The following is a 72,089-nucleotide window of genomic DNA, read 5'->3' as shown; positions in this document are numbered from 1 at the left end:
TATTGCAATTCAGGCTTTATTTCTCACAATTGTTAGTTTATGTTATCCATTTTTGAGAAAGAAAGTCTGAATTATGAGTTTATATTGCAATTCTGGCTTTATTTCTCACAATTGTGAGTATATATCATCAATTTTTTGAGAAAGAAAGCCTGAATTCTGAGTTTATATTTCAATTCTGGCTTATAAACTCACAATTGTAAGTTTATATCATCCATTTTTGAGAAAGAAAGCCTCAATTATGAGTTTATATTGCAATTCTGGCTTTATTTCTCACAACTGTGAGTATATATCATCCATTTCTGAGGAAGAAAGCCTGAATTATGAGTTTATATTGCAATTCTGGCTTTATTTCTCACAATTGTGAGTATATATCATCCATTTCTGAGAAAGAAAGCCTGAATTATGAGTTAATTTTGCAATTCTGGCTTTAATGCTCACAATTGTAAGTTTATATCATCCATTTTTGAGAAAGAAAGCCTCAATTATGAGTTTATATTGCAATTCTGGCTTTAATGCTCACAATTGTAAGTTTATATCATCCATTTTTGAGAAAGAAAGCCTCAATTATGAGTTTATATTGCAATTCTGGCTTTAATGCTCACAACTGGAAGTTTATATCATCCATTGTTGAGAAAGAAAGCCTGAATTATCAGTTCATATTGCAATTCTGGCTTTATTTCTCACAACTGTGAGTATATATCATCCATTTCTGAGAAAGAAAGCCTGAATTATGAGTTTATATTGCAATTCTGGCTTTATTTCTCACAATTGTGAGTTTATGTTATCCATTTTTGTCAAAGTAAGCCTAAATTATGAGTTTATATTGCAATTCTGGCTTTGTTTCTCACAATTGTGAGGATATATCATCCATTTTTGAGAAAGAAAGCCGGAAATATGGGTTTAAATTGCAATTCTGGCTTTATTGCTCACAATTGCGGGTTTATATCATCCATTCCTGAGAAAGAAAGCCTGAATTATGAGTTCATATTGCAATTCTGGCTTTATTTCTCACAATTGTGAGTATATATATGACCCATTTCTGAGAAAGAAAGCCTGAAGTATAAAAATTATATTGCAATTCTGGCTTTATTTCTGACAATTGTGAGTATATATCATCCATTTCTGAGAAAGAAAGCCTGAATTATGAGTTTATATTGCAATTATGGCTTTATTTCTCACAATTGCTAGGTTATATCATCCATTTCTGAGAAAGAAAGCCTGAATTATGAGTTTATATTGTAATTCTGGCTTTATTGCTCACAATTGCTAGGTTATATCATCCATTTCTGAGAAAGAAAGCCTGAATTATGAGTTTATATTGCAATTCTGGCTTTATTTCTCACAATTGTGAGTATATATCACCCATTTCTGAGAAAGAAAGTCTGAATTATGAGTTTATATTGCAATTCTGGCTTTATTTCTCACAATTGTGAGTATATATCACCCATTTCTGAGAAAGAAAGCCTGAATTGTGAGTTTATATAGCAATTCTGGTTTTATTTTTCACAATTGTGAGTATATATCATCAATTTTTTGAGAAAGAAAGCCTGAATTATGAGTTTATGTTGCAATTCTGGCTTTAATGCTTACAATTGTAAGTTTATATCATCCATTGTTGAGAAAGAAAGCCTGAATTATGAGTTTATATTGCAATTCTGGCTTTAATGCTCACAATTGTAAGTTTATATCATCCATTGTTGAGAAAGAAAGTCTGAATTATGAGTTTATATTGCAATTCTGGCTTTATTTCTCACAATTGTGAGTATATATCATCCATTTCTGAGAAAGACACCTGAATTATGAGTTTATATTGCAATTCTGGCTTTATTTCTCACAATTGTGAGTTTATGTTATCCATTTTTGAGAAAGAAAGTCTGAATTATGAGTTCATATTGCAATTCTGGCTTTATTGCTCACAATTGTAAGTTTATATCATCCATTTTTGAGAAAGAAAGCCTGAATTATGAGTTTATATTGCAATTCTGGCTTTAATGCTCACAATTGTAAGTTTATTTCATCCATTTTTGAGAAAGAAAGCCTGAATTATTAGTTTATATTGCAATTCTGGCTTTAATGCTCACAATTGTAAGTTTATATCATCCATTTTTGAGAAAGAAAGCCTGAATTATGAGTTTATATTGCAATTCTGGCTTTAATGCTCACAATTGTAAGTTTATATCATCCATTTTTGAGAAAGAAAGCCTGAATTATGAGTTTATATTGCAATTCTGGCTTTATTTCTCACAATTGTGAGTATATATCATCAATTTTTTGAGAAAGAAAGCCTGCATTCTGAGTTTATATTGCAATTCTGGCTTATAAACTCACAATTGTAAGTTTATTTCATCCATTTTTGAGAAAGAAAGCCTGAATTATGAGTTTATATTGCAATTCTGGCTTTAATGCTCACAACTGGAAGTTTATATCATCCATTTTTGAGAAAGAAAGCCTCAATTATGAGTTTATATTGCAATTCTGGCTTTAATGCTCACAACTGGAAGTTTATATCATCCATTGTTGAGAAAGAAAGCCTGAATTATGAGTTTATATTGCAATTCTGGCTTTAATGCTCACAATTGTAAGTTTATATCATCCATTTTTGAGAAAGAAAGCCTCAATTATGAGTTTATATTGCAATTCTGGCTTTAATGCTCACAACTGGAAGTTTATATCATCCATTGTTGAGAAAGAAAGCCTGAATTATCAGTTCATATTGCAATTCTGCCTTTATTTCTCACAATTGTGAGTATATATCATCCATTTCTGAGAAAGAAAGCCTGAATTATGAGTTTATATTGCAATTCTGGCTTTATTTCTCACAATTGTGAGTATATATCACCCATTTCTGAGAAAGAAAGCCTGAATTATGAGTTTATATTGCAATTCTGGCTTTATTTCTCACAATTGTGAGTATATATCACCCATTTCTGAGAAAGAAAGCCTGAATTATGAGTTTATATTGCAATTCTGGCTTTATTTCTCACAATTGTGAGTTTATGTTATCCATTTTTGTCAAAGTAAGCCTGAATTATGAGTTTATATTGCAATTCTGGCTTTATTTCTCACAATTGTGAGTATATATCATCCATTTCTGAGAAAGAAAGCCTGAATTATTAGTTAATTTTGCAATTCTGGCTTTATTGCTCACAATTGCGGGTTTATATCATCCATTCCTGAGAAAGAAAGCCTGAATTATGAGTTTATATTGCAATTCTGGCTTTAATGCTCACAATTGTAAGTTTATATCATCCATTTTTGAGAAAGAAAGCCTGAATTATGAGTTTATATTGCAATTCTGGCTTTAATGCTCACAATTGGAAGTTTATATCATCCATTGTTGAGAAAGAAAGCCTGAATTATGAGTTTATATTGCAATTCTGGCTTTAATACTCACAATTGTAAGTTTATATCATCCATTTTTGAGAAAGAAAGCCTGAATTATGAGTTTATATTGCAATTCTGGCTTTAATGCTCACAATTGGAAGTTTATATAATCCATTGTTGAGAAAGAAATCCTGAATTATCAGTTCATATTGCAATTCTGGCTTTACTTCTCACAATTGTGAGTATATATCATCAATTTTTTGAGAAAGAAAGCCTGAATTATGAGTTTATATTGCAATTCTGGCTTTATTTCTCACAATTGTGAGTATATATCATCCATTTTTGAGAAAGAAAGCCTCAATTATGAGTTTATATTGCAATTCTGGCTTTATTTCTCACAATTGTGAGTATATATCACCCATTTTTGAGAAAGAAAGCCTGAATTATGAGTTTATACTGCAATTTTGGCTTTATTTCTCACAATTGTGAGCATATATCACTAATTTTTGAGAAAGAAAGCCTGAATTATGAGTTTATATTGCAATTCTGGCTTTATTTCTCACAATTGTAAGTTTATGTTTTCCATTTTTGTGAAAGAAAGCCTGAATTATGAGTTTATATTGCAATTCTGGCTTTATTTCTCACATATGTGAGTATATGTCATCCATTTCTGAGAAAGAAAGCCTGAATTATGAGTTTATTTTGCAATTCTAGGTTTATTTCTCACAATTGTGAGTTTATGTTATCCATTTTTGAGAAAGAAAGCCTGAATTATGAGTTTATATTGCAATTCTGGCTTTATTTCTCACAATTGTGAGTTTAAGTTATCCGTTTTTGAGAAAGAAAGCCTGAATTGTGAGTTTATATTGCAATTCTGGCTTTAATGCTCACAATTGGAAGTTTATATCATCCATTGTTGAGAAAGAAAGCCTGAATTGTGAGTTCATATTGCAATTCTGGCTTTACTTCTCACAATTGTGAGTATATATCATCAATTTTTTGAGAAAGAAAGCCTGAATTATGAGTTTATATCGCAATTCTGGCTTTATTTCTCACAATTGTGAGTTTATGTTATCCATTTTTGAGAAAGAAAGTCTGAATTATGAGTTTATATTGCAATTCTGTCTTTATTTCTCACAATTGTGAGTATATATCACCAATTTGTGAGAAAGAAAGCCTGAATTATGAGTTCATATTGCAATTCTGGCTTTATTTCTCACAATTGTGAGTATATATCATCCATTTCTAAGAAAGAAAGCCTGAATTATGAGTTTATATTGCAATTCTGGCTTTATTTCTCACAATTGTGAGTATATATCACCCATTTCTGAGAAAGAAAGCCTGAATTATGAGTTTATATTGCAATTTTGGCTTTATTTCTCACAATTGTGAGTATATATCATCCATTTTTGAGAAAGAAAGCCTCAATTATGAGTTTATATTGCAATTCTGGCTTTATTTCTCACAATTGTGAGTATATATCACCCATTTCTGAGAAAGAAAGTCTGAATTATGAGTTTATATTGCAATTTTGGCTTTATTTCTCACAATTGTGAGCATATATCACTAATTTCTGAGAAAGAAAGCCTGAATTATGAGTTTATATTGCAATTCTGGCTTTAATGCTCACAATTGTAAGTTTATATCATCCATTTTTGAGAAAGAAAGCCTGAATTATGAGTTTATATTGCAATTCTGGCTTTATTTCTCACAATTGTGAGTTTATGTTATCCATTTTTGTGAAAGAAAGCCTGAATTATGAGTTTATATTGCAATTCTGGCTTTATTTCTCACAAATGTGAGTATATGTCATCCATTTCTGAGAAAGAAAGCCTGAATTGTGAGTTTATTTTGCAATTCTGGCTTTATTTCTCACAATTGTGAGTTTATGTTATCCATTTTTGAGAAAGAAAACCTGAATTGTGAGTTTATATTGCAATTCTGGCTTTATTTATCACAATTGTGAGTTTAAGTTATCCATTTTTGAGAAAGAAAGCCTGAATTGTGATTTTATATTGCAATTCTGGCTTTATTTCTCACAATTGTAAGTTTATATCATCCATTTTTGAGAAAGAAAGCCTAAATTATGAGTTTATATTGCAATTCTGGCTTTAATGCTCACAATTGTAAGTTTATATCATCCATTTTTGAGAAAGAAAGTCTTAATTATGAGATTATATTGCAATTCTGGCTTTATTTCTCACAACTGTGAGAATATATCATCCATTTTTGAGAAAGAAAGCCTGAATTATGAGTTTTTATTGCAATTCTGGCTTTAATGCTCACAATTGTAAGTTTATATCATCCATTTTTGAGAAAGAAAGCCTGAATTATGAGTTTATATTGCAATTCTGGCTTTATTTCTCACAATTGTGAGTTTATGTTATCCATTTTTGTGAAAGAAAGCCTGAATTATGAGTTTATATTGCAATTCTGGCTTAATTTCTCACAATTGTGAGTATATATCATCAATTTTTTGAGAAAGAAAGCCTGAATTATGAGTTTATATTGCAATTCAGGCTTTATTTCTCACAATTGTAAGTTTATATCATCCATTTTTGAGAAAGAAAGCCTGAATTATGAGTTTATATTGCAATTCTGGCTTTATTTCTCACAATTGTGAGCATGTATCATCAATTTTTTGAGAAAGAAAGCCTGAATTATGAGTTTATATTGCAATTCTGGCTTATAAACTCACAATTGTAAGTTTATTTCATCCATTTTTGAGAAAGAAAGCCTGAATTATGAGTTTATATTGCAATTCTGGCTTTAATGCTCACAATTGTAAGTTTATATCATCAATTTTTGAGAAAGAAAGTCTGAATTATGAGTTTATATTGCAATTCTGGCTTTATTTCTCACAATTGTGAGTATATATCATCCATTTCTGAGAAAGAAAGCCTGAATTGTGAGTTTATATTGCAATTCTGGCTTTATTTCTCACAATTGTGAGTATATATCATCAATTTTTTGAGAAAGAAAGCCTGAATTCTGAGTTTATATTGCAATTCTGGCTTATAAACTCACAATTGTAAGTTTATTTCATCCATTTTTGAGAAAGAAAGCCTGAATTATGAGTTTATATTGCAATTCAGGCTTTATTTCTCACAATTGTTAGTTTATGTTATCCATTTTTGAGAAAGAAAGTCTGAATTATGAGTTTATATTGCAATTCTGGCTTTATTTCTCACAATTGTGAGTATATATCATCAATTTTTTGAGAAAGAAAGCCTGAATTCTGAGTTTATATTTCAATTCTGGCTTATAAACTCACAATTGTAAGTTTATATCATCCATTTTTGAGAAAGAAAGCCTCAATTATGAGTTTATATTGCAATTCTGGCTTTATTTCTCACAACTGTGAGTATATATCATCCATTTCTGAGGAAGAAAGCCTGAATTATGAGTTTATATTGCAATTCTGGCTTTATTTCTCACAATTGTGAGTATATATCATCCATTTCTGAGAAAGAAAGCCTGAATTATGAGTTAATTTTGCAATTCTGGCTTTAATGCTCACAATTGTAAGTTTATATCATCCATTTTTGAGAAAGAAAGCCTCAATTATGAGTTTATATTGCAATTCTGGCTTTAATGCTCACAATTGTAAGTTTATATCATCCATTTTTGAGAAAGAAAGCCTCAATTATGAGTTTATATTGCAATTCTGGCTTTAATGCTCACAACTGGAAGTTTATATCATCCATTGTTGAGAAAGAAAGCCTGAATTATCAGTTCATATTGCAATTCTGGCTTTATTTCTCACAACTGTGAGTATATATCATCCATTTCTGAGAAAGAAAGCCTGAATTATGAGTTTATATTGCAATTCTGGCTTTATTTCTCACATATGTGAGTATATGTCATCCATTTCTGAGAAAGAAAGCCTGAATTATGAGTTTATTTTGCAATTCTAGGTTTATTTCTCACAATTGTGAGTTTATGTTATCCATTTTTGAGAAAGAAAGCCTGAATTATGAGTTTATATTGCAATTCTGGCTTTATTTCTCACAATTGTGAGTTTAAGTTATCCGTTTTTGAGAAAGAAAGCCTGAATTGTGAGTTTATATTGCAATTCTGGCTTTAATGCTCACAATTGGAAGTTTATATCATCCATTGTTGAGAAAGAAAGCCTGAATTGTGAGTTCATATTGCAATTCTGGCTTTACTTCTCACAATTGTGAGTATATATCATCAATTTTTTGAGAAAGAAAGCCTGAATTATGAGTTTATATCGCAATTCTGGCTTTATTTCTCACAATTGTGAGTTTATGTTATCCATTTTTGAGAAAGAAAGTCTGAATTATGAGTTTATATTGCAATTCTGTCTTTATTTCTCACAATTGTGAGTATATATCACCAATTTGTGAGAAAGAAAGCCTGAATTATGAGTTCATATTGCAATTCTGGCTTTATTTCTCACAATTGTGAGTATATATCATCCATTTCTAAGAAAGAAAGCCTGAATTATGAGTTTATATTGCAATTCTGGCTTTATTTCTCACAATTGTGAGTATATATCACCCATTTCTGAGAAAGAAAGCCTGAATTATGAGTTTATATTGCAATTTTGGCTTTATTTCTCACAATTGTGAGTATATATCATCCATTTTTGAGAAAGAAAGCCTCAATTATGAGTTTATATTGCAATTCTGGCTTTATTTCTCACAATTGTGAGTATATATCACCCATTTCTGAGAAAGAAAGTCTGAATTATGAGTTTATATTGCAATTTTGGCTTTATTTCTCACAATTGTGAGCATATATCACTAATTTCTGAGAAAGAAAGCCTGAATTATGAGTTTATATTGCAATTCTGGCTTTAATGCTCACAATTGTAAGTTTATATCATCCATTTTTGAGAAAGAAAGCCTGAATTATGAGTTTATATTGCAATTCTGGCTTTATTTCTCACAATTGTGAGTTTATGTTATCCATTTTTGTGAAAGAAAGCCTGAATTATGAGTTTATATTGCAATTCTGGCTTTATTTCTCACAAATGTGAGTATATGTCATCCATTTCTGAGAAAGAAAGCCTGAATTGTGAGTTTATTTTGCAATTCTGGCTTTATTTCTCACAATTGTGAGTTTATGTTATCCATTTTTGAGAAAGAAAACCTGAATTGTGAGTTTATATTGCAATTCTGGCTTTATTTATCACAATTGTGAGTTTAAGTTATCCATTTTTGAGAAAGAAAGCCTGAATTGTGATTTTATATTGCAATTCTGGCTTTATTTCTCACAATTGTAAGTTTATATCATCCATTTTTGAGAAAGAAAGCCTAAATTATGAGTTTATATTGCAATTCTGGCTTTAATGCTCACAATTGTAAGTTTATATCATCCATTTTTGAGAAAGAAAGTCTTAATTATGAGATTATATTGCAATTCTGGCTTTATTTCTCACAACTGTGAGAATATATCATCCATTTTTGAGAAAGAAAGCCTGAATTATGAGTTTTTATTGCAATTCTGGCTTTAATGCTCACAATTGTAAGTTTATATCATCCATTTTTGAGAAAGAAAGCCTGAATTATGAGTTTATATTGCAATTCTGGCTTTATTTCTCACAATTGTGAGTTTATGTTATCCATTTTTGTGAAAGAAAGCCTGAATTATGAGTTTATATTGCAATTCTGGCTTAATTTCTCACAATTGTGAGTATATATCATCAATTTTTTGAGAAAGAAAGCCTGAATTATGAGTTTATATTGCAATTCAGGCTTTATTTCTCACAATTGTAAGTTTATTTCATCCATTTTTGAGAAAGAAAGCCTGAATTATGAGTTTATATTGCAATTCTGGCTTTAATGCTCACAATTGTAAGTTTATATCATCAATTTTTGAGAAAGAAAGTCTGAATTATGAGTTTATATTGCAATTCTGGCTTTATTTCTCACAATTGTGAGTATATATCATCCATTTCTGAGAAAGAAAGCCTGAATTGTGAGTTTATATTGCAATTCTGGCTTTATTTCTCACAATTGTGAGTATATATCATCAATTTTTTGAGAAAGAAAGCCTGAATTCTGAGTTTATATTGCAATTCTGGCTTATAAACTCACAATTGTAAGTTTATTTCATCCATTTTTGAGAAAGAAAGCCTGAATTATGAGTTTATATTGCAATTCTGGCTTTATTTCTCACAATTGTGAGTATATATCATCAATTTTTTGAGAAAGAAAGCCTGAATTCTGAGTTTATATTTCAATTCTGGCTTATAAACTCACAATTGTAAGTTTATATCATCCATTTTTGAGAAAGAAAGCCTCAATTATGAGTTTATATTGCAATTCTGGCTTTATTTCTCACAACTGTGAGTATATATCATCCATTTCTGAGGAAGAAAGCCTGAATTATGAGTTTATATTGCAATTCTGGCTTTATTTCTCACAATTGTGAGTATATATCATCCATTTCTGAGAAAGAAAGCCTGAATTATGAGTTAATTTTGCAATTCTGGCTTTAATGCTCACAATTGTAAGTTTATATCATCCATTTTTGAGAAAGAAAGCCTCAATTATGAGTTTATATTGCAATTCTGGCTTTAATGCTCACAATTGTAAGTTTATATCATCCATTTTTGAGAAAGAAAGCCTCAATTATGAGTTTATATTGCAATTCTGGCTTTAATGCTCACAACTGGAAGTTTATATCATCCATTGTTGAGAAAGAAAGCCTGAATTATCAGTTCATATTGCAATTCTGGCTTTATTTCTCACAACTGTGAGTATATATCATCCATTTCTGAGAAAGAAAGCCTGAATTATGAGTTTATATTGCAATTCTGGCTTTATTTCTCACAATTGTGAGTTTATGTTATCCATTTTTGTCAAAGTAAGCCTAAATTATGAGTTTATATTGCAATTCTGGCTTTGTTTCTCACAATTGTGAGGATATATCATCCATTTTTGAGAAAAAAAGCCGGAAATATGGGTTTAAATTGCAATTCTGGCTTTATTGCTCACAATTGCGGGTTTATATCATCCATTCCTGAGAAAGAAAGCCTGAATTATGAGTTCATATTGCAATTCTGGCTTTATTTCTCACAATTGTGAGTATATATATGACCCATTTCTGAGAAAGAAAGCCTGAAGTATAAAAATTATATTGCAATTCTGGCTTTATTTCTGACAATTGTGAGTATATATCATCCATTTCTGAGAAAGAAAGCCTGAATTATGAGTTTATATTGCAATTATGGCTTTATTTCTCACAATTGCTAGGTTATATCATCCATTTCTGAGAAAGAAAGCCTGAATTATGAGTTTATATTGTAATTCTGGCTTTATTGCTCACAATTGCTAGGTTATATCATCCATTTCTGAGAAAGAAAGCCTGAATTATGAGTTTATATTGCAATTCTGGCTTTATTTCTCACAATTGTGAGTATATATCACCCATTTCTGAGAAAGAAAGTCTGAATTATGAGTTTATATTGCAATTCTGGCTTTATTTCTCACAATTGTGAGTATATATCACCCATTTCTGAGAAAGAAAGCCTGAATTGTGAGTTTATATAGCAATTCTGGTTTTATTTTTCACAATTGTGAGTATATATCATCAATTTTTTGAGAAAGAAAGCCTGAATTATGAGTTTATGTTGCAATTCTGGCTTTAATGCTTACAATTGTAAGTTTATATCATCCATTGTTGAGAAAGAAAGCCTGAATTATGAGTTTATATTGCAATTCTGGCTTTAATGCTCACAATTGTAAGTTTATATCATCCATTGTTGAGAAAGAAAGTCTGAATTATGAGTTTATATTGCAATTCTGGCTTTATTTCTCACAATTGTGAGTATATATCATCCATTTCTGAGAAAGACACCTGAATTATGAGTTTATATTGCAATTCTGGCTTTATTTCTCACAATTGTGAGTTTATGTTATCCATTTTTGAGAAAGAAAGTCTGAATTATGAGTTCATATTGCAATTCTGGCTTTATTGCTCACAATTGTAAGTTTATATCATCCATTTTTGAGAAAGAAAGCCTGAATTATGAGTTTATATTGCAATTCTGGCTTTAATGCTCACAATTGTAAGTTTATTTCATCCATTTTTGAGAAAGAAAGCCTGAATTATTAGTTTATATTGCAATTCTGGCTTTAATGCTCACAATTGTAAGTTTATATCATCCATTTTTGAGAAAGAAAGCCTGAATTATGAGTTTATATTGCAATTCTGGCTTTAATGCTCACAATTGTAAGTTTATATCATCCATTTTTGAGAAAGAAAGCCTGAATTATGAGTTTATATTGCAATTCTGGCTTTATTTCTCACAATTGTGAGTATATATCATCAATTTTTTGAGAAAGAAAGCCTGCATTCTGAGTTTATATTGCAATTCTGGCTTATAAACTCACAATTGTAAGTTTATTTCATCCATTTTTGAGAAAGAAAGCCTGAATTATGAGTTTATATTGCAATTCTGGCTTTAATGCTCACAACTGGAAGTTTATATCATCCATTTTTGAGAAAGAAAGCCTCAATTATGAGTTTATATTGCAATTCTGGCTTTAATGCTCACAACTGGAAGTTTATATCATCCATTGTTGAGAAAGAAAGCCTGAATTATGAGTTTATATTGCAATTCTGGCTTTAATGCTCACAATTGGAAGTTTATATCATCCATTGTTGAGAAAGAAAGCCTGAATTATGAGTTTATATTGCAATTCTGGCTTTAATACTCACAATTGTAAGTTTATATCATCCATTTTTGAGAAAGAAAGCCTGAATTATGAGTTTATATTGCAATTCTGGCTTTAATGCTCACAATTGGAAGTTTATATAATCCATTGTTGAGAAAGAAATCCTGAATTATCAGTTCATATTGCAATTCTGGCTTTACTTCTCACAATTGTGAGTATATATCATCAATTTTTTGAGAAAGAAAGCCTGAATTATGAGTTTATATTGCAATTCTGGCTTTATTTCTCACAATTGTGAGTATATATCATCCATTTTTGAGAAAGAAAGCCTCAATTATGAGTTTATATTGCAATTCTGGCTTTATTTCTCACAATTGTGAGTATATATCACCCATTTTTGAGAAAGAAAGCCTGAATTATGAGTTTATACTGCAATTTTGGCTTTATTTCTCACAATTGTGAGCATATATCACTAATTTTTGAGAAAGAAAGCCTGAATTATGAGTTTATATTGCAATTCTGGCTTTATTTCTCACAATTGTAAGTTTATGTTTTCCATTTTTGTGAAAGAAAGCCTGAATTATGAGTTTATATTGCAATTCTGGCTTTATTTCTCACATATGTGAGTATATGTCATCCATTTCTGAGAAAGAAAGCCTGAATTATGAGTTTATTTTGCAATTCTAGGTTTATTTCTCACAATTGTGAGTTTATGTTATCCATTTTTGAGAAAGAAAGCCTGAATTATGAGTTTATATTGCAATTCTGGCTTTATTTCTCACAATTGTGAGTTTAAGTTATCCGTTTTTGAGAAAGAAAGCCTGAATTGTGAGTTTATATTGCAATTCTGGCTTTATTTCTCACAATTGTGAGTATATATCACCCATTTCTGAGAAAGAAAGTCTGAATTATGAGTTTATATTGCAATTTTGGCTTTATTTCTCACAATTGTGAGCATATATCACTAATTTCTGAGAAAGAAAGCCTGAATTATGAGTTTATATTGCAATTCTGGCTTTAATGCTCACAATTGTAAGTTTATATCATCCATTTTTGAGAAAGAAAGCCTGAATTATGAGTTTATATTGCAATTCTGGCTTTAATGCTCACAATTGTAAGTTTATATCATCCATTTTTGAGAAAGAAAGTCTTAATTATGAGTTTATATTGCAATTCTGGCTTTATTTCTCACAACTGTGAGAATATATCATCCATTTTTGAGAAAGAAAGTCTTAATTATGAGATTATATTGCAATTCTGGCTTTATTTCTCACAACTGTGAGAATATATCATCCATTTTTGAGAAAGAAAGCCTGAATTATGAGTTTTTATTGCAATTCTGGCTTTAATGCTCACAATTGTAAGTTTATATCATCCATTTTTGAGAAAGAAAGCCTGAATTATGAGTTTATATTGCAATTCTGGCTTTATTTCTCACAATTGTGAGTTTATGTTATCCATTTTTGTGAAAGAAAGCCTGAATTATGAGTTTATATTGCAATTCTGGCTTAATTTCTCACAATTGTGAGTATATATCATCAATTTTTTGAGAAAGAAAGCCTGAATTATGAGTTTATATTGCAATTCAGGCTTTATTTCTCACAATTGTAAGTTTATATCATCCATTTTTGAGAAAGAAAGCCTGAATTATGAGTTTATATTGCAATTCTGGCTTTATTTCTCACAATTGTGAGCATGTATCATCAATTTTTTGAGAAAGAAAGCCTGAATTATGAGTTTATATTGCAATTCTGGCTTATAAACTCACAATTGTAAGTTTATTTCATCCATTTTTGAGAAAGAAAGCCTGAATTATGAGTTTATATTGCAATTCTGGCTTTAATGCTCACAATTGTAAGTTTATATCATCAATTTTTGAGAAAGAAAGTCTGAATTATGAGTTTATATTGCAATTCTGGCTTTATTTCTCACAATTGTGAGTATATATCATCCATTTCTGAGAAAGAAAGCCTGAATTGTGAGTTTATATTGCAATTCTGGCTTTATTTCTCACAATTGTGAGTATATATCATCAATTTTTTGAGAAAGAAAGCCTGAATTCTGAGTTTATATTGCAATTCTGGCTTATAAACTCACAATTGTAAGTTTATTTCATCCATTTTTGAGAAAGAAAGCCTGAATTATGAGTTTATATTGCAATTCAGGCTTTATTTCTCACAATTGTTAGTTTATGTTATCCATTTTTGAGAAAGAAAGTCTGAATTATGAGTTTATATTGCAATTCTGGCTTTATTTCTCACAATTGTGAGTATATATCATCAATTTTTTGAGAAAGAAAGCCTGAATTCTGAGTTTATATTTCAATTCTGGCTTATAAACTCACAATTGTAAGTTTATATCATCCATTTTTGAGAAAGAAAGCCTCAATTATGAGTTTATATTGCAATTCTGGCTTTATTTCTCACAACTGTGAGTATATATCATCCATTTCTGAGGAAGAAAGCCTGAATTATGAGTTTATATTGCAATTCTGGCTTTATTTCTCACAATTGTGAGTATATATCATCCATTTCTGAGAAAGAAAGCCTGAATTATGAGTTAATTTTGCAATTCTGGCTTTAATGCTCACAATTGTAAGTTTATATCATCCATTTTTGAGAAAGAAAGCCTCAATTATGAGTTTATATTGCAATTCTGGCTTTAATGCTCACAATTGTAAGTTTATATCATCCATTTTTGAGAAAGAAAGCCTCAATTATGAGTTTATATTGCAATTCTGGCTTTAATGCTCACAACTGGAAGTTTATATCATCCATTGTTGAGAAAGAAAGCCTGAATTATCAGTTCATATTGCAATTCTGGCTTTATTTCTCACAACTGTGAGTATATATCATCCATTTCTGAGAAAGAAAGCCTGAATTATGAGTTTATATTGCAATTCTGGCTTTATTTCTCACAATTGTGAGTTTATGTTATCCATTTTTGTCAAAGTAAGCCTAAATTATGAGTTTATATTGCAATTCTGGCTTTGTTTCTCACAATTGTGAGGATATATCATCCATTTTTGAGAAAAAAAGCCGGAAATATGGGTTTAAATTGCAATTCTGGCTTTATTGCTCACAATTGCGGGTTTATATCATCCATTCCTGAGAAAGAAAGCCTGAATTATGAGTTCATATTGCAATTCTGGCTTTATTTCTCACAATTGTGAGTATATATATGACCCATTTCTGAGAAAGAAAGCCTGAAGTATAAAAATTATATTGCAATTCTGGCTTTATTTCTGACAATTGTGAGTATATATCATCCATTTCTGAGAAAGAAAGCCTGAATTATGAGTTTATATTGCAATTATGGCTTTATTTCTCACAATTGCTAGGTTATATCATCCATTTCTGAGAAAGAAAGCCTGAATTATGAGTTTATATTGTAATTCTGGCTTTATTGCTCACAATTGCTAGGTTATATCATCCATTTCTGAGAAAGAAAGCCTGAATTATGAGTTTATATTGCAATTCTGGCTTTATTTCTCACAATTGTGAGTATATATCACCCATTTCTGAGAAAGAAAGTCTGAATTATGAGTTTATATTGCAATTCTGGCTTTATTTCTCACAATTGTGAGTATATATCACCCATTTCTGAGAAAGAAAGCCTGAATTGTGAGTTTATATAGCAATTCTGGTTTTATTTTTCACAATTGTGAGTATATATCATCAATTTTTTGAGAAAGAAAGCCTGAATTATGAGTTTATGTTGCAATTCTGGCTTTAATGCTTACAATTGTAAGTTTATATCATCCATTGTTGAGAAAGAAAGCCTGAATTATGAGTTTATATTGCAATTCTGGCTTTAATGCTCACAATTGTAAGTTTATATCATCCATTGTTGAGAAAGAAAGTCTGAATTATGAGTTTATATTGCAATTCTGGCTTTATTTCTCACAATTGTGAGTATATATCATCCATTTCTGAGAAAGACACCTGAATTATGAGTTTATATTGCAATTCTGGCTTTATTTCTCACAATTGTGAGTTTATGTTATCCATTTTTGAGAAAGAAAGTCTGAATTATGAGTTCATATTGCAATTCTGGCTTTATTGCTCACAATTGTAAGTTTATATCATCCATTTTTGAGAAAGAAAGCCTGAATTATGAGTTTATATTGCAATTCTGGCTTTAATGCTCACAATTGTAAGTTTATTTCATCCATTTTTGAGAAAGAAAGCCTGAATTATTAGTTTATATTGCAATTCTGGCTTTAATGCTCACAATTGTAAGTTTATATCATCCATTTTTGAGAAAGAAAGCCTGAATTATGAGTTTATATTGCAATTCTGGCTTTAATGCTCACAATTGTAAGTTTATATCATCCATTTTTGAGAAAGAAAGCCTGAATTATGAGTTTATATTGCAATTCTGGCTTTATTTCTCACAATTGTGAGTATATATCATCAATTTTTTGAGAAAGAAAGCCTGCATTCTGAGTTTATATTGCAATTCTGGCTTATAAACTCACAATTGTAAGTTTATTTCATCCATTTTTGAGAAAGAAAGCCTGAATTATGAGTTTATATTGCAATTCTGGCTTTAATGCTCACAACTGGAAGTTTATATCATCCATTTTTGAGAAAGAAAGCCTCAATTATGAGTTTATATTGCAATTCTGGCTTTAATGCTCACAACTGGAAGTTTATATCATCCATTGTTGAGAAAGAAAGCCTGAATTATGAGTTTATATTGCAATTCTGGCTTTAATGCTCACAATTGGAAGTTTATATCATCCATTGTTGAGAAAGAAAGCCTGAATTATGAGTTTATATTGCAATTCTGGCTTTAATACTCACAATTGTAAGTTTATATCATCCATTTTTGAGAAAGAAAGCCTGAATTATGAGTTTATATTGCAATTCTGGCTTTAATGCTCACAATTGGAAGTTTATATAATCCATTGTTGAGAAAGAAATCCTGAATTATCAGTTCATATTGCAATTCTGGCTTTACTTCTCACAATTGTGAGTATATATCATCAATTTTTTGAGAAAGAAAGCCTGAATTATGAGTTTATATTGCAATTCTGGCTTTATTTCTCACAATTGTGAGTATATATCATCCATTTTTGAGAAAGAAAGCCTCAATTATGAGTTTATATTGCAATTCTGGCTTTATTTCTCACAATTGTGAGTATATATCACCCATTTTTGAGAAAGAAAGCCTGAATTATGAGTTTATACTGCAATTTTGGCTTTATTTCTCACAATTGTGAGCATATATCACTAATTTTTGAGAAAGAAAGCCTGAATTATGAGTTTATATTGCAATTCTGGCTTTATTTCTCACAATTGTAAGTTTATGTTTTCCATTTTTGTGAAAGAAAGCCTGAATTATGAGTTTATATTGCAATTCTGGCTTTATTTCTCACATATGTGAGTATATGTCATCCATTTCTGAGAAAGAAAGCCTGAATTATGAGTTTATTTTGCAATTCTAGGTTTATTTCTCACAATTGTGAGTTTATGTTATCCATTTTTGAGAAAGAAAGCCTGAATTATGAGTTTATATTGCAATTCTGGCTTTATTTCTCACAATTGTGAGTTTAAGTTATCCGTTTTTGAGAAAGAAAGCCTGAATTGTGAGTTTATATTGCAATTCTGGCTTTATTTCTCACAATTGTGAGTATATATCACCCATTTCTGAGAAAGAAAGTCTGAATTATGAGTTTATATTGCAATTTTGGCTTTATTTCTCACAATTGTGAGCATATATCACTAATTTCTGAGAAAGAAAGCCTGAATTATGAGTTTATATTGCAATTCTGGCTTTAATGCTCACAATTGTAAGTTTATATCATCCATTTTTGAGAAAGAAAGCCTGAATTATGAGTTTATATTGCAATTCTGGCTTTAATGCTCACAATTGTAAGTTTATATCATCCATTTTTGAGAAAGAAAGTCTTAATTATGAGTTTATATTGCAATTCTGGCTTTATTTCTCACAACTGTGAGAATATATCATCCATTTTTGAGAAAGAAAGTCTTAATTATGAGATTATATTGCAATTCTGGCTTTATTTCTCACAACTGTGAGAATATATCATCCATTTTTGAGAAAGAAAGCCTGAATTATGAGTTTTTATTGCAATTCTGGCTTTAATGCTCACAATTGTAAGTTTATATCATCCATTTTTGAGAAAGAAAGCCTGAATTATGAGTTTATATTGCAATTCTGGCTTTATTTCTCACAATTGTGAGTTTATGTTATCCATTTTTGTGAAAGAAAGCCTGAATTATGAGTTTATATTGCAATTCTGGCTTAATTTCTCACAATTGTGAGTATATATCATCAATTTTTTGAGAAAGAAAGCCTGAATTATGAGTTTATATTGCAATTCAGGCTTTATTTCTCACAATTGTAAGTTTATATCATCCATTTTTGAGAAAGAAAGCCTGAATTATGAGTTTATATTGCAATTCTGGCTTTATTTCTCACAATTGTGAGCATGTATCATCAATTTTTTGAGAAAGAAAGCCTGAATTATGAGTTTATATTGCAATTCTGGCTTATAAACTCACAATTGTAAGTTTATTTCATCCATTTTTGAGAAAGAAAGCCTGAATTATGAGTTTATATTGCAATTCTGGCTTTAATGCTCACAATTGTAAGTTTATATCATCAATTTTTGAGAAAGAAAGTCTGAATTATGAGTTTATATTGCAATTCTGGCTTTATTTCTCACAATTGTGAGTATATATCATCCATTTCTGAGAAAGAAAGCCTGAATTGTGAGTTTATATTGCAATTCTGGCTTTATTTCTCACAATTGTGAGTATATATCATCAATTTTTTGAGAAAGAAAGCCTGAATTCTGAGTTTATATTGCAATTCTGGCTTATAAACTCACAATTGTAAGTTTATTTCATCCATTTTTGAGAAAGAAAGCCTGAATTATGAGTTTATATTGCAATTCAGGCTTTATTTCTCACAATTGTTAGTTTATGTTATCCATTTTTGAGAAAGAAAGTCTGAATTATGAGTTTATATTGCAATTCTGGCTTTATTTCTCACAATTGTGAGTATATATCATCAATTTTTTGAGAAAGAAAGCCTGAATTCTGAGTTTATATTTCAATTCTGGCTTATAAACTCACAATTGTAAGTTTATATCATCCATTTTTGAGAAAGAAAGCCTCAATTATGAGTTTATATTGCAATTCTGGCTTTATTTCTCACAACTGTGAGTATATATCATCCATTTCTGAGGAAGAAAGCCTGAATTATGAGTTTATATTGCAATTCTGGCTTTATTTCTCACAATTGTGAGTATATATCATCCATTTCTGAGAAAGAAAGCCTGAATTATGAGTTAATTTTGCAATTCTGGCTTTAATGCTCACAATTGTAAGTTTATATCATCCATTTTTGAGAAAGAAAGCCTCAATTATGAGTTTATATTGCAATTCTGGCTTTAATGCTCACAATTGTAAGTTTATATCATCCATTTTTGAGAAAGAAAGCCTCAATTATGAGTTTATATTGCAATTCTGGCTTTAATGCTCACAACTGGAAGTTTATATCATCCATTGTTGAGAAAGAAAGCCTGAATTATCAGTTCATATTGCAATTCTGGCTTTATTTCTCACAACTGTGAGTATATATCATCCATTTCTGAGAAAGAAAGCCTGAATTATGAGTTTATATTGCAATTCTGGCTTTATTTCTCACAATTGTGAGTTTATGTTATCCATTTTTGTCAAAGTAAGCCTAAATTATGAGTTTATATTGCAATTCTGGCTTTGTTTCTCACAATTGTGAGGATATATCATCCATTTTTGAGAAAAAAAGCCGGAAATATGGGTTTAAATTGCAATTCTGGCTTTATTGCTCACAATTGCGGGTTTATATCATCCATTCCTGAGAAAGAAAGCCTGAATTATGAGTTCATATTGCAATTCTGGCTTTATTTCTCACAATTGTGAGTATATATATGACCCATTTCTGAGAAAGAAAGCCTGAAGTATAAAAATTATATTGCAATTCTGGCTTTATTTCTGACAATTGTGAGTATATATCATCCATTTCTGAGAAAGAAAGCCTGAATTATGAGTTTATATTGCAATTATGGCTTTATTTCTCACAATTGCTAGGTTATATCATCCATTTCTGAGAAAGAAAGCCTGAATTATGAGTTTATATTGTAATTCTGGCTTTATTGCTCACAATTGCTAGGTTATATCATCCATTTCTGAGAAAGAAAGCCTGAATTATGAGTTTATATTGCAATTCTGGCTTTATTTCTCACAATTGTGAGTATATATCACCCATTTCTGAGAAAGAAAGTCTGAATTATGAGTTTATATTGCAATTCTGGCTTTATTTCTCACAATTGTGAGTATATATCACCCATTTCTGAGAAAGAAAGCCTGAATTGTGAGTTTATATAGCAATTCTGGTTTTATTTTTCACAATTGTGAGTATATATCATCAATTTTTTGAGAAAGAAAGCCTGAATTATGAGTTTATGTTGCAATTCTGGCTTTAATGCTTACAATTGTAAGTTTATATCATCCATTGTTGAGAAAGAAAGCCTGAATTATGAGTTTATATTGCAATTCTGGCTTTAATGCTCACAATTGTGAGTATATATCATCCATTTCTGAGAAAGACACCTGAATTATGAGTTTATATTGCAATTCTGGCTTTATTTCTCACAATTGTGAGTTTATGTTATCCATTTTTGAGAAAGAAAGTCTGAATTATGAGTTCATATTGCAATTCTGGCTTTATTGCTCACAATTGTAAGTTTATATCATCCATTTTTGAGAAAGAAAGCCTGAATTATGAGTTTATATTGCAATTCTGGCTTTAATGCTCACAATTGTAAGTTTATTTCATCCATTTTTGAGAAAGAAAGCCTGAATTATTAGTTTATATTGCAATTCTGGCTTTAATGCTCACAATTGTAAGTTTATATCATCCATTTTTGAGAAAGAAAGCCTGAATTATGAGTTTATATTGCAATTCTGGCTTTAATGCTCACAATTGTAAGTTTATATCATCCATTTTTGAGAAAGAAAGCCTGAATTATGAGTTTATATTGCAATTCTGGCTTTATTTCTCACAATTGTGAGTATATATCATCAATTTTTTGAGAAAGAAAGCCTGCATTCTGAGTTTATATTGCAATTCTGGCTTATAAACTCACAATTGTAAGTTTATTTCATCCATTTTTGAGAAAGAAAGCCTGAATTATGAGTTTATATTGCAATTCTGGCTTTAATGCTCACAACTGGAAGTTTATATCATCCATTTTTGAGAAAGAAAGCCTCAATTATGAGTTTATATTGCAATTCTGGCTTTAATGCTCACAACTGGAAGTTTATATCATCCATTGTTGAGAAAGAAAGCCTGAATTATGAGTTTATATTGCAATTCTGGCTTTAATGCTCACAATTGTAAGTTTATATCATCCATTTTTGAGAAAGAAAGCCTCAATTATGAGTTTATATTGCAATTCTGGCTTTAATGCTCACAACTGGAAGTTTATATCATCCATTGTTGAGAAAGAAAGCCTGAATTATCAGTTCATATTGCAATTCTGCCTTTATTTCTCACAATTGTGAGTATATATCATCCATTTCTGAGAAAGAAAGCCTGAATTATGAGTTTATATTGCAATTCTGGCTTTATTTCTCACAATTGTGAGTATATATCACCCATTTCTGAGAAAGAAAGCCTGAATTATGAGTTTATATTGCAATTCTGGCTTTATTTCTCACAATTGTGAGTATATATCACCCATTTCTGAGAAAGAAAGCCTGAATTATGAGTTTATATTGCAATTCTGGCTTTATTTCTCACAATTGTGAGTTTATGTTATCCATTTTTGTCAAAGTAAGCCTGAATTATGAGTTTATATTGCAATTCTGGCTTTATTTCTCACAATTGTGAGTATATATCATCCATTTCTGAGAAAGAAAGCCTGAATTATTAGTTAATTTTGCAATTCTGGCTTTATTGCTCACAATTGCGGGTTTATATCATCCATTCCTGAGAAAGAAAGCCTGAATTATGAGTTTATATTGCAATTCTGGCTTTAATGCTCACAATTGTAAGTTTATATCATCCATTTTTGAGAAAGAAAGCCTGAATTATGAGTTTATATTGCAATTCTGGCTTTAATGCTCACAATTGGAAGTTTATATCATCCATTGTTGAGAAAGAAAGCCTGAATTATGAGTTTATATTGCAATTCTGGCTTTAATACTCACAATTGTAAGTTTATATCATCCATTTTTGAGAAAGAAAGCCTGAATTATGAGTTTATATTGCAATTCTGGCTTTAATGCTCACAATTGGAAGTTTATATAATCCATTGTTGAGAAAGAAATCCTGAATTATCAGTTCATATTGCAATTCTGGCTTTACTTCTCACAATTGTGAGTATATATCATCAATTTTTTGAGAAAGAAAGCCTGAATTATGAGTTTATATTGCAATTCTGGCTTTATTTCTCACAATTGTGAGTATATATCATCCATTTTTGAGAAAGAAAGCCTCAATTATGAGTTTATATTGCAATTCTGGCTTTATTTCTCACAATTGTGAGTATATATCACCCATTTTTGAGAAAGAAAGCCTGAATTATGAGTTTATACTGCAATTTTGGCTTTATTTCTCACAATTGTGAGCATATATCACTAATTTTTGAGAAAGAAAGCCTGAATTATGAGTTTATATTGCAATTCTGGCTTTATTTCTCACAATTGTAAGTTTATGTTTTCCATTTTTGTGAAAGAAAGCCTGAATTATGAGTTTATATTGCAATTCTGGCTTTATTTCTCACATATGTGAGTATATGTCATCCATTTCTGAGAAAGAAAGCCTGAATTATGAGTTTATTTTGCAATTCTAGGTTTATTTCTCACAATTGTGAGTTTATGTTATCCATTTTTGAGAAAGAAAGCCTGAATTATGAGTTTATATTGCAATTCTGGCTTTATTTCTCACAATTGTGAGTTTAAGTTATCCGTTTTTGAGAAAGAAAGCCTGAATTGTGAGTTTATATTGCAATTCTGGCTTTAATGCTCACAATTGGAAGTTTATATCATCCATTGTTGAGAAAGAAAGCCTGAATTGTGAGTTCATATTGCAATTCTGGCTTTACTTCTCACAATTGTGAGTATATATCATCAATTTTTTGAGAAAGAAAGCCTGAATTATGAGTTTATATCGCAATTCTGGCTTTATTTCTCACAATTGTGAGTTTATGTTATCCATTTTTGAGAAAGAAAGTCTGAATTATGAGTTTATATTGCAATTCTGTCTTTATTTCTCACAATTGTGAGTATATATCACCAATTTGTGAGAAAGAAAGCCTGAATTATGAGTTCATATTGCAATTCTGGCTTTATTTCTCACAATTGTGAGTATATATCATCCATTTCTAAGAAAGAAAGCCTGAATTATGAGTTTATATTGCAATTCTGGCTTTATTTCTCACAATTGTGAGTATATATCACCCATTTCTGAGAAAGAAAGCCTGAATTATGAGTTTATATTGCAATTTTGGCTTTATTTCTCACAATTGTGAGTATATATCATCCATTTTTGAGAAAGAAAGCCTCAATTATGAGTTTATATTGCAATTCTGGCTTTATTTCTCACAATTGTGAGTATATATCACCCATTTCTGAGAAAGAAAGTCTGAATTATGAGTTTATATTGCAATTTTGGCTTTATTTCTCACAATTGTGAGCATATATCACTAATTTCTGAGAAAGAAAGCCTGAATTATGAGTTTATATTGCAATTCTGGCTTTAATGCTCACAATTGTAAGTTTATATCATCCATTTTTGAGAAAGAAAGCCTGAATTATGAGTTTATATTGCAATTCTGGCTTTATTTCTCACAATTGTGAGTTTATGTTATCCATTTTTGTGAAAGAAAGCCTGAATTATGAGTTTATATTGCAATTCTGGCTTTATTTCTCACAAATGTGAGTATATGTCATCCATTTCTGAGAAAGAAAGCCTGAATTGTGAGTTTATTTTGCAATTCTGGCTTTATTTCTCACAATTGTGAGTTTATGTTATCCATTTTTGAGAAAGAAAACCTGAATTGTGAGTTTATATTGCAATTCTGGCTTTATTTATCACAATTGTGAGTTTAAGTTATCCATTTTTGAGAAAGAAAGCCTGAATTGTGATTTTATATTGCAATTCTGGCTTTATTTCTCACAATTGTAAGTTTATATCATCCATTTTTGAGAAAGAAAGCCTAAATTATGAGTTTATATTGCAATTCTGGCTTTAATGCTCACAATTGTAAGTTTATATCATCCATTTTTGAGAAAGAAAGTCTTAATTATGAGATTATATTGCAATTCTGGCTTTATTTCTCACAACTGTGAGAATATATCATCCATTTTTGAGAAAGAAAGCCTGAATTATGAGTTTTTATTGCAATTCTGGCTTTAATGCTCACAATTGTAAGTTTATATCATCCATTTTTGAGAAAGAAAGCCTGAATTATGAGTTTATATTGCAATTCTGGCTTTATTTCTCACAATTGTGAGTTTATGTTATCCATTTTTGTGAAAGAAAGCCTGAATTATGAGTTTATATTGCAATTCTGGCTTAATTTCTCACAATTGTGAGTATATATCATCAATTTTTTGAGAAAGAAAGCCTGAATTATGAGTTTATATTGCAATTCAGGCTTTATTTCTCACAATTGTAAGTTTATATCATCCATTTTTGAGAAAGAAAGCCTGAATTATGAGTTTATATTGCAATTCTGGCTTTATTTCTCACAATTGTGAGCATGTATCATCAATTTTTTGAGAAAGAAAGCCTGAATTATGAGTTTATATTGCAATTCTGGCTTATAAACTCACAATTGTAAGTTTATTTCATCCATTTTTGAGAAAGAAAGCCTGAATTATGAGTTTATATTGCAATTCTGGCTTTAATGCTCACAATTGTAAGTTTATATCATCAATTTTTGAGAAAGAAAGTCTGAATTATGAGTTTATATTGCAATTCTGGCTTTATTTCTCACAATTGTGAGTATATATCATCCATTTCTGAGAAAGAAAGCCTGAATTGTGAGTTTATATTGCAATTCTGGCTTTATTTCTCACAATTGTGAGTATATATCATCAATTTTTTGAGAAAGAAAGCCTGAATTCTGAGTTTATATTGCAATTCTGGCTTATAAACTCACAATTGTAAGTTTATTTCATCCATTTTTGAGAAAGAAAGCCTGAATTATGAGTTTATATTGCAATTCAGGCTTTATTTCTCACAATTGTTAGTTTATGTTATCCATTTTTGAGAAAGAAAGTCTGAATTATGAGTTTATATTGCAATTCTGGCTTTATTTCTCACAATTGTGAGTATATATCATCAATTTTTTGAGAAAGAAAGCCTGAATTCTGAGTTTATATTTCAATTCTGGCTTATAAACTCACAATTGTAAGTTTATATCATCCATTTTTGAGAAAGAAAGCCTCAATTATGAGTTTATATTGCAATTCTGGCTTTATTTCTCACAACTGTGAGTATATATCATCCATTTCTGAGGAAGAAAGCCTGAATTATGAGTTTATATTGCAATTCTGGCTTTATTTCTCACAATTGTGAGTATATATCATCCATTTCTGAGAAAGAAAGCCTGAATTATGAGTTAATTTTGCAATTCTGGCTTTAATGCTCACAATTGTAAGTTTATATCATCCATTTTTGAGAAAGAAAGCCTCAATTATGAGTTTATATTGCAATTCTGGCTTTAATGCTCACAATTGTAAGTTTATATCATCCATTTTTGAGAAAGAAAGCCTCAATTATGAGTTTATATTGCAATTCTGGCTTTAATGCTCACAACTGGAAGTTTATATCATCCATTGTTGAGAAAGAAAGCCTGAATTATCAGTTCATATTGCAATTCTGGCTTTATTTCTCACAACTGTGAGTATATATCATCCATTTCTGAGAAAGAAAGCCTGAATTATGAGTTTATATTGCAATTCTGGCTTTATTTCTCACATATGTGAGTATATGTCATCCATTTCTGAGAAAGAAAGCCTGAATTATGAGTTTATTTTGCAATTCTAGGTTTATTTCTCACAATTGTGAGTTTATGTTATCCATTTTTGAGAAAGAAAGCCTGAATTATGAGTTTATATTGCAATTCTGGCTTTATTTCTCACAATTGTGAGTTTAAGTTATCCGTTTTTGAGAAAGAAAGCCTGAATTGTGAGTTTATATTGCAATTCTGGCTTTAATGCTCACAATTGGAAGTTTATATCATCCATTGTTGAGAAAGAAAGCCTGAATTGTGAGTTCATATTGCAATTCTGGCTTTACTTCTCACAATTGTGAGTATATATCATCAATTTTTTGAGAAAGAAAGCCTGAATTATGAGTTTATATCGCAATTCTGGCTTTATTTCTCACAATTGTGAGTTTATGTTATCCATTTTTGAGAAAGAAAGTCTGAATTATGAGTTTATATTGCAATTCTGTCTTTATTTCTCACAATTGTGAGTATATATCACCAATTTGTGAGAAAGAAAGCCTGAATTATGAGTTCATATTGCAATTCTGGCTTTATTTCTCACAATTGTGAGTATATATCATCCATTTCTAAGAAAGAAAGCCTGAATTATGAGTTTATATTGCAATTCTGGCTTTATTTCTCACAATTGTGAGTATATATCACCCATTTCTGAGAAAGAAAGCCTGAATTATGAGTTTATATTGCAATTTTGGCTTTATTTCTCACAATTGTGAGTATATATCATCCATTTTTGAGAAAGAAAGCCTCAATTATGAGTTTATATTGCAATTCTGGCTTTATTTCTCACAATTGTGAGTATATATCACCCATTTCTGAGAAAGAAAGTCTGAATTATGAGTTTATATTGCAATTTTGGCTTTATTTCTCACAATTGTGAGCATATATCACTAATTTCTGAGAAAGAAAGCCTGAATTATGAGTTTATATTGCAATTCTGGCTTTAATGCTCACAATTGTAAGTTTATATCATCCATTTTTGAGAAAGAAAGCCTGAATTATGAGTTTATATTGCAATTCTGGCTTTATTTCTCACAATTGTGAGTTTATGTTATCCATTTTTGTGAAAGAAAGCCTGAATTATGAGTTTATATTGCAATTCTGGCTTTATTTCTCACAAATGTGAGTATATGTCATCCATTTCTGAGAAAGAAAGCCTGAATTGTGAGTTTATTTTGCAATTCTGGCTTTATTTCTCACAATTGTGAGTTTATGTTATCCATTTTTGAGAAAGAAAACCTGAATTGTGAGTTTATATTGCAATTCTGGCTTTATTTATCACAATTGTGAGTTTAAGTTATCCATTTTTGAGAAAGAAAGCCTGAATTGTGATTTTATATTGCAATTCTGGCTTTATTTCTCACAATTGTAAGTTTATATCATCCATTTTTGAGAAAGAAAGCCTAAATTATGAGTTTATATTGCAATTCTGGCTTTAATGCTCACAATTGTAAGTTTATATCATCCATTTTTGAGAAAGAAAGTCTTAATTATGAGATTATATTGCAATTCTGGCTTTATTTCTCACAACTGTGAGAATATATCATCCATTTTTGAGAAAGAAAGCCTGAATTATGAGTTTTTATTGCAATTCTGGCTTTAATGCTCACAATTGTAAGTTTATATCATCCATTTTTGAGAAAGAAAGCCTGAATTATGAGTTTATATTGCAATTCTGGCTTTATTTCTCACAATTGTGAGTTTATGTTATCCATTTTTGTGAAAGAAAGCCTGAATTATGAGTTTATATTGCAATTCTGGCTTAATTTCTCACAATTGTGAGTATATATCATCAATTTTTTGAGAAAGAAAGCCTGAATTATGAGTTTATATTGCAATTCAGGCTTTATTTCTCACAATTGTAAGTTTATTTCATCCATTTTTGAGAAAGAAAGCCTGAATTATGAGTTTATATTGCAATTCTGGCTTTAATGCTCACAATTGTAAGTTTATATCATCAATTTTTGAGAAAGAAAGTCTGAATTATGAGTTTATATTGCAATTCTGGCTTTATTTCTCACAATTGTGAGTATATATCATCCATTTCTGAGAAAGAAAGCCTGAATTATGAGTTTATATTGCAATTCTGGCTTTATTTCTCACAATTGTGAGTATATATCATCAATTTTTTGAGAAAGAAAGCCTGCATTCTGAGTTTATATTGCAATTCTGGCTTATAAACTCACAATTGTAAGTTTATTTCATCCATTTTTGAGAAAGAAAGCCTGAATTATGAGTTTATATTGCAATTCTGGCTTTAATGCTCACAACTGGAAGTTTATATCATCCATTTTTGAGAAAGAAAGCCTCAATTATGAGTTTATATTGCAATTCTGGCTTTAATGCTCACAACTGGAAGTTTATATCATCCATTGTTGAGAAAGAAAGCCTGAATTATGAGTTTATATTGCAATTCTGGCTTTAATGCTCACAATTGTAAGTTTATATCATCCATTTTTGAGAAAGAAAGCCTCAATTATGAGTTTATATTGCAATTCTGGCTTTAATGCTCACAACTGGAAGTTTATATCATCCATTGTTGAGAAAGAAAGCCTGAATTATCAGTTCATATTGCAATTCTGCCTTTATTTCTCACAATTGTGAGTATATATCATCCATTTCTGAGAAAGAAAGCCTGAATTATGAGTTTATATTGCAATTCTGGCTTTATTTCTCACAATTGTGAGTATATATCACCCATTTCTGAGAAAGAAAGCCTGAATTATGAGTTTATATTGCAATTCTGGCTTTATTTCTCACAATTGTGAGTATATATCACCCATTTCTGAGAAAGAAAGCCTGAATTATGAGTTTATATTGCAATTCTGGCTTTATTTCTCACAATTGTGAGTTTATGTTATCCATTTTTGTCAAAGTAAGCCTGAATTATGAGTTTATATTGCAATTCTGGCTTTATTTCTCACAATTGTGAGTATATATCATCCATTTCTGAGAAAGAAAGCCTGAATTATTAGTTAATTTTGCAATTCTGGCTTTATTGCTCACAATTGCGGGTTTATATCATCCATTCCTGAGAAAGAAAGCCTGAATTATGAGTTTATATTGCAATTCTGGCTTTAATGCTCACAATTGTAAGTTTATATCATCCATTTTTGAGAAAGAAAGCCTGAATTATGAGTTTATATTGCAATTCTGGCTTTAATGCTCACAATTGGAAGTTTATATCATCCATTGTTGAGAAAGAAAGCCTGAATTATGAGTTTATATTGCAATTCTGGCTTTAATACTCACAATTGTAAGTTTATATCATCCATTTTTGAGAAAGAAAGCCTGAATTATGAGTTTATATTGCAATTCTGGCTTTAATGCTCACAATTGGAAGTTTATATAATCCATTGTTGAGAAAGAAATCCTGAATTATCAGTTCATATTGCAATTCTGGCTTTACTTCTCACAATTGTGAGTATATATCATCAATTTTTTGAGAAAGAAAGCCTGAATTATGAGTTTATATTGCAATTCTGGCTTTATTTCTCACAATTGTGAGTATATATCATCCATTTTTGAGAAAGAAAGCCTCAATTATGAGTTTATATTGCAATTCTGGCTTTATTTCTCACAATTGTGAGTATATATCACCCATTTTTGAGAAAGAAAGCCTGAATTATGAGTTTATACTGCAATTTTGGCTTTATTTCTCACAATTGTGAGCATATATCACTAATTTTTGAGAAAGAAAGCCTGAATTATGAGTTTATATTGCAATTCTGGCTTTATTTCTCACAATTGTAAGTTTATGTTTTCCATTTTTGTGAAAGAAAGCCTGAATTATGAGTTTATATTGCAATTCTGGCTTTATTTCTCACATATGTGAGTATATGTCATCCATTTTTGAGAAAGAAAGCCTAAATTATGAGTTTATATTGTAATTCTGGCTTTATTGCTCACAATTGCTAGGTTATATCATCCATTTCTGAGAAAGAAAGCCTGAATTATGAGTTTATATTGCAATTCTGGCTTAATTTCTCACAATTGTGAGTATATATCATCCACTTCTGAGAAAGAAAGCCTAAATTGTGAGTTGATATTGCAATTCTGGCTATATTTCTCACAATTGTGAGTATATATCATCATTTTTTTGAGAAAGAAAGCCTGAATTATGAGTTTATATTGCAATTCTGGCTTTAATGCTCACAATTGTAAGTTTATATAATCCATTTTTGAGAAAGAAAGCCTGAATTATGAGTTTATATTGCAATTCTGGCTTTAATGCTCACAATTGTAAGTTTATATCATCCATTTTTGAGAAAGAAAGTCTTAATTATGAGTTTATATTGCAATTCTGGCTTTATTTCTCACAATTGTGAGAATATATCATCCATTTTTGAGAAAGAAAGCCTGAATTATCAGTTCATATTGCAATTCTGGCTTTACTTCTCACAATTGTGAGTATATATCATCAATTTTTTGAGAAAGAAAGCCTGAATTATGAGTTTATATTGCAATTCAGGCTTTATTTCTCACAATTGTGAGTTTATGTTATCCATTTTTGAGAAAGAAAGCCTGAATTATGAGTTTATATTGCAATTATGGCTTTATTTCTCACAATTGTGAGTTTATGTTATCCAATTTTGAGAAAGAAAGCCTAAATTATGAGTTTATATTGTAATTCTGGCTTTATTGCTCACAATTGCTAGGTTATATCATCCATTTCTGAGAAAGAAAGCCTGAATTATGAGTTTATATTGCAATTCTGGCTTTATTTCTCACAATTGTGAGTATATATCACCCATTTCTGAGAAAGAAAGTCTGAATTATGAGTTTATATTGCAATTCTGGCTTTATTTCTCACAATTGTGAGTATATATCATCCACTTCTGAGAAACAAAGCCTGAATTATGAGTTTATTTTGCAATTCTGGCTTAATTTCTCACAATTGTGAGTATATATCACCCATTTTTGTGAAAGAAAGCCTGAATTATGAGTTTATATTGCAATTCTGGCTTAATTTCTCACAATTGTGAGTATATATCACCCATTTCTGAGAAAGAAAGCCTGAATTGTGAGTTTATATAGCAATTCTGGTTTTATTTTTCACAATTGTGAGTATATATCATCAATTTTTTGAGAAAGAAAGCCTGAATTATGAGTTTATGTTGCAATTCTGGCTTTAATGCTTACAATTGTAAGTTAATATCATCCATTGTTGAGAAAGAAAGCCTGAATTATGAGTTTATATTGCAATTCTGGCTTTAATGCTCACAATTGTAAGTTTATATCATCCATTGTTGAGAAAGAAAGTCTGAATTATGAGTTTATATTGCAATTCTGGCTTTATTTCTCACAATTGTGAGTATATATCATCCATTTCTGAGAAAGACACCTGAATTATGAGTTTATATTGCAATTCTGGCTTTATTTCTCAAAATTGTGAGTTTATGTTATCCATTTTTGAGAAAGAAAGTCTGAATTATGAGTTCATATTGCAATTCTGGCTTTATTGCTCACAATTGTAAGTTTATATCATCCATTTTTGATAAAGAAAGCCTGAATTATTAGTTTATATTGCAATTCTGGCTTTAATGCTCACAATTGTAAGTTTATATCATCCATTTTTGAGAAAGAAAGCCTGAATTATGAGTTTATATTGCAATTCTGGCTTTAATGCTCACAATTGTAAGTTTATATCATCCATTTTTGAGAAAGAAAGCCTGAATTATGAGTTTATATTGCAATTCTGGCTTTATTTCTCACAATTGTGAGTATATATCATCAATTTTTTGAGAAAGAAAGCCTGCATTCTGAGTTTATATTGCAATTCTGGCTTATAAACTCACAATTGTAAGTTTATTTCATCCATTTTTGAGAAAGAAAGCCTGAATTATGAGTTAATATTGCAATTCTGGCTTTAATGCTCACAACTGGAAGTTTATATCATCCATTTTTGAGAAAGAAAGCCTCAATTATGAGTTTATATTGCAATTCTGGCTTTAATGCTCACAACTGGAAGTTTATATCATCCATTGTTGAGAAAGAAAGCCTGAATTATGAGTTTATATTGCAATTCTGGCTTTAATGCTCACAATTGTAAGTTTATATCATCCATTTTTGAGAAAGAAAGCCTCAATTATGAGTTTATATTGCAATTCTGGCTTTAATGCTCACAACTGGAAGTTTATATCATCCATTGTTGAGAAAGAAAGCCTGAATTATCAGTTCATATTGCAATTCTGCCTTTATTTCTCACAATTGTGAGTATATATCATCCATTTCTGAGAAAGAAAGCCTGAATTATGAGTTTATATTGCAATTCTGGCTTTATTTCTCACAATTGTGAGTATATATCACCCATTTCTGAGAAAGAAAGCCTGAATTATGAGTTTATATTGCAATTCTGGCTTTATTTCTCACAATTGTGAGTATATATCACCCATTTCTGAGAAAGAAAGCCTGAATTATGAGTTTATATTGCAATTCTGGCTTTATTTCTCACAATTGTGAGTTTATGTTATCCATTTTTGTCAAAGTAAGCCTGAATTATGAGTTTATATTGCAATTCTGGCTTTATTTCTCACAATTGTGAGTATATATCATCCATTTCTGAGAAAGAAAGCCTGAATTATTAGTTAATTTTGCAATTCTGGCTTTATTGCTCAAAATTGCGGGTTTATATCATCCATTCCTGAGAAAGAAAGCCTGAATTATGAGTTTATATTGCAATTCTGGCTTTATTTCTCACAATTGTGAGTATATATCATCCATTTCTGAGAAAGAAAGCCTGAATTATGAGTTTATATTGCAATTATGGCTTTATTTCTCACAATTGTGAGTTTATGTTATCCATTTTTGAGAAAGAAAGCCTAAATTATGAGTTTATATTGTAATTCTGGCTTTATTGCTCACAATTGCTAGGTTATATCATCCATTTCTGAGAAAGAAAGCCTGAATTATGAGTTTATATTGCAATTCTGGCTTAATTTCTCACAATTGTGAGTATATATCATCCACTTCTGAGAAAGAAAGCCTAAATTGTGAGTTGATATTGCAATTCTGGCTATATTTCTCACAATTGTGAGTATATATCATCATTTTTTTGAGAAAGAAAGCCTGAATTATGAGTTTATATTGCAATTCTGGCTTTAATGCTCACAATTGTAAGTTTATATAATCCATTTTTGAGAAAGAAAGCCTGAATTATGAGTTTATATTGCAATTCTGGCTTTAATGCTCACAATTGTAAGTTTATATCATCCATTTTTGAGAAAGAAAGTCTTAATTATGAGTTTATATTGCAATTCTGGCTTTATTTCTCACAATTGTGAGAATATATCATCCATTTTTGAGAAAGAAAGCCTGAATTATCAGTTCATATTGCAATTCTGGCTTTACTTCTCACAATTGTGAGTATATATCATCAATTTTTTGAGAAAGAAAGCCTGAATTATGAGTTTATATTGCAATTCAGGCTTTATTTCTCACAATTGTGAGTTTATGTTATCCATTTTTGAGAAAGAAAGTCTGAATTATGAGTTTATATTGCAATTCTGGCTTTATTTCTCACAATTGTGAGAATATATCATCCATTTTTGAGAAAGAAAGCCTGAATTATGAGTTTATATTGCAATTCTGGCTTTAATGCTCACAATTGTAAGTTTATATCATCCATTTTTGAGAAAGAAAGCCTCAATTATGAGTTTATATTGCAATTCTGGCTTTAATGCTCACAACTGGAAGTTTATATCATCCATTGTTGAGAAAGAAAGCCTGAATTATCAGTTCATATTGCAATTCTGGCTTTATTTCTCACAATTGTGAGTATATATCATCCATTTCTGAGAAAGAAAGCCTGAATTATGAGTTTATATTGCAATTCTGGCTTTATTTCTCACAATTGTGAGTTTATGTTATCCATTTTGGAGAAAGAAAGCCTCAATTATGATTTTATATTGCAATTCTGGCTTTATTTCTCACAATTGTGAGTATATATCACCCATTTCTGAGAAAGAAAGCCTGAATTATGAGTTTATATTGCAATTCTGGCTTTATTGCTCACAATTGTAAGTTTATATCATCCATTTTTGAGAAAGAAAGCCTGAATTATGAGTTTATATTGCAATTCTGGCTTTAATGCTCACAATTGTAAGTTTATTTCATCCATTTTTGAGAAAGAAAGCCTGAATTATTAGTTTATATTGCAATTCTGGCTTTAATGCTCACAATTGTAAGTTTATATCATCCATTTTTGAGAAAGAAAGCCTGAATTATGAGTTTATATTGCAATTCTGGCTTTAATGCTCACAATTGTAAGTTTATATCATCCATTTTTGAGAAAGAAAGCCTGAATTATGAGTTTATATTGCAATTCTGGCTTTATTTCTCACAATTGTGAGTATATATCATCAATTTTTTGAGAAAGAAAGCCTGCATTCTGAGTTTATATTGCAATTCTGGCTTATAAACTCACAATTGTAAGTTTATTTCATCCATTTTTGAGAAAGAAAGCCTGAATTATGAGTTTATATTGCAATTCTGGCTTTAATGCTCACAACTGGAAGTTTATATCATCCATTTTTGAGAAAGAAAGCCTCAATTATGAGTTTATATTGCAATTCTGGCTTTAATGCTCACAACTGGAAGTTTATATCATCCATTGTTGAGAAAGAAAGCCTGAATTATGAGTTTATATTGCAATTCTGGCTTTAATGCTCACAATTGTAAGTTTATATCATCCATTCTTGAGAAAGAAAGCCTCAATTATGAGTTTATATTGCAATTCTGGCTTTAATGCTCACAACTGGAAGTTTATATCATCCATTGTTGAGAAAGAAAGCCTGAATTATCAGTTCATATTGCAATTCTGCCTTTATTTCTCACAATTGTGAGTATATATCATCCATTTCTGAGAAAGAAAGCCTGAATTATGAGTTTATATTGCAATTCTGGCTTTATTTCTCACAATTGTGAGTATATATCACCCATTTCTGAGAAAGAAAGCCTGAATTATGAGTTTATATTGCAATTCTGGCTTTATTTCTCACAATTGTGAGTTTATGTTATCCATTTTTGTCAAAGTAAGCCTGAATTATGAGTTTATATTGCAATTCTGGCTTTATTTCTCACAATTGTGAGAATATATCATCCATTTTTGAGAAAGAAAGCCTGAATTATCAGTTCATATTGCAATTCTGGCTTTACTTCTCACAATTGTGAGTATATATCATCAATTTTTTGAGAAAGAAAGCCTGAATTATGAGTTTATATTGCAATTCAGGCTTTATTTCTCACAATTGTGAGTTTATGTTATCCATTTTTGAGAAAGAAAGTCTGAATTATGAGTTTATATTGCAATTCTGGCTTTATTTCTCACAATTGTGAGAATATATCATCCATTTTTGAGAAAGAAAGCCTGAATTATGAGTTTATATTGCAATTCTGGCTTTAATGCTCACAATTGTAAGTTTATATCATCCATTTTTGAGAAAGAAAGCCTCAATTATGAGTTTATATTGCAATTCTGGCTTTATTTCTCACAATTGTGAGTATATATCACCCATTTCTGAGAAAGAAAGCCTGAATTATGAGTTTATATTGCAATTCTGGCTTTATTTCTCACAATTGTGAGTTTATGTTATCCATTTTTATCAAAGTAAGCCTGAATTATGAGTTTATATTGCAATTCTGGCTTTATTTCTCACAATTGTGAGTATATATCATCCATTTCTGAGAAAGAAAGCCTGAATTATGAGTTAATTTTGCAATTCTGGCTTTATTGCTCAAAATTGCGGGTTTATATCATCCATTCCTGAGAAAGAAAGCCTGAATTATGAGTTTATATTGCAATTCTGGCTTTATTTCTCACAATTGTGAGTTTATGTTATCCATTTTTGTCAAAGTAAGAAAGCCTGAATTATGAGTTTATACTGCAATTCTGGCTTTAATGCTCACAATTGTAAGTTTATATCATCCATTTTTGAGAAAGAAAGCCTGAATTATGAGTTTATATTGCAATTCTGGCTTTATTTCTCACAATTGTGAGTATATATCATCCACTTCTGAGAAAGAAAGCCTGAATTATGAGTTTATTTTGCAATTCTGGCTTAATTTCTCACAATTGTGAGTATATATCACCCATTTCTGAGAAAGAAAGCCTGAATTGTGAGTTGATATTGCAATTCTGGCTATATTTCTCACAATTGTGAGTATATATCATTTTTTTGAGAAAGAAAGCCTGAATTATGAGTTTATATTTCAATTCTGGCTTTAATGCTCACAATTGTAAGTTTATATCATCAATTTTTGAGAAAGAAAGCCTGAATTATGAGTTTATATTGCAATTCTGGCTTTAATGCTCACAATTGTAAGTTTATATCATCCATTTTTGAGAAAGAAAGTCTTAATTATGAGTTTATATTGCAATTCTGGCTTTATTTCTCACAATTGTGAGTTTATGTTATCCATTTTTGAGAAAGAAAGTCTGAATTATGAGTTTATATTGCAATTCTGGCTTTATTTCTCACAATTGTGAGTATATATCATCAATTTTTTGAGAAAGAAAGCCTGAATTATGAGTTTATATTGCAATTCTGGCTTATAAACTCACAATTGTAAGTTTATTTCATCCATTTTTGAGAAAGAAAGCCTGAATTATGAGTTTATATTGCAATTCTGGCTTTAATGCTCACAATTGTAAGTTTATATCATCCATTTTTGAGAAAGAAAGTCTTAATTATGAGTTTATATTGCAATTCTGGCTTTATTTCTCACAATTGTGAGAATATATCATCCATTTTTGAGAAAGAAAGCCTGAATTATGAGTTTATATTGCAATTCTGGCTTTAATGCTCACAATTGTAAGTTTATATCATCCATTTTTGAGAAAGAAGGCCTCAATTATGAGTTTATATTGCAATTCTGGCTTCATTTCTCACAATTGTGAGAATATATCATCCATTTTTGAGAAAGAAAGCCTGAATTATGAGTTTATATTGCAATTCTGGCTTTAATGCTCACAATTGTAGGTTTATAGCATCCATTTTTGAGAAAGAAAGCCTCAATTATGAGTTTATATTGCAATTCTGGCTTTAATGCTCACAACTGGAAGTTTATATCATCCATTGTTGAGAAAGAAAGCCTGAATTATCAGTTCATATTGCAATTCTGGCTTTATTTCTCACAATTGTGAGTATATAGCATCCATTTCTGAGAAAGAAAGTCTGAATTATGAGTTTATATTGCAATTCTGGCTTTAATGCTCACAATTGTAAGTTTATATCATCCATTTTTGAGAAAGAAAGCCTCAATTATGAGTTTATATTGCAATTCTGGCTTTAATGCTCACACCTGGAAGTTTATATCATCCATTGTTGAGAAAGAAAGCCTGAATTATCAGTTCATATTGCAATTCTGGCTTTACTTCTCACAATTGTGAGTATATATCATCAATTTTTTGAGAAAGAAAGCCTGAATTATGAGTTTATATTGCAATTCTGTCTTTATTTCTCACAATTGTGAGTATATATCACCAATTTGTGAGAAAGAAAGCCTGAATTATGAGTTCATATTGCAATTCTGGCTTTATTTCTCACAATTGTGAGTATATATCATCCATTTCTAATAAGGAAAGCCTGAATTATGAGTTTATATTGCAATTCTGGCTTTATTTCTCACAATTGTGAGTATATATCATCCATTTATGAGAAAGAAAGCCTGAATTATGAGTTTATATTGCAATTCTGGCTTTATTTCTCACAATTGTGAGTTTATGTTATCCATTTTTGAGAAAGAAAGTCTGAATTATGAGTTTATATTGCAATTCTGGCTTTATTTCTCACAATTGTGAGTATATATCATCCATTTCTAAGAAAGAAAGCCTGAATTGTGAGTATATATTGCAATTCCGGCTTTATTTCTCACAATTGTGAGTTTATGTTATTCATTTTTGTGAAAGAAAGCCTGAATTATGAGTTTATATTGCAATTCTGGCTTAATTTCTCACAATTGTGAGTATATATCACCCATTTCTGAGAAAGAAAGCCTGAATTGTGAGTTTATATAGCAATTCTGGTTTTATTTTTCACAATTGTGAGTATATATCATCAATTTTTTGAGAAAGAAAGCCTGAATTATGAGTTTATATTGCAATTCTGGCTTTAATGCTTACAATTGTAAGTTTATATCATCCATTGTTGAGAAAGAAAGCCTGAATTATGAGTTTATATTGCAATTCTGGCTTTAATGCTCACAATTGTAAGTTTATATCATCCATTGTTGAGAAAGAAAGTCTGAATTATGAGTTTATATTGCAATTCTGGCTTTATTTCTCACAATTGTGAGTATATATCATCCATTTCTGAGAAAGAAACCTGAATTATGAGTTTATATTGCAATTCTGGCTTTATTTCTCACAATTGTAAGTTTATACCATCCATTTTTGAGAAAGAAAGCCTGAATTATGAGTTTATATTGCAATTCTGGCTTTAATGCTCACAATTGGAAGTTTATATAATCCATTGTTGAGAAAGAAATCCTGAAATATCAGTTCATATTGCAATTCTGGCTTTACTTCTCACAATTGTGAGTATATATCACCCATTTTTGAGAAAGAAAGCCTGAATTATGAGTTTATATTGCAATTCTGGCTTTATTTCTCACAATGGTGAGTATATATCACCCATTTTTGAGAAAGAAAGCCTCAATTATGAGTTTATACTGCAATTTTGGCTTTATTTCTCACAATTGTGAGCATATATCACTAATTTTTGAGAAAGAAAGCCTGAATTATGAGTTTATTTTGCAATTCTGGCTTTATTTCTCACAATTGTAAGTTTATGTTTTCCATTTTTGTGAAAGAAAGCCTGAATTATGAGTTTATATTGCAATTCTGGCTTTATTTCTCACATATGTGAGTATATGTCATCCATTTCTGAGAAAGAAAGCCTGAATTATGAGTTTATTTTGCAATTCTAGGTTTATTTCTCACAATTGTGAGTTTATATTATCCATTTTTGAGAAAGAAAGCCTGAATTATGAGTTTATATTGCAATTCTGGCTTTATTTCTCACAATTGTGAGTTTAAGTTAACCGTTTTTGAGAAAGAAAGCCTGAATTGTGAGTTTATATTGCAATTCTGGCTTTAATGCTCACAATTGGAAGTTTATATCATCCATTGTTGAGAAAGAAAGCCTGAATTATCAGTTCATATTGCAATTCTGGCTTTACTTCTCACAATTGTGAGTATATATCATCAATTTTTTGAGAAAGAAAGCCTGAATTATGAGTTTATATTGCAATTCTGTCTTTATTTCTCACAATTGTGAGTATATATCACCAATTTGTGAGAAAGAAAGCCTGAATTATGAGTTCATATTGCAATTCTGGCTTTATTTCTCACAATTGTGAGTATATATCAGCCATTTCTAATAAGGAAAGCCTGAATTATGAGTTTATATTGCAATTCTGGCTTTATTTCTCACAATTGTGAGTATATATCACCGATTTCTGAGAAAGAAAGCCTGAATTATGAGTTTATATTGCAATTTTGGCTTTATTTCTCACAATTGTGAGTATATATCATCCATTTTTGAGAAAGAAAGCCTCAATTATGAGTTTATATTGCAATTCTGGCTTTATTTCTCACAATTGTGAGTATATATCACCCATTTCTGAGAAAGAAAGTCTGAATTATGAGTTTATATTGCAATTTTGGCTTTATTTCTCACAATTGTGAGCATATATCACTAATTTCTGAGAAAGAAAGCCTGAATTATGAGTTTATATTGCAATTCTGGCTTTAATGCTCACAATTGTAAGTTTATATCATCCATTTTTGAGAAAGATAGCCTGAATTATGAGTTTATATTGCAATTCTGGCTTTATTTCTCACAATTGTGAGTTTATGTTATCCATTTTTGTGAAAGAAAGCCTGAATTATGAGTTTATATTGCAATTCTGGCTTTATTTCTCACAAATGTGAGTATATGTCATCCATTTCTGAGAAAGAAAGCCTGAATTGTGAGTTTATTTTGCAATTCTGGCTTTATTTCTCACAATTGTGAGTTTATGTTATCCATTTTTGAGAAAGAAAACCTGAATTGTGAGTTTATATTGCAATTCTGGCTTTATTTCTCACAATTGTAAGTTTATATCATCCATTTTTGAGAAAGAAAGCCTAAATTATGAGTTTATATTGCAATTCTGGCTTTAATGCTCACAATTGGAAGTTTATATCATCCATTGTTGAGAAAGAAAGCCTGAATTACGAGTTTATATTGCAATTCTGGCTTTATTTCTCACAATTGTGAGTATATATCATCAATTTTTTGAGAAAGAAAGCCTGAATTATGAGTTTATATTGCAATTCTGGCTTTATTTCTCACAATTGTGAGTATATATCATAATTTTTTTGAGAAAGAAAGCCTGACTTATGAGTTTATATTGCAATTCTGGCTTTATTTCTCACAATTGTGAGTATATATCATAAATTTTTTGAGAAAGAAAGCCTGAATTATGAGTTTATATTGCAATTCTGGCTTTATTTCTCACAATTGTGAGTATATATCATCAATTTTTTGAGAAAGAAAGCCTGAATTATGAGTTTATATTGCAATTCTGGCTTTATTTCTCACAGTTGTGAGGATATATCATACATTTTTTGAGAAAGAAAGCCTGACTTATGAGTTTATATTGCAATTCTGGCTTTATTTCTCACAATTGTGAGTATATATCATCAATTTTTTGAGAAAAAAAGCCTGAATTATGAGTTTATATTGCAATTCTGGCTTATAAACTCACAATTGTGAGTTTATGTTATCCATTTTTGTGAAAGAAAGCCTGAATTATGAGTTCATATTGCAATTCTGGCTTTAATACTCACAATTGTAAGTTTATTTCATCCATTTTTGAGAAAGAAAGCCTGAATTATTAGTTTATATTGCAATTCTGGCTTTAATGCTCACAATTGTAAGTTTATATCATCCATTGTTGAGAAAGAAAGCCTGAATTATGAGTTTATATTGCAATTCTGGCTTTAATACTCACAATTGTAAGTTTATATCATCCATTTTTGAGAAAGAAAGCCTGAATTGTGAGTTTATATTGCAATTCTGGCTTTAATGCTCACAATTGTGAGTATATATCACCCATTTTTGAGAAAGAAAGCCTGAATTATGAGTTTATACTGCAATTTTGGCTTTATTTCTCACAATTGTGAGCATATATCACTAATTTTTGAGAAAGAAAGCCTGAATTATTAGTTTATATTGCAATTCTGGCTTTAATGCTCACAATTGTAAGTTTATATCATCCATTTTTGAGAAAGAAAGCCTGAATTATGAGTTTATATTGCAATTCTGGCTTTAATGCTCACAATTGTAAGTTTATATCATCCATTTTTGAGAAAGAAAGCCTGAATTATGAGTTTATATTGCAATTCTGGCTTTAATGCTCACAATTGTGAGTATATATCACCCATTTTTGAGAAAGAAAGCCTGAATTATGAGTTTATACTGCAATTTTGGCTTTATTTCTCACAATTGTGAGCATATATCACTAATTTTTGAGAAAGAAAGCCTGAATTATGAGTTTATATTGCAATTCTGGCTTTATTTCTCACAATTGTAAGTTTATGTTTTCCATTTTTGTGAAAGAAAGCCTGAATTATGAGTTTATATTGCAATTCTGGCTTTATTTCTCACATATGTGAGTATATGTCATCCATTTCTGAGAAAGAAAGCCTGAATTATGAGTTTATTTTGCAATTCTAGGTTTATTTCTCACAATTGTGAGTTTATGTTATCCATTTTTGAGAAAGAAAGCCTGAATTATGAGTTTATATTGCAATTCTGGCTTTATTTCTCACAATTGTGAGTTTAAGTTATCCGTTTTTGAGAAAGAAAGCCTGAATTGTGAGTTTATATTGCAATTCTGGCTTTAATGCTCACAATTGGAAGTTTATATCATCCATTGTTGAGAAAGAAAGCCTGAATTATCAGTTCATATTGCAATTCTGGCTTTACTTCTCACAATTGTGAGTATATATCATCAATTTTTTGAGAAAGAAAGCCTGAATTATGAGTTTATATCGCAATTCTGGCTTTATTTCTCACAATTGTGAGTTTATGTTATCCATTTTTGAGAAAGAAAGTCTGAATTATGAGTTTATATTGCAATTCTGTCTTTATTTCTCACAATTGTGAGTATATATCACCAATTTGTGAGAAAGAAAGCCTGAATTATGAGTTCATATTGCAATTCTGGCTTTATTTCTCACAATTGTGAGTATATATCATCCATTTCTAAGAAAGAAAGCCTGAATTATGAGTTTATATTGCAATTCTGGCTTTATTTCTCACAATTGTGAGTATATATCACCCATTTCTGAGAAAGAAAGCCTGAATTATGAGTTTATATTTCAATTTTGGCTTTATTTCTCACAATTGTGAGTATATATCATCCATTTTTGAGAAAGAAAGCCTCAATTATGAGTTTATATTGCAATTCTGGCTTTATTTCTCACAATTGTGAGTATATATCACCCATTTCTGAGAAAGAAAGTCTGAATTATGAGTTTATATTGCAATTTTGGCTTTATTTCTCACAATTGTGAGCATATATCACTAATTTCTGAGAAAGAAAGCCTGAATTATGAGTTTATATTGCAATTCTGGCTTTAATGCTCACAATTGTAAGTTTATATCATCCATTTTTGAGATAGAAAGCCTGAATTATGAGTTTATATTGCAATTCTGGCTTTATTTCTCACAATTGTGAGTTTATGTTATCCATTTTTGTGAAAGAAAGCCTGAATTATGAGTTTATATTGCAATTCTGGCTTTATTTCTCACAAATGTGAGTATATGTCATCCATTTCTGAGAAAGAAAGCCTGAATTGTGAGTTTATTTTGCAATTCTGGCTTTATTTCTCACAATTGTGAGTTTATGTTATCCATTTTTGAGAAAGAAAACCTGAATTGTGAGTTTATATTGCAATTCTGGCTTTATTTATCACAATTGTGAGTTTAAGTTATCCATTTTTGAGAAAGAAAGCCTGAATTGTGATTTTATATTGCAATTCTGGCTTTATTTCTCACAATTTGTAGAGAATTTTGGTTAGCTCAAAGAATTTAAGATGATCAATATATGTGTGTATATGTATGAGACTGTTCCTCTCATCACATATACACTGCAAACTCCACCAGGTCTTACGACCAATGAATAGGATGAAATGAGTTATTTAAAACATACATTTCAGTCAGGGAAAGTAGTTTAACTCACAGGAAATCGTGTATAATAATCGTCATTAAATATACGCAATTTCCAGTTTCTGATCAGTAACAGTAATAACGATATCGACTGGTTTCTTTGTCCAGCAAATTATTCAGCGATACCCATTACTCTGACGTTGGCCCGTCGTCACGGCAACGCGTTTTTACTAACCAGAACGGAGTTAAAACAATTGAACAGAATAGGGCTTAGGGTAGCAATATGAGATCGAAACAGTTTAAGTGACTTTGTAATGTAAGCATTCAGCACAGAGAATCATTATATGTGAATATATGGTTGTTTATTAAACTATTCTACTTACAAACGATCGCACATAGACAAACGTACATAAAACACAAATAGACAGAGAACGCGCGAGAGAGAGAGAGAGTAAGAGAGAGAGAGAGAGAGAGAGAGAGAGAGAGAGAGAGAGAGAGTAAGAGAGAGAGAGAGACAGAAAGTGAGTTTGCAAAGGGACAGGAATGAAACGGTTCTGAACATCCTGAAATCGTTTCTTTTATAAAACGCCTTAAACGCAGCTATCTACGTTTGTAGAAAGGACGGATACTTGCAAGCTTGTTGTTGTTGTGCATTGTTCCGTTTGTGTTCAGTTCAGAAAGTCCTTTCCAGTATTGCAGGCCTCATCATCTCCTCCGCTAGGTGAGACCCCCCCCCCCCCATGGATCTGGGGGGAGGTGCGGGTGACGTGTCTTTGTGTCCCGAAGGCAAGAGCGAGTGAGAGAGAAATGAGGGGAGGTTTATAAACCTGTAGGTCGTTCACGCCCACAGTTGGACCTTGTCCAATCCGGTTGATCTGAGTTTTGGAGGGAAGATTGAAAGTCTTTGTCTCTCACAATGGGGTTTCGCATGTGGAAGCTGATTGGTTGTTTGGCCACAAAACTTTCAAAAGTTCAATAATACATATAAAGCAAGGAGTTATTAAGATGCCACAAACATTAATATTTAGGGAATAATAAATGCTGCTCATAGACACCAAACATGATCTATGTATCTTCTCGTTTGACTGAGTGATTCTAAATGTGAGAGTCTTAGCATGCACAATAATTCACCTATTGCGGATTAATGTTTGAGGCCGACATACATAACAGAAACAACAATATAAGAAAAGGTAACACATTGATACGTGCACATTTCTATATAACTGTATGTGGGACTGCATGTCTGAATAAGGAAAGTCTATCTTTCCCTGCATTTCTGGTAGGAGTCTTATCTTGATGGTGGGGGGATGAGCTGGATAGTGAACAAAGGACTGGCTCATAGCACATAGGTGTTAATCATGGGGGAGAAGTCATTTAAGGAATATAACTAGTTATTTCATGTCTGATTGGCTCCATGCACTACACAATTGTAAGTTTATATCATCCATTTTTGAGAAAGAAAGCCTAAATTATGAGTTTATATTGCAATTCTGGCTTTAATGCTCACAATTGGAAGTTTATATCATCCATTGTTGAGAAAGAAAGCCTGAATTATGAGTTTATATTGCAATTCTGGCTTTATTTCTCACAATTGTGAGTATATATCATCAATTTTTTGAGAAAGAAAGCCTGAATTATGAGTTTATATTGCAATTCTGGCTTTATTTCTCACAATTGTGAGTATATATCATAAATTTTTTGAGAAAGAAAGCCTGACTTATGAGTTTATATTGCAATTCTGGCTTTATTTCTCACAATTGTGAGTATATATCATCAATTTTTTGAGAAAGAAAGCCTGAATTATGAGTTTATATTGCAATTCTGGCTTTATTTCTCATAATTGTGAGTATATATCATAAATTTTTTGAGAAAGAAAGCCTGAATTATGAGTTTATATTGCAATTCTGGCTTTATTTCTCACAATTGTGAGTATATATCATCAATTTTTTGAGAAAGAAAGCCTGAATTATGAGTTTATATTACAATTCTGGCTTTATTTCTCACAGTTGTGAGGATATATCATCAATTTTTTGAGAAAGAAAGCCTGAATTATGAGTTTATATTACAATTCTGGCTTTATTTCTCACAGTTGTGAGGATATATCATAAATTTTTTGAGAAAGAAAGCCTGACTTATGAGTTTATATTGCAATTCTGGCTTTATTTCTCACAATTGTGAGTATATATCATCAATTTTTTGAGAAAAAAAGCCTGAATTATGAGTTTATATTGCAATTCTGGCTTATAAACTCACAATTGTAAGTTTATTTCATCCATTTTTGAGAAAGAAAGCCTGAATTATGAGTTCATATTGCAATTCTGGCTTTAATGCTCACAATTGTAAGTTTATATCATCCATTTTTGAGAAAGAAAGTCTTAATTATGAGATTATATTGCAATTCTGGCTTTATTTCTCACAACTGTGAGAATATATCATCCATTTTTGAGAAAGAAAGCCTGAATTATGAGTTTTTATTGCAATTCTGGCTTTAATGCTCAATTGTAAGTTTATATCATCCATTTTTGAGAAAGAAAGCCTGAATTATGAGTTTATATTGCAATTCTGGCTTTATTTCTCACAATTGTGAGTTTATGTTATCCATTTTTGTGAAAGAAAGCCTCAATTATGAGTTTATATTGCAATTCTGGCTTAATTTCTCACAATTGTGAGTATATATCATCAATTTTTTGAGAAAGAAAGCCTGAATTATGAGTTTATATTGCAATTCAGGCTTTATTTCTCACAATTGTAAGTTTATATCATCCATTTTTGAGAAAGAAAGCCTGAATTATGAGTTTATATTGCAATTCTGGCTTTATTTCTCACAATTGTGAGTATATATCATCCATTTCTGAGAAAGAAAACCTGAATTGTGAGTTTATATTGCAATTCTGGCTTTATTTCTCACAATTGTAAGTTTATATCATCCATTTTTGAGAAAGAAAGCCTAAATTATGAGTTTATATTGCAATTCTGGCTTTAATGCTCACAATTGGAAGTTTATATCATCCATTGTTGAGAAAGAAAGCCTGAATTACGAGTTTATATTGCAATTCTGGCTTTATTTCTCACAATTGTGAGTATATATCATCAATTTTTTGAGAAAGAAAGCCTGAATTATGAGTTTATATTGCAATTCTGGCTTTATTTCTCACAATTGTGAGTATATATCATAATTTTTTTGAGAAAGAAAGCCTGACTTATGAGTTTATATTGCAATTCTGGCTTTATTTCTCACAATTGTGAGTATATATCATAAATTTTTTGAGAAAGAAAGCCTGAATTATGAGTTTATATTGCAATTCTGGCTTTATTTCTCACAATTGTGAGTATATATCATCAATTTTTTGAGAAAGAAAGCCTGAATTATGAGTTTATATTGCAATTCTGGCTTTATTTCTCACAGTTGTGAGGATATATCATACATTTTTTGAGAAAGAAAGCCTGACTTATGAGTTTATATTGCAATTCTGGCTTTATTTCTCACAATTGTGAGTATATATCATCAATTTTTTGAGAAAAAAAGCCTGAATTATGAGTTTATATTGCAATTCTGGCTTATAAACTCACAATTGTGAGTTTATGTTATCCATTTTTGTGAAAGAAAGCCTGAATTATGAGTTCATATTGCAATTCTGGCTTTAATACTCACAATTGTAAGTTTATTTCATCCATTTTTGAGAAAGAAAGCCTGAATTATTAGTTTATATTGCAATTCTGGCTTTAATGCTCACAATTGTAAGTTTATATCATCCATTGTTGAGAAAGAAAGCCTGAATTATGAGTTTATATTGCAATTCTGGCTTTAATACTCACAATTGTAAGTTTATATCATCCATTTTTGAGAAAGAAAGCCTGAATTGTGAGTTTATATTGCAATTCTGGCTTTAATGCTCACAATTGTGAGTATATATCACCCATTTTTGAGAAAGAAAGCCTGAATTATGAGTTTATACTGCAATTTTGGCTTTATTTCTCACAATTGTGAGCATATATCACTAATTTTTGAGAAAGAAAGCCTGAATTATTAGTTTATATTGCAATTCTGGCTTTAATGCTCACAATTGTAAGTTTATATCATCCATTTTTGAGAAAGAAAGCCTGAATTATGAGTTTATATTGCAATTCTGGCTTTAATGCTCACAATTGTAAGTTTATATCATCCATTTTTGAGAAAGAAAGCCTGAATTATGAGTTTATATTGCAATTCTGGCTTTAATGCTCACAATTGTGAGTATATATCACCCATTTTTGAGAAAGAAAGCCTGAATTATGAGTTTATACTGCAATTTTGGCTTTATTTCTCACAATTGTGAGCATATATCACTAATTTTTGAGAAAGAAAGCCTGAATTATGAGTTTATATTGCAATTCTGGCTTTATTTCTCACAATTGTAAGTTTATGTTTTCCATTTTTGTGAAAGAAAGCCTGAATTATGAGTTTATATTGCAATTCTGGCTTTATTTCTCACATATGTGAGTATATGTCATCCATTTCTGAGAAAGAAAGCCTGAATTATGAGTTTATTTTGCAATTCTAGGTTTATTTCTCACAATTGTGAGTTTATGTTATCCATTTTTGAGAAAGAAAGCCTGAATTATGAGTTTATATTGCAATTCTGGCTTTATTTCTCACAATTGTGAGTTTAAGTTATCCGTTTTTGAGAAAGAAAGCCTGAATTGTGAGTTTATATTGCAATTCTGGCTTTAATGCTCACAATTGGAAGTTTATATCATCCATTGTTGAGAAAGAAAGCCTGAATTATCAGTTCATATTGCAATTCTGGCTTTACTTCTCACAATTGTGAGTATATATCATCAATTTTTTGAGAAAGAAAGCCTGAATTATGAGTTTATATCGCAATTCTGGCTTTATTTCTCACAATTGTGAGTTTATGTTATCCATTTTTGAGAAAGAAAGTCTGAATTATGAGTTTATATTGCAATTCTGTCTTTATTTCTCACAATTGTGAGTATATATCACCAATTTGTGAGAAAGAAAGCCTGAATTATGAGTTCATATTGCAATTCTGGCTTTATTTCTCACAATTGTGAGTATATATCATCCATTTCTAAGAAAGAAAGCCTGAATTATGAGTTTATATTGCAATTCTGGCTTTATTTCTCACAATTGTGAGTATATATCACCCATTTCTGAGAAAGAAAGCCTGAATTATGAGTTTATATTTCAATTTTGGCTTTATTTCTCACAATTGTGAGTATATATCATCCATTTTTGAGAAAGAAAGCCTCAATTATGAGTTTATATTGCAATTCTGGCTTTATTTCTCACAATTGTGAGTATATATCACCCATTTCTGAGAAAGAAAGTCTGAATTATGAGTTTATATTGCAATTTTGGCTTTATTTCTCACAATTGTGAGCATATATCACTAATTTCTGAGAAAGAAAGCCTGAATTATGAGTTTATATTGCAATTCTGGCTTTAATGCTCACAATTGTAAGTTTATATCATCCATTTTTGAGATAGAAAGCCTGAATTATGAGTTTATATTGCAATTCTGGCTTTATTTCTCACAATTGTGAGTTTATGTTATCCATTTTTGTGAAAGAAAGCCTGAATTATGAGTTCATATTGCAATTCTGGCTTTATTTCTCACAATTGTGAGTTTATGTTATCCATTTTTGTCAGAGTAAGCCTAAATTATGAGTTTATATTGCAATTCTGGCTTTATTTCTCACAATTGTGAGTATATATCATCAATTTTTTGAGAAAGAAAGCCTGAATTCTGAGTTTATATTTCAATTCTGGCTTATAAACTCACAATTGTAAGTTTATTTCATCCATTTTTGAGAAAGAAAGCCTGAATTATGAGTTTATATTGCAATTCTGGCTTTAATGCTCACAACTGGAAGTTTATATCATCCATTTTTGAGAAAGAAAGCCTCAATTATGAGTTTATATTGCAATTCTGGCTTTAATGCTCACAACTGGAAGTTTATATCATCCATTGTTGAGAAAGAAAGCCTGAATTATCAGTTCATATTGCAATTCTGGCTTTATTTCTCACAACTGTGAGTATATATCATCCATTTCTGAGAAAGAAAGCCTGAATTATGAGTTTATATTGCAATTCTGGCTTTATTTCTCACAATTGTGAGTTTATGTTATCCATTTTTGTCAGAGTAAGCCTAAATTATGAGTTTATATTGCAATTCTGGCTTTATTTCTCACAATTGTGAGTATATATCATCCATTTCTGAGAAAGAAAGCCTGAATTATGAGTTAATTTTGCAATTCTGGCTTTAATGCTCACAATTGTAAGTTTATATCATCCATTTTTGAGAAAGAAAGCCTCAATTATGAGTTTATATTGCAATTCTGGCTTTAATGCTCACAATTGTAAGTTTATATCATCCATTTTTGAGAAAGAAAGCCTCAATTATGAGTTTATATTGCAATTCTGGCTTTAATGCTCACAACTGGAAGTTTATATCATCCATTGTTGAGAAAGAAAGCCTGAATTATCAGTTCATATTGCAATTCTGGCTTTATTTCTCACAACTGTGAGTATATATCATCCATTTCTGAGAAAGAAAGCCTGAATTATGAGTTTATATTGCAATTCTGGCTTTGTTTCTCACAATTGTGAGGATATATCATCCATTTTTGAGAAAGAAAGCCGGAAATATGGGTTTAAATTGCAATTCTGGCTTTATTGCTCACAATTGCGGGTTTATATCATCCATTCCTGAGAAAGAAAGCCTGAATTATGAGTTCATATTGCAATTCTGGCTTTATTTCTCACAATTGTGAGTATATATATGACCCATTTCTGAGAAAGAAAGCCTGAAGTATAAAAATTATATTGCAATTCTGGCTTTATTTCTGACAATTGTGAGTATATATCATCCATTTCTGAGAAAGAAAGCCTGAATTATGAGTTTATATTGCAATTATGGCTTTATTTCTCACAATTGTGAGTTTATGTTATCCAATTTTGAGAAAGAAAGCCTAAATTATGAGTTTATATTGTAATTCTGGCTTTATTGCTCACAATTGCTAGGTTATATCATCCATTTCTGAGAAAGAAAGCCTGAATTATGAGTTTATATTGCAATTCTGGCTTTATTTCTCACAATTGTGAGTATATATCACCCATTTCTGAGAAAGAAAGCCTGAATTATGAGTTTATATTGCAATTCTGGCTTTATTTCTCACAATTGTGAGTATATATCATCCACTTCTGAGAAACAAAGCCTGAATTATGAGTTTATTTTGCAATTCTGGCTTAATTTCTCACAATTGTGAGTATATATCACCCATTTCTGAGAAAGAAAGCCTGAATTATGAGTTTATATTGCAATTCTGGCTTTAATGCTCACAATTGTAAGTTTATATCATCCATTGTTGAGAAAGAAAGCCTGAATTATCAGTTCATATTGCAATTCTGGCTTTACTTCTCACAATTGTGAGTATATATCACCCATTTCTGAGAAAGAAAGCCTGAATTATGAGTTTATATTTCAATTTTGGCTTTATTTCTCACAATTGTGAGTATATATCATCCATTTTTGAGAAAGAAAGCCTCAATTATGAGTTTATATTGCAATTCTGGCTTTATTTCTCACAATTGTGAGTATATATCACCCATTTCTGAGAAAGAAAGTCTGAATTATGAGTTTATATTGCAATTTTGGCTTTATTTCTCACAATTGTGAGCATATATCACTAATTTCTGAGAAAGAAAGCCTGAATTATGAGTTTATATTGCAATTCTGGCTTTAATGCTCACAATTGTAAGTTTATATCATCCATTTTTGAGATAGAAAGCCTGAATTATGAGTTTATATTGCAATTCTGGCTTTATTTCTCACAATTGTGAGTTTATGTTATCCATTTTTGTGAAAGAAAGCCTGAATTATGAGTTCATATTGCAATTCTGGCTTTATTTCTCACAATTGTGAGTTTATGTTATCCATTTTTGTCAGAGTAAGCCTAAATTATGAGTTTATATTGCAATTCTGGCTTTATTTCTCACAATTGTGAGTATATATCATCAATTTTTTGAGAAAGAAAGCCTGAATTCTGAGTTTATATTTCAATTCTGGCTTATAAACTCACAATTGTAAGTTTATTTCATCCATTTTTGAGAAAGAAAGCCTGAATTATGAGTTTATATTGCAATTCTGGCTTTAATGCTCACAACTGGAAGTTTATATCATCCATTTTTGAGAAAGAAAGCCTCAATTATGAGTTTATATTGCAATTCTGGCTTTAATGCTCACAACTGGAAGTTTATATCATCCATTGTTGAGAAAGAAAGCCTGAATTATCAGTTCATATTGCAATTCTGGCTTTATTTCTCACAACTGTGAGTATATATCATCCATTTCTGAGAAAGAAAGCCTGAATTATGAGTTTATATTGCAATTCTGGCTTTATTTCTCACAATTGTGAGTTTATGTTATCCATTTTTGTCAGAGTAAGCCTAAATTATGAGTTTATATTGCAATTCTGGCTTTATTTCTCACAATTGTGAGTATATATCATCCATTTCTGAGAAAGAAAGCCTGAATTATGAGTTAATTTTGCAATTCTGGCTTTAATGCTCACAATTGTAAGTTTATATCATCCATTTTTGAGAAAGAAAGCCTCAATTATGAGTTTATATTGCAATTCTGGCTTTAATGCTCACAATTGTAAGTTTATATCATCCATTTTTGAGAAAGAAAGCCTCAATTATGAGTTTATATTGCAATTCTGGCTTTAATGCTCACAACTGGAAGTTTATATCATCCATTGTTGAGAAAGAAAGCCTGAATTATCAGTTCATATTGCAATTCTGGCTTTATTTCTCACAACTGTGAGTATATATCATCCATTTCTGAGAAAGAAAGCCTGAATTATGAGTTTATATTGCAATTCTGGCTTTGTTTCTCACAATTGTGAGGATATATCATCCATTTTTGAGAAAGAAAGCCGGAAATATGGGTTTAAATTGCAATTCTGGCTTTATTGCTCACAATTGCGGGTTTATATCATCCATTCCTGAGAAAGAAAGCCTGAATTATGAGTTCATATTGCAATTCTGGCTTTATTTCTCACAATTGTGAGTATATATATGACCCATTTCTGAGAAAGAAAGCCTGAAGTATAAAAATTATATTGCAATTCTGGCTTTATTTCTGACAATTGTGAGTATATATCATCCATTTCTGAGAAAGAAAGCCTGAATTATGAGTTTATATTGCAATTATGGCTTTATTTCTCACAATTGTGAGTTTATGTTATCCAATTTTGAGAAAGAAAGCCTAAATTATGAGTTTATATTGTAATTCTGGCTTTATTGCTCACAATTGCTAGGTTATATCATCCATTTCTGAGAAAGAAAGCCTGAATTATGAGTTTATATTGCAATTCTGGCTTTATTTCTCACAATTGTGAGTATATATCACCCATTTCTGAGAAAGAAAGCCTGAATTATGAGTTTATATTGCAATTCTGGCTTTATTTCTCACAATTGTGAGTATATATCATCCACTTCTGAGAAACAAAGCCTGAATTATGAGTTTATTTTGCAATTCTGGCTTAATTTCTCACAATTGTGAGTATATATCACCCATTTCTGAGAAAGAAAGCCTGAATTATGAGTTTATATTGCAATTCTGGCTTTAATGCTCACAATTGTAAGTTTATATCATCCATTGTTGAGAAAGAAAGCCTGAATTATCAGTTCATATTGCAATTCTGGCTTTACTTCTCACAATTGTGAGTATATATCATCAATTTTTTGAGAAAGAAAGCCTGATTTATTAGTTTATATTGCAATTCAGGCTTTATTTCTCACAATTGTAAGTTTATTTCATCCATTTTTGAGAAAGAAAGCCTGAATTATGAGTTTATATTGCAATTCTGGCTTTATTTCTCACAATTGTGAGCATGTATCATCAATTTTTTGAGAAAGAAAGCCTGAATTATGAGTTTATATTGCAATTCTGGCTTATAAACTCACAATTGTAAGTTTATTTCATCCATTTTTGAGAAAGAAAGCCTGAATTATGAGTTTATATTGCAATTCTGGCTTTAATGCTCACAATTGTAAGTTTATATCATCCATTTTTGAGAAAGAAAGTCTGAATTATGAGTTTATATTGCAATTCTGGCTTTATTTCTCACAATTGTGAGTATATATCATCCATTTCTGAGAAAGAAAGCCTGAATTGTGAGTTTATATTGCAATTCTGGCTTTAATGCTCACAATTGTAAGTTTATATCATCCATTTTTGAGAAAGAAAGCCTTAATTATGAGTTTATATTGCAATTCTGGCTTTATTTCTCACAATTGTGAGTTTAAGTTATCCATTTTTGAGAAAGAAAGCCTGAATGATGAGTTTATATTGCAATTCTGGCTTTATTTCTCACAAATGTGAGTATATGTCATCCATTTCTGAGAAAGAAAGCCTGAATTGTGAGTTTATTTTGCAATTCTGGCTTTATTTCTCACAATTGTGAGTTTATGTTATCCATTTTTGAGAAAGAAAACCTGAATTGTGAGTTTATATTGCAATTCTGGCTTTATTTATCACAATTGTGAGTTTAAGTTATCCATTTTTGAGAAAGAAAGCCTGAATTGTGATTTTATATTGCAATTCTGGCTTTATTTCTCACAATTGTAAGTTTATATCATCCATTTTTGAGAAAGAAAGCCTAAATTATGAGTTTATATTGCAATTCTGGCTTTAATGCTCACAATTGGAAGTTTATATCATCCATTGTTGAGAAAGAAAGCCTGAATTATGAGTTTATATTGCAATTCTGGCTTTATTTCTCACAATTGTGAGTATATATCATCAATTTTTTGAGAAAGAAAGCCTGAATTATGAGTTTATATTGCAATTCTGGCTTTATTTCTCACAATTGTGAGTATATATCATCAATTTTTTGAGAAAGAAAGCCTGACTTATGAGTTTATATTGCAATTCTGCCTTTATTTCTCACAATTGTGAGTATATATCATCAATTTTTTGAGAAAGAAAGCCTGAATTATGAGTTTATATTGCAATTCTGCCTTTATTTCTCATAATTGTGAGTATATATCATAAATTTTTTGAGAAAGAAAGCCTGAATTATGAGTTTATATTGCAATTCTGGCTTTATTTCTCACAATTGTGAGTATATATCATCAATTTTTTGAGAAAGAAAGCCTGAATTATGAGTTTATATTGCAATTCTGGCTTTATTTCTCACAGTTGTGAGGATATATCATAAATTTTTTGAGAAAGAAAGCCTGAATTATGAGTTTATATTGCAATTCTGGCTTTATTTCTCACAATTGTGAGTATATATCATCAATTTTTTTTGAGAAAAAAAGCCTGAATTATGAGTTTATATTGCAATTCTGGCTTATAAACTCACAATTGTAAGTTTATTTCATCCATTTTTGAGAAAGAAAGCCTGAATTATCAGTTCATATTGCAATTCTGGCTTTAATGCTCACAATTGTAAGTTTATATCATCCATTTTTGAGAAAGAAAGTCTTAATTATGAGATTATATTGCAATTCTGGCTTTATTTCTCACAACTGTGAGAATATATCATCCATTTTTGAGAAAGAAAGCCTGAATTATGAGTTTTTATTGCAATTCTGGCTTTAATGCTCACAATTGTAAGTTTATATCATCCATTTCTGAGAAAGAAAGCCTGAATTATGAGTTTATATTGCAATTATGGCTTTATTTCTCACAATTGTGAGTTTATGTTATCCATTTTTGAGAAAGAAAGCCTAAATTATGAGTTTATATTGTAATTCTGGCTTTATTGCTCACAATTGCTAGGTTATATCATCCATTTCTGAGAAAGAAAGCCTGAATTATAAGTTTATATTGCAATTCTGGCTTAATTTCTCACAATTGTGAGTATATATCATCCACTTCTGAGAAAGAAAGCCTAAATTGTGAGTTGATATTGCAATTCTGGCTATATTTCTCACAATTGTGAGTATATATCATCATTTTTTTGAGAAAGAAAGCCTGAATTATGAGTTTATATTGCAATTCAGGCTTTATTTCTCACAATTGTAAGTTTATATCATCCATTTTTGAGAAAGAAAGCCTGAATTATGAGTTTATATTGCAATTCTGGCTTTATTTCTCACAATTGTGAGTATATATCATCCATTTCTGAGAAAGAAAGCCTGAATTGTGAGTTTATATTGCAATTCTGGCTTTATTTCTCACAATTGTGAGTATATATCATCAATTTTTGAGAAAGAAAGTCTGAATTATGAGTTTATATTGCAATTCTGGCTTTATTTCTCACAATTGTGAGTATATATCATCCATTTTTTGAGAAAGAAAGCCTGAATTCTGAGTTTATATTTCAATTCTGGCTTATAAACTCACAATTGTAAGTTTATTTCATCCATTTTTGAGAAAGAAAGCCTGAATTATGAGTTTATATTGCAATTCTGGCTTTAGTGCTCACAACTGGAAGTTTATATCATCCATTTTTGAGAAAGAAAGCCTCAATTATGAGTTTATATTGCAATTCTGGCTTTAATGCTCACAACTGGAAGTTTATATCATCCATTGTTGAGAAAGAAAGCCTGAATTATCAGTTCATATTGCAATTCTGGCTTTATTTCTCACAACTGTGAGTATATATCATCCATTTCTGAGAAAGAAAGCCTGAATTATGAGTTTATATTGCAATTCTGGCTTTATTTCTCACAATTGTGAGTTTATGTTATCCATTTTTGTCAGAGTAAGCCTAAATTATGAGTTTATATTGCAATTCTGGCTTTTAAACTCACAATTGTAAGTTTATTTCATCCATTTTTGAGAAATAAAGCCTGAATTATGAGTTTATATTGCAATTCTGGCTTTAATGCTCACAACTGGAAGTTTATATCATCCATTGTTTAGAAAGAAAGCCTGAATTATCAGTTCATATTGCAATTCTGGCTTTATTTCTCACAATTGTGAGTATATAGCATCCATTTCTGAGAAAGAAAGTCTGAATTATGAGTTTATATTGCAATTCTGGCTTTAATGCTCACAATTGTAAGTTTATATCATCCATTTTTGAGAAAGAAAGCCTCAATTATGAGTTTATATTGCAATTCTGGCTTTAATGCTCACAACTGGAAGTTTATATCATCCATTGTTGAGAAAGAAAGCCTGAATTATCAGTTCATATTGCAATTCTGGCTTTATTTCTCACAATTGTGAGTATATGTCATCCATTTATGAGAAAGAAAGCCTGAATTATGAGTTTATATTGCAATTCTGGCTTTATTTCTCACAATTGTGAGTTTATGTTATCCATTTTTGAGAAAGAAAGTCTGAATTATGAGTTTATATTGCAATTCTGGCTTTATTTCTCACAATTGTGAGTATATATCATCCATTTCTAAGAAAGAAAGCCTGAATTGTGAGTATATATTGCAATTCTGGCTTTATTTCTCACAATTGTGAGTTTATGTTATTCATTTTTGTGAAAGAAAGCCTGAATTATGAGTTTATATTGCAATTCTGGCTTAATTTCTCACAATTGTGAGTATATATCACCCATTTCTGAGAAAGAAAGCCTGAATTGTGAGTTTATATAGCAATTCTGGTTTTATTTTTCACAATTGTGAGTATATATCATCAATTTTTTGAGAAAGAAAGCCTGAATTATGAGTTTATGTTGCAATTCTGGCTTTAATGCTTACAATTGTAAGTTTATATCATCCATTGTTGAGAAAGAAAGCCTGAATTATGAGTTTATATTGCAATTCTGGCTTTAATGCTCACAATTGTAAGTTTATATCATCCATTGTTGAGAAAGAAAGTCTGAATTATGAGTTTATATTGCAATTCTGGCTTTATTTCTCACAATTGTGAGTATATATCATCCATTTCTGAGAAAGACACCTGAATTATGAGTTTATATTGCAATTCTGGCTTTATTTCTCACAATTGTGAGTTTATGTTATCCATTTTTGAGAAAGAAAGTCTGAATTATGAGTTCATATTGCAATTCTGGCTTTATTGCTCACAATTGTAAGTTTATATCATCCATTTTTGAGAAAGAAAGCCTGAATTATGAGTTTATATTGCAATTCTGGCTTTAATGCTCACAATTGTAAGTTTATTTCATCCATTATTGAGAAAGAAAGCCTGAATTATTAGTTTATATTGCAATTCTGGCTTTAATGCTCACAATTGTAAGTTTATATCATCCATTTTTGAGAAAGAAAGCCTGAATTATGAGTTTATATTGCAATTCTGGCTTTAATGCTCACAATTGTAAGTTTATATCATCCATTTTGAGAAAGAAAGCCTGAATTATGAGTTTATATTGCAATTCTGGCTTTAATGCTCACAATTGGAAGTTTATATCATCCATTGTTGAGAAAGAAAGCCTGAATTATGAGTTTATATTGCAATTCTGGCTTTAATACTCACAATTGTAAGTTTATATCATCCATTTTTGAGAAAGAAAGCCTGAATTATGAGTTTATATTGCAATTCTGGCTTTAATGCTCACAATTGGAAGTTTATATCATCCATTGTTGAGAAAGAAATCCTGAATTATCAGTTCATATTGCAATTCTGGCTTTACTTCTCACAATTGTGAGTATATATCATCAATTTTTTGAGAAAGAAAGCCTGAATTATGAGTTTATATTGCAATTCTGGCTTTATTTCTCACAATTGTGAGTATATATCATCCATTTTAGAGAAAGAAAGCCTCAATTATGAGTTTATATTGCAATTCTGGCTTTATTTCTCACAATTGTGAGTATATATCACCCATTTTTGAGAAAGAAAGCCTGAATTATGAGTTTATACTGCAATTTTGGCTTTATTTCTCACAATTGTGAGCATATATCACTAATTTTTGAGAAAGAAAGCCTGAATTATGAGTTTATATTGCAATTCTGGCTTTATTTCTCACAATTGTAAGTTTATGTTTTCCATTTTTGTGAAAGAAAGCCTGATTTATGAGTTTATATTGCAATTCTGGCTTTATTTCTCACATATGTGAGTAAATGTCATCCATTTCTGAGAAAGAAAGCCTGAATTATGAGTTTATTTTGCAATTCTAGGTTTATTTCTCACAATTGTGAGTTTGTTATCCATTTTTGAGAAAGAAAGCCTGAATTATGAGTTTATATTGCAATTCTGGCTTTATTTCTCACAATTGTGAGTTTAAGTTATCCGTTTTTGAGAAAGAAAGCCTGAATTGTGAGTTTATATTGCAATTCTGGCTTTAATGCTCACAATTGGAAGTTTATATCATCCATTGTTGAGAAAGAAAGCCTGAATTATCAGTTCATATTGCAATTCTGGCTTTACTTCTCACAATTGTGAGTATATATCATCAATTTTTTGAGAAAGAAAGCCTGAATTATGAGTTTATATCGCAATTCTGGCTTTATTTCTCACAATTGTGAGTTTATGTTATCCATTTTTGAGAAAGAAAGTCTGAATTATGAGTTTATATTGCAATTCTGTCTTTATTTCTCACAATTGTGAGTATATATCACCAATTTGTGAGAAAGAAAGCCTGAATTATGAGTTCATATTGCAATTCTGGCTTTATTTCTCACAATTCTGAGTATATATCATCCATTTCTAAGTAAGAAAGCCTGAATTATGAGTTTATATTGCAATTCTGGCTTTATTTCTCACAATTGTGAGTATATATCACCCATTTCTGAGAAAGAAAGCCTGAATTATGAGTTTATATTGCAATTTTGGCTTTATTTCTCACAATTGTGAGTATATATCATGCATTTTTGAGAAAGAAAGCCTCAATTATGAGTTTATATTGCAATTCTGGCTTTATTTCTCACAATTGTGAGTATATATCACCCATTTCTGAGAAAGAAAGTCTGAATTATGAGTTTATATTGCAATTTTGGCTTTATTTCTCACAATTGTGAGCATATATCACTAATTTCTGAGAAAGAAAGCCTGAATTATGAGTTTATATTGCAATTCTGGCTTTAATGCTCACAATTGTAAGTTTATATCATCCATTTTTGAGAAAGAAAGCCTGAATTATGATTTTATATTTTGAATTTCTGGCTTTATTTCTCACAATTGTGAGTTTATGTTATCCATTTTTGTGAAAGAAAGCCTGAATGATGAGTTTATATTGCAATTCTGGCTTTATTTCTCACAAATGTGAGTATATGTCATCCATTTCTGAGAAAGAAAGCCTGAATTGTGAGTTTATTTTGCAATTCTGGCTTTATTTCTCACAATTGTGAGTTTATGTTATCCATTTTTGAGAAAGAAAACCTGAATTGTGAGTTTATATTGCAATTCTGGCTTTATTTATCACAATTGTGAGTTTAAGTTATCCATTTTTGAGAAAGAAAGCCTGAATTGTGATTTTATATTGCAATTCTGGCTTTATTTCTCACAATTGTAAGTTTATATCATCCATTTTTGAGAAAGAAATCCTAAATTATGAGTTTATATTGCAATTCTGGCTTTAATGCTCACAATTGGAAGTTTATATCATCCATTGTTGAGAAAGAAAGCCTGAATTATGAGTTTATATTGCAATTCTGGCTTTATTTCTCACAATTGTGAGTATATATCATCAATTTTTTGAGAAAGAAAGCCTGAATTATGAGTTTATATTGCAATTCTGGCTTTATTTCTCACAATTGTGAGTATATATCATCAATTTTTTGAGAAAGAAAGCCTGACTTATGAGTTTATATTGCAATTCTGGCTTTATTTCTCACAATTGTGAGTATATATCATCAATTTTTTGAGAAAGAAAGCCTGAATTATGAGTTTATATTGCAATTCTGCCTTTATTTCTCATAATTGTGAGTATATATCATAAATTTGAGAAAGAAAGCCTGAATTATGAGTTTATATTGCAATTCTGGCTTTATTTCTCACAATTGTGAGTATATATCATCAATTTTTTGAGAAAGAAAGCCTGAATTATGAGTTTATATTGCAATTCTGGCTTTATTTCTCACAGTTGTGAGGATATATCATAAATTTTTTGAGAAATAAAGCCTGATTTATGAGTTTATATTGCAATTCTGGCTTTATTTCTCACAATTGTGAGTATATATCATCAATTTTTTTTGAGAAAAAAAGCCTGAATTATGAGTTTATATTGCAATTCTGGCTTATAAACTCACAATTGTAAGTTTATTTCATCCATTTTTGAGAAAGAAAGCCTGAATTATCAGTTCATATTGCAATTCTGGCTTTAATGCTCACAATTGTAAGTTTATATCATCCATTTTTGAGAAAGAAAGTCTTAATTATGAGATTATATTGCAATTCTGGCTTTATTTCTCACAACTGTGAGAATATATCATCCATTTTTGAGAAAGAAAGCCTGAATTATGAGTTTTTATTGCAATTCTGGCTTTAATGCTCACAATTGTAAGTTTATATCATCCATTTTTGAGAAAGAAAGCCTGAATTATGAGTTTATATTGCAATTCTGGCTTTATTTCTCACAATTGTGAGTTTATGTTATCCATTTTTGTGAAAGAAAGCCTGAATTATGAGTTTATATTGCAATTCTGGCTTAATTTCTCACAATTGTGAGTATATATCATCAATTTTTTGAGAAAGAAAGCCTGAATTATGAGTTTATATTGCAATTCAGGCTTTATTTCTCACAATTGTAAGTTTATATCATCCATTTTTGAGAAAGAAAGCCTGAATTATGAGTTTATATTGCAATTCTGGCTTTATTTCTCACAATTGTGAGCATGTATCATCAATTTTTTGAGAAAGAAAGCCTGAATTATGAGTTTATATTGCAATTCTGGCTTATAAACTCACAATTGTAAATTCATTTCATCCATTTTTGAGAAAGAAAGCCTGAATTATGAGTTTATATTGCAATTCTGGCTTTAATGCTCACAATTGTAAGTTTATATCATCAATTTTTGAGAAAGAAAGTCTGAATTCTGAGTTTATATTGCAATTCTGGCTTTATTTCTCACAATTGTGAGTATATATCATCCATTTCTGAGAAAGAAAGCCTGAATTGTGAGTTTATATTGCAATTCTGGCTTTATTTCTCACAATTGTGAGTATATATCATAAATTTTTTGAGAAAGAAAGCCTGAATTCTGAGTTTATATTGCAATTCTGGCTTATAAACTCACAATTGTAAGTTTATTTCATCCATTTTTGAGAAAGAAAGCCTGAATTATGAGTTTATATTGCAATTCAGGCTTTATTTCTCACAATTGTTAGTTTATGTTATCCATTTTTGAGAAAGAAAGTCTGAATTATGAGTTTATATTGCAATTCTGGCTTTATTTCTCACAATTGTGAGTATATATCATCAATTTTTTGAGAAAGAAAGCCTGAATTCTGAGTTTATATTTCAATTCTGGCTTATAAACTCACAATTGTAAGTTTATTTCATCCATTTTTGAGAAAGAAAGCCTGAATTATGAGTTTATATTGCAATTCTGGCTTTAATGCTCACAACTGGAAGTTTATATCATCCATTTTTGAGAAAGAAAGCCTCAATTATGAGTTTATATTGCAATTCTGGCTTTAATGCTCACAACTGGAAGTTTATATCATCCATTGTTGAGAAAGAAAGCCTGAATTATCAGTTCATATTGCAATTCTGGCTTTATTTCTCACAACTGTGAGTATATATCATCCATTTCTGAGAAAGAAAGCCTGAATTATGAGTTTATATTGCAATTCTGGCTTTATTTCTCACAATTGTGAGTTTATGTTATCCATTTTTGTCAGAGTAAGCCTAAATTATGAGTTTATATTGCAATTCTGGCTTTATTTCTCACAATTGTGAGTATATATCATCCATTTCTGAGAAAGAAAGCCTGAATTATGAGTTAATTTTGCAATTCTGGCTTTAATGCTCACAATTGTAAGTTTATATCATCCATTTTTGAGAAAGAAAGCCTCAATTATGAGTTTATATTGCAATTCTGGCTTTAATGCTCACAATTGTAAGTTTATATCATCCATTTTTGAGAAAGAAAGCCTCAATTATGAGTTTATATTGCAATTATGGCTTTAATGCTCACAACTGGAAGTTTATATCATCCATTGTTGAGAAAGAAAGCCTGAATTATCAGTTCATATTGCAATTCTGGCTTTATTTCTCACAATTGTGAGGATATATCATCCATTTTTGAGAAAGAAAGCCGGAAATATGGGTTTAAATTGCAATTCTGGCTTTATTGCTCACAATTGCGGGTTTATATCATCCATTCCTGAGAAAGAAAGCCTGAATTATGAGTTCATATTGCAATTCTGGCTTTATTTCTCACAATTGTGAGTATATATATGACCCATTTCTGAGAAAGAAAGCCTGAAGTATAAAAATTATATTGCAATCCTGGCTTTATTTCTGACAATTGTGAGTATATATCATCCATTTCTGAGAAAGAAAGCCTGAATTATGAGTTTATATTGCAATTATGGCTTTATTTCTCACAATTGTGAGTTTATGTTATCCAATTTTGAGAAAGAAAGCCTAAATTATGAGTTTATATTGTAATTCTGGCTTTATTGCTCACAATTGCTAGGTTATATCATCCATTTCTGAGAAAGAAAGCCTGAATTATGAGTTTATATTGCAATTCTGGCTTTATTTCTCACAATTGTGAGTATATATCACCCATTTCTGAGAAAGAAAGCCTGAATTATGAGTTTATATTGCAATTCTGGCTTTATTTCTCACAATTGTGAGTATATATCATCCACTTCTGAGAAACAAAGCCTGAATTATGAGTTTATTTTGCAATTCTGGCTTAATTTCTCACAATTGTGAGTATATATCACCCATTTCTGAGAAAGAAAGCCTGAATTATGAGTTTATATTGCAATTCTGGCTTTAATGCTCACAATTGTAAGTTTATATCATCCATTGTTGAGAAAGAAAGCCTGAATTATCAGTTCATATTGCAATTCTGGCTTTACTTCTCACAATTGTGAGTATATATCATCAATTTTTTGAGAAAGAAAGCCTGAATTATGAGTTTATATTGCAATTCAGGCTTTATTTCTCACAATTGTAAGTTTATTTCATCCATTTTTGAGAAAGAAAGCCTGAATTATGAGTTTATATTGCAATTCTGGCTTTATTTCTCACAATTGTGAGCATGTATCATCAATTTTTTGAGAAAGAAAGCCTGAATTATGAGTTTATATTGCAATTCTGGCTTATAAACTCACAATTGTAAGTTTATTTCATCCATTTTTGAGAAAGAAAGCCTGAATTATGAGTTTATATTGCAATTCTGGCTTTAATGCTCACAATTGTAAGTTTATATCATCCATTTTTGAGAAAGAAAGTCTGAATTATGAGTTTATATTGCAATTCTGGCTTTATTTCTCACAATTGTGAGTATATATCATCCATTTCTGAGAAAGAAAGCCTGAATTGTGAGTTTATATTGCAATTCTGGCTTTAATGCTCACAATTGTAAGTTTATATCATCCATTTTTGAGAAAGAAAGCCTTAATTATGAGTTTATATTGCAATTCTGGCTTTATTTCTCACAATTGTGAGTTTAAGTTATCCATTTTTGAGAAAGAAAGCCTGAATGATGAGTTTATATTGCAATTCTGGCTTTATTTCTCACAAATGTGAGTATATGTCATCCATTTCTGAGAAAGAAAGCCTGAATTGTGAGTTTATTTTGCAATTCTGGCTTTATTTCTCACAATTGTGAGTTTATGTTATCCATTTTTGAGAAAGAAAACCTGAATTGTGAGTTTATATTGCAATTCTGGCTTTATTTATCACAATTGTGAGTTTAAGTTATCCATTTTTGAGAAAGAAAGCCTGAATTGTGATTTTATATTGCAATTCTGGCTTTATTTCTCACAATTGTAAGTTTATATCATCCATTTTTGAGAAAGAAAGCCTAAATTATGAGTTTATATTGCAATTCTGGCTTTAATGCTCACAATTGGAAGTTTATATCATCCATTGTTGAGAAAGAAAGCCTGAATTATGAGTTTATATTGCAATTCTGGCTTTATTTCTCACAATTGTGAGTATATATCATCAATTTTTTGAGAAAGAAAGCCTGAATTATGAGTTTATATTGCAATTCTGGCTTTATTTCTCACAATTGTGAGTATATATCATCAATTTTTTGAGAAAGAAAGCCTGACTTATGAGTTTATATTGCAATTCTGCCTTTATTTCTCACAATTGTGAGTATATATCATCAATTTTTTGAGAAAGAAAGCCTGAATTATGAGTTTATATTGCAATTCTGCCTTTATTTCTCATAATTGTGAGTATATATCATAAATTTTTTGAGAAAGAAAGCCTGAATTATGAGTTTATATTGCAATTCTGGCTTTATTTCTCACAATTGTGAGTATATATCATCAATTTTTTGAGAAAGAAAGCCTGAATTATGAGTTTATATTGCAATTCTGGCTTTATTTCTCACAGTTGTGAGGATATATCATAAATTTTTTGAGAAAGAAAGCCTGAATTATGAGTTTATATTGCAATTCTGGCTTTATTTCTCACAATTGTGAGTATATATCATCAATTTTTTTTGAGAAAAAAAGCCTGAATTATGAGTTTATATTGCAATTCTGGCTTATAAACTCACAATTGTAAGTTTATTTCATCCATTTTTGAGAAAGAAAGCCTGAATTATCAGTTCATATTGCAATTCTGGCTTTAATGCTCACAATTGTAAGTTTATATCATCCATTTTTGAGAAAGAAAGTCTTAATTATGAGATTATATTGCAATTCTGGCTTTATTTCTCACAACTGTGAGAATATATCATCCATTTTTGAGAAAGAAAGCCTGAATTATGAGTTTTTATTGCAATTCTGGCTTTAATGCTCACAATTGTAAGTTTATATCATCCATTTCTGAGAAAGAAAGCCTGAATTATGAGTTTATATTGCAATTATGGCTTTATTTCTCACAATTGTGAGTTTATGTTATCCATTTTTGAGAAAGAAAGCCTAAATTATGAGTTTATATTGTAATTCTGGCTTTATTGCTCACAATTGCTAGGTTATATCATCCATTTCTGAGAAAGAAAGCCTGAATTATAAGTTTATATTGCAATTCTGGCTTAATTTCTCACAATTGTGAGTATATATCATCCACTTCTGAGAAAGAAAGCCTAAATTGTGAGTTGATATTGCAATTCTGGCTATATTTCTCACAATTGTGAGTATATATCATCATTTTTTTGAGAAAGAAAGCCTGAATTATGAGTTTATATTGCAATTCAGGCTTTATTTCTCACAATTGTAAGTTTATATCATCCATTTTTGAGAAAGAAAGCCTGAATTATGAGTTTATATTGCAATTCTGGCTTTATTTCTCACAATTGTGAGTATATATCATCCATTTCTGAGAAAGAAAGCCTGAATTGTGAGTTTATATTGCAATTCTGGCTTTATTTCTCACAATTGTGAGTATATATCATCAATTTTTGAGAAAGAAAGTCTGAATTATGAGTTTATATTGCAATTCTGGCTTTATTTCTCACAATTGTGAGTATATATCATCCATTTTTTGAGAAAGAAAGCCTGAATTCTGAGTTTATATTTCAATTCTGGCTTATAAACTCACAATTGTAAGTTTATTTCATCCATTTTTGAGAAAGAAAGCCTGAATTATGAGTTTATATTGCAATTCTGGCTTTAGTGCTCACAACTGGAAGTTTATATCATCCATTTTTGAGAAAGAAAGCCTCAATTATGAGTTTATATTGCAATTCTGGCTTTAATGCTCACAACTGGAAGTTTATATCATCCATTGTTGAGAAAGAAAGCCTGAATTATCAGTTCATATTGCAATTCTGGCTTTATTTCTCACAACTGTGAGTATATATCATCCATTTCTGAGAAAGAAAGCCTGAATTATGAGTTTATATTGCAATTCTGGCTTTATTTCTCACAATTGTGAGTTTATGTTATCCATTTTTGTCAGAGTAAGCCTAAATTATGAGTTTATATTGCAATTCTGGCTTTTAAACTCACAATTGTAAGTTTATTTCATCCATTTTTGAGAAATAAAGCCTGAATTATGAGTTTATATTGCAATTCTGGCTTTAATGCTCACAACTGGAAGTTTATATCATCCATTGTTTAGAAAGAAAGCCTGAATTATCAGTTCATATTGCAATTCTGGCTTTATTTCTCACAATTGTGAGTATATAGCATCCATTTCTGAGAAAGAAAGTCTGAATTATGAGTTTATATTGCAATTCTGGCTTTAATGCTCACAATTGTAAGTTTATATCATCCATTTTTGAGAAAGAAAGCCTCAATTATGAGTTTATATTGCAATTCTGGCTTTAATGCTCACAACTGGAAGTTTATATCATCCATTGTTGAGAAAGAAAGCCTGAATTATCAGTTCATATTGCAATTCTGGCTTTATTTCTCACAATTGTGAGTATATGTCATCCATTTATGAGAAAGAAAGCCTGAATTATGAGTTTATATTGCAATTCTGGCTTTATTTCTCACAATTGTGAGTTTATGTTATCCATTTTTGAGAAAGAAAGTCTGAATTATGAGTTTATATTGCAATTCTGGCTTTATTTCTCACAATTGTGAGTATATATCATCCATTTCTAAGAAAGAAAGCCTGAATTGTGAGTATATATTGCAATTCTGGCTTTATTTCTCACAATTGTGAGTTTATGTTATTCATTTTTGTGAAAGAAAGCCTGAATTATGAGTTTATATTGCAATTCTGGCTTAATTTCTCACAATTGTGAGTATATATCACCCATTTCTGAGAAAGAAAGCCTGAATTGTGAGTTTATATAGCAATTCTGGTTTTATTTTTCACAATTGTGAGTATATATCATCAATTTTTTGAGAAAGAAAGCCTGAATTATGAGTTTATGTTGCAATTCTGGCTTTAATGCTTACAATTGTAAGTTTATATCATCCATTGTTGAGAAAGAAAGCCTGAATTATGAGTTTATATTGCAATTCTGGCTTTAATGCTCACAATTGTAAGTTTATATCATCCATTGTTGAGAAAGAAAGTCTGAATTATGAGTTTATATTGCAATTCTGGCTTTATTTCTCACAATGGTGAGTATATATCATCCATTTCTGAGAAAGACACCTGAATTATGAGTTTATATTGCAATTCTGGCTTTATTTCTCACAATTGTGAGTTTATGTTATCCATTTTTGAGAAAGAAAGTCTGAATTATGAGTTCATATTGCAATTCTGGCTTTATTGCTCACAATTGTAAGTTTATATCATCCATTTTTGAGAAAGAAAGCCTGAATTATGAGTTTATATTGCAATTCTGGCTTTAATGCTCACAATTGTAAGTTTATTTCATCCATTATTGAGAAAGAAAGCCTGAATTATTAGTTTATATTGCAATTCTGGCTTTAATGCTCACAATTGGAAGTTTATATCATCCATTGTTGAGAAAGAAAGCCTGAATTATGAGTTTATATTGCAATTCTGGCTTTAATACTCACAATTGTAAGTTTATATCATCCATTTTTGAGAAAGAAAGCCTGAATTATGAGTTTATATTGCAATTCTGGCTTTAATGCTCACAATTGGAAGTTTATATCATCCATTGTTGAGAAAGAAATCCTGAATTATCAGTTCATATTGCAATTCTGGCTTTACTTCTCACAATTGTGAGTATATATCATCAATTTTTTGAGAAAGAAAGCCTGAATTATGAGTTTATATTGCAATTCTGGCTTTATTTCTCACAATTGTGAGTATATATCATCCATTTTAGAGAAAGAAAGCCTCAATTATGAGTTTATATTGCAATTCTGGCTTTATTTCTCACAATTGTGAGTATATATCACCCATTTTTGAGAAAGAAAGCCTGAATTATGAGTTTATACTGCAATTTTGGCTTTATTTCTCACAATTGTGAGCATATATCACTAATTTTTGAGAAAGAAAGCCTGAATTATGAGTTTATATTGCAATTCTGGCTTTATTTCTCACAATTGTAAGTTTATGTTTTCCATTTTTGTGAAAGAAAGCCTGATTTATGAGTTTATATTGCAATTCTGGCTTTATTTCTCACATATGTGAGTAAATGTCATCCATTTCTGAGAAAGAAAGCCTGAATTATGAGTTTATTTTGCAATTCTAGGTTTATTTCTCACAATTGTGAGTTTGTTATCCATTTTTGAGAAAGAAAGCCTGAATTATGAGTTTATATTGCAATTCTGGCTTTATTTCTCACAATTGTGAGTTTAAGTTATCCGTTTTTGAGAAAGAAAGCCTGAATTGTGAGTTTATATTGCAATTCTGGCTTTAATGCTCACAATTGGAAGTTTATATCATCCATTGTTGAGAAAGAAAGCCTGAATTATCAGTTCATATTGCAATTCTGGCTTTACTTCTCACAATTGTGAGTATATATCATCAATTTTTTGAGAAAGAAAGCCTGAATTATGAGTTTATATTGCAATTCTGTCTTTATTTCTCACAATTGTGAGTATATATCACCAATTTGTGAGAAAGAAAGCCTGAATTATGAGTTCATATTGCAATTCTGGCTTTATTTCTCACAATTCTGAGTATATATCATCCATTTCTAAGTAAGAAAGCCTGAATTATGAGTTTATATTGCAATTCTGGCTTTATTTCTCACAATTGTGAGTATATATCACCCATTTCTGAGAAAGAAAGCCTGAATTATGAGTTTATATTGCAATTTTGGCTTTATTTCTCACAATTGTGAGTATATATCATGCATTTTTGAGAAAGAAAGCCTCAATTATGAGTTTATATTGCAATTCTGGCTTTATTTCTCACAATTGTGAGTATATATCACCCATTTCTGAGAAAGAAAGTCTGAATTATGAGTTTATATTGCAATTTTGGCTTTATTTCTCACAATTGTGAGCATATATCACTAATTTCTGAGAAAGAAAGCCTGAATTATGAGTTTATATTGCAATTCTGGCTTTAATGCTCACAATTGTAAGTTTATATCATCCATTTTTGAGAAAGAAAGCCTGAATTATGATTTTATATTTTGAATTTCTGGCTTTATTTCTCACAATTGTGAGTTTATGTTATCCATTTTTGTGAAAGAAAGCCTGAATGATGAGTTTATATTGCAATTCTGGCTTTATTTCTCACAAATGTGAGTATATGTCATCCATTTCTGAGAAAGAAAGCCTGAATTGTGAGTTTATTTTGCAATTCTGGCTTTATTTCTCACAATTGTGAGTTTATGTTATCCATTTTTGAGAAAGAAAACCTGAATTGTGAGTTTATATTGCAATTCTGGCTTTATTTATCACAATTGTGAGTTTAAGTTATCCATTTTTGAGAAAGAAAGCCTGAATTGTGATTTTATATTGCAATTCTGGCTTTATTTCTCACAATTGTAAGTTTATATCATCCATTTTTGAGAAAGAAAGCCTAAATTATGAGTTTATATTGCAATTCTGGCTTTAATGCTCACAATTGGAAGTTTATATCATCCATTGTTGAGAAAGAAAGCCTGAATTATGAGTTTATATTGCAATTCTGGCTTTATTTCTCACAATTGTGAGTATATATCATCAATTTTTTGAGAAAGAAAGCCTGAATTATGAGTTTATATTGCAATTCTGGCTTTATTTCTCACAATTGTGAGTATATATCATCAATTTTTTGAGAAAGAAAGCCTGACTTATGAGTTTATATTGCAATTCTGGCTTTATTTCTCACAATTGTGAGTATATATCATCAATTTTTTGAGAAAGAAAGCCTGAATTATGAGTTTATATTGCAATTCTGCCTTTATTTCTCATAATTGTGAGTATATATCATAAATTTGAGAAAGAAAGCCTGAATTATGAGTTTATATTGCAATTCTGGCTTTATTTCTCACAATTGTGAGTATATATCATCAATTTTTTGAGAAAGAAAGCCTGAATTATGAGTTTATATTGCAATTCTGGCTTTATTTCTCACAGTTGTGAGGATATATCATAAATTTTTTGAGAAAGAAAGCCTGAATTATGAGTTTATATTGTAATTCTGGCTTTATTGCTCACAATTGCTAGGTTATATCATCCATTTCTGAGAAAGAAAGCCTGAATTATGAGTTTATATTGCAATTCTGGCTTTATTTCTCACAATTGTGAGTATATATCACCCATTTCTGAGAAAGAAAGTCTGAATTATGAGTTTATATTGCAATTCTGGCTTTATTTCTCACAATTGTGAGTATATATCACCCATTTCTGAGAAAGAAAGCCTGAATTGTGAGTTTATATAGCAATTCTGGTTTTATTTTTCACAATTGTGAGTATATATCATCAATTTTTTGAGAAAGAAAGCCTGAATTATGAGTTTATGTTGCAATTCTGGCTTTAATGCTTACAATTGTAAGTTTATATCATCCATTGTTGAGAAAGAAAGCCTGAATTATGAGTTTATATTGCAATTCTGGCTTTAATGCTCACAATTGTAAGTTTATATCATCCATTGTTGAGAAAGAAAGTCTGAATTATGAGTTTATATTGCAATTCTGGCTTTATTTCTCACAATTGTGAGTATATATCATCCATTTCTGAGAAAGACACCTGAATTATGAGTTTATATTGCAATTCTGGCTTTATTTCTCACAATTGTGAGTTTATGTTATCCATTTTTGAGAAAGAAAGTCTGAATTATGAGTTCATATTGCAATTCTGGCTTTATTGCTCACAATTGTAAGTTTATATCATCCATTTTTGAGAAAGAAAGCCTGAATTATGAGTTTATATTGCAATTCTGGCTTTAATGCTCACAATTGTAAGTTTATTTCATCCATTTTTGAGAAAGAAAGCCTGAATTATTAGTTTATATTGCAATTCTGGCTTTAATGCTCACAATTGTAAGTTTATATCATCCATTTTTGAGAAAGAAAGCCTGAATTATGAGTTTATATTGCAATTCTGGCTTTAATGCTCACAATTGTAAGTTTATATCATCCATTTTTGAGAAAGAAAGCCTGAATTATGAGTTTATATTGCAATTCTGGCTTTATTTCTCACAATTGTGAGTATATATCATCAATTTTTTTTGAGAAAAAAAGCCTGAATTATGAGTTTATATTGCAATTCTGGCTTATAAACTCACAATTGTAAGTTTATTTCATCCATTTTTGAGAAAGAAAGCCTGAATTATCAGTTCATATTGCAATTCTGGCTTTAATGCTCACAATTGTAAGTTTATATCATCCATTTTTGAGAAAGAAAGTCTTAATTATGAGATTATATTGCAATTCTGGCTTTATTTCTCACAACTGTGAGAATATATCATCCATTTTTGAGAAAGAAAGCCTGAATTATGAGTTTTTATTGCAATTCTGGCTTTAATGCTCACAATTGTAAGTTTATATCATCCATTTTTGAGAAAGAAAGCCTGAATTATGAGTTTATATTGCAATTCTGGCTTTATTTCTCACAATTGTGAGTTTATGTTATCCATTTTTGTGAAAGAAAGCCTGAATTATGAGTTTATATTGCAATTCTGGCTTAATTTCTCACAATTGTGAGTATATATCATCAATTTTTTGAGAAAGAAAGCCTGAATTATGAGTTTATATTGCAATTCAGGCTTTATTTCTCACAATTGTAAGTTTATATCATCCATTTTTGAGAAAGAAAGCCTGAATTATGAGTTTATATTGCAATTCTGGCTTTATTTCTCACAATTGTGAGCATGTATCATCAATTTTTTGAGAAAGAAAGCCTGAATTATGAGTTTATATTGCAATTCTGGCTTATAAACTCACAATTGTAAATTCATTTCATCCATTTTTGAGAAAGAAAGCCTGAATTATGAGTTTATATTGCAATTCTGGCTTTAATGCTCACAATTGTAAGTTTATATCATAAATTTTTGAGAAAGAAAGTCTGAATTATGAGTTTATATTGCAATTCTGGCTTTATTTCTCACAATTGTGAGTATATATCATCCATTTCTGAGAA

The sequence above is a fragment of the Garra rufa genome, unplaced genomic scaffold (genome assembly GCF_049309525.1).
Source record: "Garra rufa unplaced genomic scaffold, GarRuf1.0 hap1_unplaced_002, whole genome shotgun sequence".
Classification (NCBI taxonomy): Eukaryota; Metazoa; Chordata; class Actinopteri; order Cypriniformes; family Cyprinidae; genus Garra; species Garra rufa.
The sequence above is the reverse complement of the archived record's forward strand: the minus strand, read 5'-3'. Positions refer to the sequence as shown.